Here is a 72,089-nt window from a genome sequence, read left to right as displayed (position 1 = left end):
CTAAGGACACCAAAATCATCCACCTAGGGTCAGGCAAAGGGATCAAAATGTGGTGCAAGAAAAAGCCTGTAGGGTTTTCTATATTAGATGAGGCCTATTCTATAATCTATTGTAAAATAAAATGCTTTGTGATTGAGCATAGTAAATACATTCTCTGTCAAAGAAACAATCAAGCACCTAGAAGAAGTTGTCATTTTGCTGTAAAACGCGACATGTTGCTACACCTCAGATATGCAAATAATGAGAGTTGTGGTGTGATTAGATGAACAGTGTTGCCACCTGAGGCCCTAAAAGTCGTTCCACCCTTGGCCTATAAAAAGACTCGAAGGGCCTACTTCTGTGTACTGCACCTCTTTTACCACTTGTATAGAGCTTGTTGACCACAAGATATGACTCTGTGATGCAATCAAAAAGATTTCTCCCAGTTAACAGAGTTTGATAGGGGGAGTATTATTGGAATCTGAGAAGCTGGATGGTTGCATTGACAAATTGCTCACCACCTGGGCTGTTCTGATCAAACTGTTAGGAGGTGTGAGGGCACGTACCCAAGGCGACTGGGGTCAGGACTCCCACAACAGACCACGAGTAAAGAGGATTGTCTGATCTTTCAACAAGCATGAGCAGCAACAACAGTTTCATTATCTGCCATCCAGAGACAGGTGGCACCATCGTTACTGGCCCCTGTGTCTGTCAGAACCATTTGTAGGTGCTTGGCTAAAGCACATTTGGTCTTACAGTGCCCATTATGTGTACTGCTTTTAGCACCCACCAATGCCTCTGTTTGCAATGGCATCGTGAACAACAAAACTGGACTTCTACGGAGTGGAACCAGGTTCTCTTCAGTGACTAATCCAGTTTTAGTTTGGACATTTACAACAGCCATGTTTGTGTCTGGAGACATAGGAGTGAACACCTCAATCCCCTCCCACTGCCCCTACTACTGGTGCGATGGTCTGGAGGGCCATTGCATATGATACTCTGTCACCCCTAGTAGTGGTACGAGGGACAATGACAGCTCAGCAATATGTTCAGGACATCCTGCAGCCACATGTGTTCCTCTCATGGCAGGGCTTTCATAAGGATAATGCTCGGCTGCGTACACGGAGTGTCAAATGTGGGACGCCAGCTTTGACAGCCTACAAGTTTGCACAATCTAGAGGCTCAGTTACAGGAAATGTGGAGCGATATGCCGCAGAATACCATACGGAACCTGTATGCCTCTATACCCGTCTGTATGACGTCTTGCATCCAAGTTAGAGTCGGTGCAACAGTGTACTAGAGTCTCCCTTCTAGTGTTCCATTTTCTGCAATAAATTATCCTTTACTTCTGATATTGTAATCACTTACTTATATCAACATTACAATCACACAGAGAAAGTTTCATTCGATTCTGACAACTCCTTTTAGGAGCTTGATTTTTTTTTTGATAATAAGTGTAATTTAGATGTGTGGTGGATCTGAAATGCCTCTGAAAAAACAGAAATTCATCGCACAAGTCCAACCAAAAGCTAATAAAACTACTGCAAGCAAGACAAGTAAACAACGTGACCAACAACTTAAAGTATTCCAGAGACTGGGCAAAACTTTCAATATTTCCCTAATGTTTCCACATATTGCCTTTATTCCAAACATGCATCTAAATCATCAAACTGAACTCCAGTACTTTTTTATGCTGACCTCTTGCACTGCGGCTTTCCAGCTGCAGGTTTCCACGTTGCTATTTAACCTCTTCCCGCCCCAGGAATGTATATCCTCCGACAGTGAGTGGCAAGATATCCTGGAGGTGCCCAATAAAGTTTCGCCATGGTGTTCTGAGCATACTACACAGCTGTACATTCCCCATCAAGCTTACCTGACCACCACTAGTGTCTAAATTTTGTGCAGTATTTCCAAGACAATGTTTCACAGACAATGGGTATATCGTGTTCTAGGTATATAGTGTTCTTCTTGTATTATCTGTTTATTTTGTTTACGGAAAACCTTCCTGAATGAAAAAAAAAAGTCCCTGCTGGCAAGCAGTTCCCATGAAAGGACATACATTTATCATGCGGTTTATGGTGCATGATTAATGCTGTAAAAAATTATAGAATTGATATGTTTTTCTCTTCCTGTTCTCCAAAAAACTGTATTACTGTAATAAAAGTTATGCAATACACTATATGTTCCCCCAAAATAAACTGAAAACTACAGGTCGCCATGCAAAAAACAAGTCCTTAGATGACTATGTTGACGGAAACATTAAAAAGTTCAAACTTCTGAAAAGTGGAGATAACCCCCCAAAAAATCTTTGGGCCCTAAAGTCTAAAATAGGCTGTGTCACTAAGGAGTTAAAATCACCACTAGGGAGTGTAAAAACGACATCTCACTTAATACCCCATTGCCAGTTACTAACAAGTGTGCATTCACAACTGTACAAACTATGTCATTATTGCACAATTTGAAGGCACTGAGCATGCCTGACCAGTAAAACAGCAGAGCATATATGTCATAACCACTGGATACCAATAGAGAACTAAGCTGGGGGAGACCACCGGTAAAGCCATATCTCTGCAGCTCTGTAAAACAAGTTATTACATTATATTGCAAAATTACATGTTATAGCTAGAGATGAGCGAACGTACTCGGTAAAGCACTACTCGTCCGAGTAATGTGCTTTATCCGAGTACCTCCTCGCTCGTCCTGAAAGATTCGGGGAGCGCCGCTGCTGACAGGTGAGTTGCGGCGGGGAGCAGGGGAGAGCGGGCGGGAGAGAAGGAGAGAGAGATCTCCCCTCCGTTCCTCCCCACTCTCCCCTGCAGCTCCCCGCTCCGCGGCGCTCCCCGAATCTTTCAGGACGAGCGGGGAGGTACTCGGATAAAGCACATTACTCGGACGAGTAGTGCTTTACCGAGTACGTTCGCTCATCTCTAGTTATAGCCTCATGATAAATATAACTTTCACTTTAAATCACCAGAATACCCCTTTAAGAATGAGCGGGAAAGAATCGGAAAATCAGGGTCTGCAGAGACCCTTGAACGGCATGAGGTGTGCATTAAAAAAGAGAGGGAAAAACCCAAGACATCAACGGCTGCAGAGTAGTGATGAGCGATTAGTGGAATAATAGGTTTGTATTGGTATTGGACGGTTTTCCTGAAAATCATCATGAATCAGGACAGTCAGTTCTGACTCCTATTAAAGTCAATGGAAGCAGAAATCGGGTTCACTAATTTGCCCTCCAGAAGGTCCCCAATGCAGCCAAAGCCCTCCCAAAGTGCATTGCAATACAGTCACACATCTGGGGAACGCTGTGCTCCTCCTAGAAAATGGTAAACTAAAAACAAAAGTAGGCCCACATAGGGTCTCCTAGATCAAAAATTTCACCAAGGAAGAAATTCTTTGTAAAAACACAAAACTCAATCATGGGCTTGCTTCAAGGAACAGCTGTAGAGCTACCAAAATTTCACTACACAAGACAGCAGATGTGCTGCTTGTTTTAAAAGCATTGTCATGAAGTTTGCAAAGGGCAAATTCTACCAGGTGAACAGAACAGCCGAGCACGGACCTTCTCCAAGGAAAAGCTGTGGAGTCACAGCTGTTTCTTGTGCTTCAGAAAATTTTTGTTTTGGCAATAAGAGGGGGAAACCGGGCAGAAGCTGGAGAAGGAGAGCAGCAGCAGTTCCATCACCACCAGCACCACCTTGAGAGCGCAGTGTGGTGTTTGATATACATATATGCTCAGTTATACGTGAGTGAAATTTGCTAGTGTGCGAACTAATCAGTGGAATCTGCCATGTGGGTGCAGAAGTCAGGTGAAGTCCATGTCTGTTTCATTTCTATAGACATCAGGCGCTCCACGTTGTCTGTGGACAGATGAATGTGCCAGTCAGCATATATATATATATACATATTTATATATATATATATATATATACCCAGCCCGACGTCTCAGCCCTATCACCATTTATGCAGCACTTGTCTTCTTTCCAGTTACACCACTCAGATATTGTGGCACTCATGCAGATAAATTCCAAAGAATGAGGAACTGGACTTTTGTGCAAAGAAAGTGTCCTGCTTTATTTCATTTGTGCCGTTTAAAACAAGGTACAATCAGACGGAGTACATTTCGAACCTTCACCCGGTTCTTGTTCACCTCATCTGTCTGCTTTCACTGTTCAATTTAAAAGCATGTGACTATAACAATTAAAATCAACCGCCTGAATGTTAACTCCTGCATTGCTTACTACTAGTTATACTGACGTTCAGCATATTTCTTTTCCATTCATTTATAATTAGTATGACCACATAACAACATTATCAATTTTATTTTATTTTAGTCATGAGAAATAACCATTAATTTATCAATAATTAGTTCTAAGATCGTATTTAATTATAATTATTCATATTACTATATTGCTCCATTTTCATTCATTTTATACCATATCATTACTAGAGATGAGCGAGCGTACTTGGTAAGGACAGATACTCGAGAGAGTATCATCCTTACCGAGTATCTGCCTGCTCGCCTGCAAAGATTCGGTTGCCGGCGAGGGGCGCGGAGCGGCGGGGGAGAGCAGGGGGGAATGGGAGGGAGATCTCTCTCTCCCTCCCCGCTCCCTCTGGCTCACTCCCGCAACACAGCGCTCACCCACGCCGACGCCCGAATCTTTGCGGGTGAGCAGGCAGGTACTCGGTAAGGATGATACTCGCTCCAGTATCTGTCCTTACCGAGTACGCTCGCTCATCTCTAATCATTAACTCTATATATATATTTTTTTTTTTTTATTGACTCAATAAATATACAATAAGTCCCTTTTGACATTCATTCCATGTGGTAATCTCATTTTTAGTGTTAGAATCCAGTGTGCCTGTCAGTTATCATTCTCCTTGTTGTGCTGAACACCCTTCTTATAGCGCACTGGCAGCGGGCAGGCAAGCACCTCTGAAGAATGTTGTGCAAGCTCTGGCCGTTCATCGAACATAGACACCCAAAAGCCAAAGGGGCCAACACCATATCTGAATATATCCACGCGGAGCTGACATACTCTTGGACCATCATGGATAAGTGCTGGCTGTGACTGTAGGCCCTTCTTTGTGTTTTTGCGGCAGGCTGCAACAGGCTCAAAAAACTATGCCACACCTCTGTTAGACTTCCCCTGCCACTGGTGGTCGTGATGCTGAGGTGGCTTATTGCTCGTTCATCATGAGCCACAGAGCTTTGATCCATTGCAGATGCATTCCTGCGGCCATGAGGAGATGTTGTGCTCAAGGTGCTTAATAGTCTATCCTGATCGTGCAACATTTTGAAGTCCCTCTCCACTGCCGGAATGAGATTTGTTATTTTGGTCTTATAATGGGGATCAAGGAAGGTGGCCACCCAGTAATGATCTGATGTTTTGATGGGGGCTATGCGACAGTCCTTCTGAAAGGACTATAGCATAAAAACACTTATATGCCTCATGGTCCTATATTATCCCACTCCTCTTCCTCCTCTATACTTTTCCCATGGGTGGAGAAACATGTTGAAGAAGGCACCCACTTACTTACCCAAAGCCACTCTCCCTGAGGTGTTGAGTAATGGCAGACTGGCCAGATAGTTGAGAGATTGACTTCTTTTCCTCTTTATCCTCCTCCTGTGACATCATTGTCCGTGAGGCCCCATATCATCTCTTTCAACAGGCAGACAACAGGGATGGTCATTTGATCAGTGCGCCATCACGACTGACCATTCTGGTTGCTTCCTCAAAGCAGTCTAAAACAGCCCTCACATCTTTTATCTGCAGCCACTCCACAGGGCTCAACTGACCAACCTGCATGCATCGTCTGCTAACGCCTACACCATCTGGTATGCCATAATTGCTCTATGCAGCTGGCTTATCCTCTGCAACATATGCAGTGTGGAATTCTACCATGTAGGTGCATCACAGATGAGACCATTGGGTGGTAACCCGAACTGTCGCTGCACCTCCGCCAGATGAAAGGCAGCTAAATGTGAATGCCAAAAGTGTGAGCACTGTTTCCTTGCCTTTTCCAGCACTGGATGTAAACCTGGGTAATTAGTTAGGAAGCGCTGACCTACTAGGTTCATTATTTGGGCCAGGCAAGGTACATGTGTGAGATTGCTGAGGCGAAAGGCCGCCAGCAGGTTGATCCCATTGTTACACATGACCTTGCCTACCTTTAGATTGTGTGGGGTCAACCGTGAGTCAGCCAGAGCTTGTAGAACTCAACAACTCCCCTAGACAATTATGATTTAGGACAGCATCCTGGTGTTCATCACGTGCACCACTCTATGGAGGTTGGATTTTTTTCACATACGGATATCTGTGGCAATGTGGAGGGAGTTGAAAGGTGGTATGAAGAGTTGGAAGAAGAGAAGGAGGAGGAGGGGGTTGAGAAGGGAACAGACAAGGATGTCTAAGAACTCTTAGACCACCACTTTCAGCTTCATGCCCCACCTACAGGACATTGACCCAATGTGCTAATAAGGATATGTAACACCCCTGACCATGCTTGCTGGACCATGTGTTCGTGGTCAAATGCACCCTGCCGCTGATAGCATTCTTCAACACCAGGGACAATCATTTGCATATCTGCCTGAGATGTAACTGCATGCCGAGTTTTGCGGTCAAGACAGCAATTCCTTCTAGGGGCTATGATTTTTTTTCGACAAAGAATAAATGTATCATGTTGCGGATCTACAGCAGCGCAGTGCTGTATTCTGCAGACTTCACAGATAACATACTCAGTTATTCTTTGCTCATCCTAATAGTTATGCCAAACTTGCTCTCGTAAATTAGAATTCTTTCCCAGACACATCACTAAAATCTGATATAGGAAACACTGTGTAAACTACACCAGCTGTAATTCAAAAACAGAACTGATGACACGTTTACAAAGTTGCTCAACATTTCATGTAGAATACAACTCTATGTGAAGTGTAGACTGGTCTTCAAAGGTAAAAATACTGTATAGTTTAAAGAAGACAGGTGGAAACCGCATTTATATACGAATAGACTACTATTCACTTTTCTCCATTCATCAGTCATCCTAGTTTCTTCTTGTATTGTTGCGGTCCGCTCTTCCTCACTTGATTTGTAATTCCTGACATTTCCTGGCATTTCCAGCAGACTTTGTATCAGAGCTTACTCATACTATATTTATATAGCGTACTAGCCTATATTTTACGGCTAAACTAACATTTCAGTTTTGGAAAGTGTATAGTGTTAAATGACACGCTATCGGAAGAGCAGACAATGACTGGACAACACATTATTATTGTACTGTGCTGTTACTCAGAGCAGTAACACTCATTTATACTTCGTGAGCGGCTCCAAATGTCAGCATTTCTTCACTGGAGTCGACTGTAATTAAATAACAAGATTTGACCAGTGTTTATTACAGTAGATACATTTAACTGATCTGTGTATATACAGATATTATATATAAAGTATACATTAAAGGTAAAGTGTCAGCACTTTTTCACACATAAATCCACCTACACCATTTAAGTGCTGATAACGTGTTTTTCATACAGTTATTTTGTTATACACCCCGTGCCAACATACCTGCAATCTGAAGACTTTAATTTTTCCCAAGCCACATGCAAATATCGGGAAATCCGTCCAGTGGGAGAGCCGAACCATCTCTGGAACCTCCGTCACTCCTCCCAACATCATCCATTCTCTCTGCAAGTGATGCGAAGATGCAGAAAAAAATCCTTCCTGAATCCATGTCTGGCAATCGGAAAAATCCCTGGATGAACAACCCTTCTGAAGTAATTAGTGAATATATCTTGTAATGTTGTAGCGCTCAAGAAAGGCGACCAGGCCCCTCAAACTCTTACTGAATTTGCCATCACTTTTCTTCTCAATCCCCCAACTTATCCAGGTAACTTGCAACAGCATTCAGTCTTGTGTTAATTAATAGTTTTGTATCATCTGCAAAAATTGCTATATTACTGTGCAAGCCTTCTATCAAGTCATTAATAAATATATTAAAAAGAATAGGGCCCAACACTGCCCCCTGTGGTACCCCACTAGTAACGGTGACCCAATCAGAGTATGTACCATTAATAACCACCCAATGCTTTCTATTACTGAGCCAGATATTTACCCACTTACACACATTCTTGTCCAGGCCAAGCATTCTTATTTTATATACCAACATTTTATGCAGCACAGTATAAAACATGTTGGAAAGGCCAGATACACAAGATTCAATAACTCTTAGAGGCCTTAGACTAGTGACATTTAGTGGAGAGTTTACTTTATCACTCTGTATCTCATCTGACATTTCGTTTTCCCCTGTGAATACACTGGAGAAAAAGCTAATAGATTTGCCTTCTCCACATTACCCTTTACAACATTTCCTACATTATTTATTAAAGGGCAAACACTTCCAGTATTAATCTTTTTACTATTTATATAGTTGAAGAACAGTTTATGGTTTGTTTACGTGTACACTTGGGCAATGAGTCTGCCTGTCTCCAGCTTTGCTGCTTCTATCTGATTTTCACTAAATTTATTTTTTTCATTAAAGATTTTTAGTACTTCTTTGCTGCCATCTTGTTTTTGCAGTTTAAACACTTTTTTCTGTTGTTTATTGTCCCATTTACTTCTTTACTGAACCACATTGGATTTCTCCTTTTTCTAATTCCTTTATTCCTGTAAGGTATGAACCGCTCACAGTGAATATTTAAGATCTTTTTAAACATTTCACATTTATTGTCTGTACTCTAAAGGCCCTTTTACATACGACTATCACTCAAAATACGCTCAAAAGCCATCTTTTGAGCGATAATCGTTGTGTGTAAATGTGCGCCCATCGTGCACTAGCTGTGCACTTTTCATCAATCTCTGACTTCAAGTCCGCATGAAATCTCTGTCCCTCAGGATGATAAGATAAGACGGACCACAGGCTGAGTTCTCCGCGGGCAGCACTGTTAACATTCTTTAACAACTGTGAACAGCCACTGTCCAGCTGGAGAACAATACTGATGTATTTAGAGAACAGACCACCCGCTGTTCTCTAAATACATGCAAGGAAGTACTAAAGCTCTGATTAGCCCATTAGTACCTATGCAAAGTGATCGCTCACAACTGTCAATTTCTGACAAATTTTCAGCGATCATCTGTGTGTGTAAATCCACCTTTTTGAGGACATTGTTCCAGTCAATAACCCTAAGGACATCTCTGAGCTGATTAAACTTAAAGTTTAGTATTTTTGTAGCTCCCCGATAAAACTCCTTTTTGAAAGATAAGTGAAAATTTACTATATTATGGTCACTATTTCCCAGGTGCCCCCCGACCTGCACTCCTGTTATTCTGCCAGGTCTGTTGCTTAATATTAAGTCTAAAATCTCTCTCTTTAGTTGGACCCTTCACAAGTTGGGAAAGTATCTGTCTGGGATGATTTAGTGATCCTGCATTGAGCAGGGGATTGAACCCGGTAACCCTGGGGCCCCCTCCAACTCTACTATTCTATGATCTACTATTCATGGAGTATGTATGTTCACCCCATATTTGAGTGAGTTTCCTTTAAGTACTCTGCTTTCCTCCCACCTTCCAAAACCATAATAGGTGAACTTAGGACACAGTGAGCGCTGTGACCAATCAAAGACAGCGCTCAAGCATTAAATGACAGCTGAGCACTGCCGCTAAAGAACACGGTGCTCAGCTAATCAGAGGCAGCGCTTTCTGGAGGTGGGGATTTTTCAATCCTCGACCGCCAGAATACAGATGAAGACTGACGAGGAAAAGAGCCGGACAGCGCTTCTAGATGAGTTAAAAAAAATTTTTTGTTAATGGCTAGGGTTGATTTTCGGGTTAGGGCTTATATTTCAAACCACCCCCCAAAAATAATCGCTGCAGGGGTTGCCTTCCTCCCATTGCTTTCAATAAGGAGGCAGCAACGCCGTCCCCATTGAAGCAATGGGATACCATCGCGGTCCTCTGCCACAGCTCTCACAGCTGTGGAAGGGGATTCTTACATGCTTGCGGGAAGTCCCATCATCCCTGAACACTGTAATAGTGCTGTCACAGTGTTCAGTGATGAGGGGACCTCTGTGGAGCAGCTGTGCTTCTACAAGCACAGCTGTTCCAGTTAACGGGCATCTGAAACTTTGCCCGTTGAAGGCCTGCACACACTATGTTGAGCACATGTAAAAAAAAGCATGGAGCTTCGGTCACGCACATTTTGCACATCCATGAAGCACATTTCTTTGCGCACATAGGTGCACAAAAAAAAACTTGTCTGACCGAGCCTTTAGACTGTGAGCCCCAGTGATGTACCACGCTGCAGAATATATGTCTGAGTCAAATAAATAAAATAGATAAGAGCATAGTTCCAGTCATACAGTGCACATGCTTATGCATTTGGTTCTTATTCACAGAATAAATGACACTTAGTTTGGATGATGATATTTAAAAGTCAAGGAACAAATCAGAATACATGATTCAATTAAAGCTATGTATGCCTCCAATAGCAGATATGCATCACAATGTTTTGTGAATGACATGGAACACATCCTATTAGAAAAAAATAGGCTAGTCAAACTACTAATGACCACTTGACCGTGAGTATGTATGCGTGTGGGTGCTTCTCATGCTCTGACCCTGGTGATGTTATCGCAGGTCCTACAACATATATAAAACACAGAGCCTGACCAACAGAAGAACAACACAGTTTTGGCTCTTGAAAGGGGAGGACAAAAATAACAAAATGAGAATACAACTAAGCCATTATTATTTCAGATAAAACTCAGGGGCCCTGACAGAAGACGCCGACCTACTGCCAGCACAGAGATCCGGTGGACTGAAGGACCAGTAGTGATGTCACTGCTCTGGGAGGAGCCATACTGCAGTTTGGTAGAAAGTACTGTATATTGGATAAGCTGACAGCATACCAGGGCCTATGATGACATCACCGTCATGTGATCACCTGTGTGGGCAGAGTTAGGGAACACACGAGTGGGGGCTGATCACTGTATCCTGCAGTCTGCTGAGCTGGTGATGTCTGTGTGGGAATCAGGATGGATGTAGTAGAGCTTTGTGTATAATGTGCTGTGTGGGGTCAGGATGGATGTAGTAGAGCTGTGTGTAATGTGCTGTGTATGTGATGTGTAGGGTCAGGATGGATGTAGTGACTAATGTCACTGCAGGGATGTTTTTCCTGTAACTTGGTCTTCTATGGATGCCCCAGCTACGGTGGGAAAGTGTCAAATTAAAAAAACAAACAAAAAAAAAACATGTCAATGTCCCCCAGAGGTCTTACATGACGTCATAGGGCGCATAGATAGTAAAAAACATAATTACATACATAGGTTTAAAAAATACAGAATAAAATAATACATACAGAAAGAAAATAACCCAAAGCCGATGCCAACCAAAACTGTCGCCGTATGCGCCCTGTAATCCACAACCATGCATATTATATATTGAAATGTCTGAAACAAAATGAGGAACCCGTTCCCGTACTTTATTTTAGCATAAATATACTACTAAAAAATAACTAGAAATATTTTAAAAAATCATTTATTTAGCTTTTTACCCCCAATAAAACTAAAAAAACGGCAAAAAAAGCCAATGAAAAAGCCCTATATGTCATGGGAAAAAAAACACAGCAAAAATAATTTTGGTAGCTAAAGGGGAAAAAAGGAGCAGTAAAACTACCACATGGCTAAAATCCCTAAAAAGTGTCTGGTCCTTAAGGTACAAAACAGCCTGGTCCTTAAGAGGTTAAAGAAGCCCTGTAAAGAGAACCAGGTGTTATAGTTATGTATAGGAGATAGAAGCTTTCCCAATGTTTTACCATTTCTGGACACACATTTTACACCATCTTGCAAAATATGCTTGAGAACTACATGAAGGGACAACATGTGGAAATTTGCATGCTTTAAATATATTTTTAATATTTTCCAAGTTTCTGCTATAGGGCAAGGAATAAATATTGGAATGCGTGCTGAGTAGTCTATTATGATATATTGGTCTATAAACTGCTTGGCCTACGGCTGGAATTCACATGAGATGATATATGCTGCCCCTCTGATGCATTGGTTTGCAATGCATCAGTTCACATGGGCATATTTCCATGGTGTAATTGTGCCCGGCCGGCCAAGATAGTGCATGTCGGCTGGGTGCTTTTACGCCGGCAGCGGCTGCATAGACTCCTATGGGAGCCTATGACAGCTGCCAGAGAAGGAAGGTGGGAAGGAGTTTAACAGCATGACTGCTAAACTCCCACCCCTCCCCTCCTCCTCTCCGCCCCTTGCCGTCTGTTTGCAATGAGAGGGGGCAGGATAGGGTAGGAGCTAGATGCCAAGCTCCCACCTCATCCTGCCCCCTCCCATTGCTGGCTGCCAACAAGAGGCAGAGAGGGGGTGGGAGCTTAGCACACTAGCTCCCGCCCTATCCTACCCCCTTTCCTTGCAGAAAGCCGGTGAAGGGGAGGAAAGGGGGAGACAGCTTAGCAAAGCTAAGGTTAGATTTGGGACCAGCCTAAGGGAGTGGGTCCTGATAATAACTTAATTTGTCTGGAATTACCAGGATTCATACAACATGTTCTAGCTGTTTGCACTCAAAGTAAGAGCCCATAACAGTTGCTTAGTGATTTGTGACTTGGAAATGAATAATGAAAACATAGGTTTGGTACCATGTAGCAAGTAGAGCAAAATGTGACTGTTCCCAGCAGGAGAAACCATGTAATCTTGTAAATATGTTCCTTTTTAATGGCTAACAAAAATACATGATGTTATAGTGAGCTTGCAAACCTCTCGGGTTCCTCTTCAGGCTAAAATGGAATAGATCCAAAGAGGGACCATAAAACTTTCACTCCCTTATCAGTGTCTAGTTAAAAATGTTTATGTCTCTGTTGCAGTATTCCTTTTAGTATTCCTTTTCCATGTCTGTGCCTTGTCATAAGTGTGTATAAATATGCATGCCTCTTCGGATCTATTCCATTTAGCCTGAAGAAGAACCTGAGAGGTTCGCAAGCTCGCACTAACATCATGTATTTTTGTTAGCCATTAAAAGGTATCATATTTACAAGATTACTTGGTTTCTCTTGCTGGGAACAATCACATTTTGGAAATGAATGAATTGTCTGGATACTTGGGGAAGTATAGTGGGAATAGTGTCTATAAATTCAGTTCAAATGGTGGTTGAGGCTTCTGGAGCAGGAGGAAATTGTGGATGTTTAAAGCCATTAATGTAATTTTATTAAAAAATGCAGTTTGTTCAATTGTGCGGTTGTTTAAGCGATAATCGCAGCATGTAAAAGGGCCTTAAATGGAGTATTGCTACAACATAAGGGGGCATTACTAAAATAAAAAGGGATACTACTATGATATAAAGGGTCATTATTGCAATAAAAGGGTGTATTGTTATGAAATAAGGGGGTATTATAAAATAAAAGAGGACAAGGCCCATTATTACTATACAAGAGGGCAGTCATGGAGAAAATTGTTACCATATAAGGGGGCACTCAAGACGGATGATTTTATTATAAATTGGGACTCAAGAGGGTCATTATTACTTTTTATAGGGCATCCAGGGGACAATATTTATTATAGAGTGTCTCTCAAGAAAGGACATTATTACTTTGTAAGGTAGTACTCACAGAGGGAATTATTACCCTAAAACACAAAAGGGGGCATTAAGGTATAGGGAGAAAAATAAGCACAAAGTTGGGCGTAGCAGCAAGATGGGGAGTTTGTGTAGGTTGGTGTTCGAGGTGCTTGTGAGGAGCCAAAGATATCTGTGTTGAAAACTTTGCAGAAACAAGTCATGGCTAGAGGAAGAGATCATGTACTCTGCGCTCGAAAGACAAGACAGAAAAATGAATGACTCTACTCAGATTGGATGTTATATATGATCACTGGATATAACGGGACTAAAATTACTTATATGGTCTGCAGGGCACTGATGTAGAACAGTATCTACCACTATATGGTTACAATATGGTGGTAATATTAGTCTTTCTACAGTGGGTTTTATTCCATAGCAGTATGGTAATATTAGTCAGTTACTATGCAGTAGTAGTGCTCATGGTGTGGTGGTATTATTTGGGCCTTGTATACTGGTATGATTGGTCTTTTGTAAAGTATCATGTAGATAATACTGTATGTAATTATTGTGTGTTACTTCTCATACATGATAACTATGTTATATTTTAACTATATATGTATATAATGTTTATTTTTTGGGGAAGTGGTGGGAGATGCAACATATGCCTTGGGGCTTGTGCCCTGATCTTTTAAGCCCCTTCCAACACCCTTGCAAGGCTGTCCACAACCTATCCCCTCCATACATCGCTGACGTAATATCCAGATACCTCCCCACACCTAATTTATGGTCATTGCAAGACCCCCTCCTCAGCTCTTTTCTAGTGAGCTCCTCACATAAATGTCTCCAGGATTTCTCCCATGAATCACCTATACTCTGGAACTCGTTATGTCAACCCATCAGACTCCCCACCACCTGGGAAAGCTTAAAAAAAGAGCCTTAAAACTTACCTCTTCATAATAGCCTATAACATACAGTAACCCTGCTGCCACCACAGCATGAGCACCTTCTACCCCAGCTATTGTCTCCTCCCCCTTGTCTTGTAAATTATAAGCCCTCATGGGCAAGGTCCTCTTTCCCTCAATCAATTTCTTAGTAATTAATATATGATTATTGTTCCTGTTTTATATATGCAATGCATTTAAATCCCTGTTTTTATTTGTACATTGCTCTGGATTGAACAATGCTTTCAAATAAATAAAAACAATAAGTTTGTAGTACACATTGCAGTTGGATCACATGCTAACCTTCCATATGCTTGAACATCATCCAAAATTAAATATGCTTATTTTGAATAAATAATGCAGTTTCCAGGATGAGCACGGCCCCTCCCTTGTCAGACATTTTACAATTAAATTGTTATTGTTCTTCATAGTTTGAATAGCCTCAAACACTTTTTTTTATTCAAGGTTATTTATTTGTTCGATATGGTCACGTATCATAATATAAGACTTAAACAAAGAAATAGCCTCAAGTATAAAATAGTTTGAGGCTATTCAAACTATGAAAAACAATAACAATTTAATTATTAAAAGATCTGATATAGGTTCCATGATCATCCTGGATACTACAGCTCATTATAAACTAGCATATGTCACGTCCAACCAGGACGCGCTGGATCTGTCACTCACAGATCTTCCACAAATGCAAAATAAATAAATATAAAACAAGAAGGGAACTAAAATATGGAAAATACTGTACCTATACAACCCTGCCTAAAAGCAGGGTGATCGCCCTGATAAGGACGGCCCTGATCGCGTGCCTCGGCCCCTAGTTAACCCTACGTGGGAAAGAGAAGCACAAGAAAACCAAAACTATAAATGAAAACAAACGCAGAACTTAGCTTGAGATGCAGCAAGTAAATAAGCAATCCAGGAGCAAGCTTCTGACTACGAGCCCAGTCAGATAGAGACTGAAATCAACCGCAGTTCAGCCCAGTCTCAGGCCAGGCTAAATAGCCCTAGTAATTGCCCACAGGTGCGACTAAGCACGTCACACCTAATACCACATTCACTGAGCCAGAAGATGTAGAAACCTCTCCAAAACCAGCACCAGACTTATCAGCAAGGCAGCAATCCCAGAACTGCCGCAGCAGCATATTTAATTTTGGATTATCCTAAAACATAGAACTTTTACATGTGATCCAATTGCTATGTACATCACTACATTTGAATGGTTGTTAGAAGGGTTAAGTATGAGTGTATTTTCAGAGAAAGAAGTCACATATCTTTTAATTGACGATCCAGCAATGTCCTCTGGGTTTCCAAAAGTCCATAAGGAGACTATTTCTGCCCCCACCATCATGGATATTGGGTCGATCAATAAGGGGCTCCATGTGTCGATTGATGGGTTACTTGTACTACTTGTGCAACCAGTAGCTATTGAGACAGCAAAGAAGTTCTAACTAGTTTCATCAGTTTTCTAAGTTCCAAGGATCTTCACCAACTTCACTAAGTAGCTTTACCAATTTTGATAGTCAAAATAGTTATTTTTGGATGTCCTGCGATGCAGTAGGGCTTTACTCTTGGATGTCCCATGATTGCCTAAATTTCTGGCATAGCCCACGTGCCAAACAGCAGTACTACCTACAGCGGCCTTCAGTTAGCCATGAGAGGGCCTAGGGGGAGGATCGCTCTACTGGCAGAAAGTAGGCCCAGCAACGTGGCAGTTACAAACAGCCATCATTAAGGGAGACAATCTGATGAACAGAGTGAACAGCAGAAACCACAGGCCCACATAAAGAGGATTACTACGGCAAGATTTCCCTGGTAACATTTCATAGGAGCATCAGGTCCATATTAAAAGGAGAATACAAACAACATCTGAGGAACTGGATAAAAAAGGTAGTAGCTTGAAACCTTGATAACCATTCATGACAACAGAAGTACTGCAGTATCATAGCAAGAGGCTTGCAAGACACAACACGAGCCTTCCAGATTTGCTGTTGGAATTAAACCCCCAAGGCTTCACCTACAAACAGTGTTTATTTGCTGCTGTCTCCTTTACTACAGGCTCTCATGTTCACTTACTAAATGCTATAGACTATGCCCGCCCTTTACTCCCTAATGTGACACAGGAGTGGTCTCAGGGAGATATGTCAGTGTCCTACTAGACTCCATTTAGGCCGGACTTCCAAACTCCCGAAGCACGGCTCTATCACCCACACATTTCAGCTTTCGTCACCACGAGAATGACCAGAACTAAGGGAAAGACCTCTAGAGACTCTCAAACTGTAAGACGGAGCACACTCCCAGAACTCTTTGCAACTCAACCCCAAGCTGAGACACATGCCGGCTCAGGCCCACCGAGCCTAGCCATATCTGATACAACATATGATCTGAATGACTGTAGTTAAGGGGTTCCTCAAACGGTTATGCACTACCACCGGCGATTGGGAGGCCTCTCTGTACCCAATTTAACCAAATATTTCAAATCAGCATGACTAGCTCAGTGGGCCATTTGTTTGGGCAACACAAATACCCCACTCTGGATGGAAATGGAAAAAAATCGTATTAATCCACATTATATATCATTCTTAACTTGGTCAACGGAGTCTCTCCCTCCTGGACTATACCAGATGAGCCCCCTCTCATACTATTCTCTCTTATTATGGAGAAAACCTTTTGGTTTAAGTATAACCTCTCTTCTAAGACTTCCTTGATGCTTCCCGTAATCCCTTGCAAGCCTGGAGCCTTCTTTTTATATGGTGGAGAAACAATCAGCTAACCACACTACGACACTTCTATAATAAGTCAAAACTCCTAACTGTACAACAATTTATTGCCATATTTAAACCTCCCATACAGGAATTCCTACAGATCAACCAGGTGTTCTACTTTATTCGATCCATGACCATGCCTCCTCACTCCCCAAACTTACACCTTTTGAAAATTGATGCACCAACGATCCCTCCCAGAAAGGTGTCTTCTCATTTATTTACAGTATATTAAACCAACCTGTCAGCGAAGAAAAACCTCTATTCATAAGAAAGTGGAAGGAGGACCTGGAGATAGAGATGACTTTAGAAAGGTAGCAGCATTGTTGCTCCACGATTACTAAGGGTGGTCACCAGGTCAGGATGGGACGTGTCCCGTGTGGAAACCTCGGTTAAGATTTTACATAGGACATATTTGGTACCACAGAGGTAGCATTGCCTATTTCTATCATCATGTCTGCTTTGTTTCCGCAGATGCCAAGAGACGAGGACTATGCTCCACAACTGGTGGTCCTGTCCGGTGGCAATCGGGCTATGGACACAGGTTGGTAACCTACTAAACCGCTTGTTTATTGGACCAATACCTAAAGCTCCTACAGTTTTTCTTCTAGGTGATCATCTACCAAGTATTAGGTTTAGAGCCCATAACCTCATCCAGTATATTTGTATGGCCACAAGGATCTACAATGCATCCAGATGGAAATCTGCAACTCTTTCTTTCCCCGAAGTCATTAACAGAATATCCTCAATTATGCTTTACGAAAGAATTCATGCAATCAGTACGGATTCCCTGGCCAATTTCATAAATGCTTAGCAGCCCTTGATTGGCTGCCTAGAAGTCCCAGGATTGCGGGATAATTTATCAACTACCTAATCTATCCACCAGTAACTAGCTCTTGCTTTCTATTATAATTTTTATGGAAGGGTGATGTGGATCCTTGATGACCTTTTATTTTGTGTTTTTTGTTATCCTCCCCCCTATAACATATATATTCGAGTATACAGTGTTACTGAAAAATGGCGTTACTCAATGTTGCATTCATTTGCTCCCTGCGTGGGGATTTCAGAATGTTATTTGCCAATCTAATTTTATGAAAACTCTCAATAAAAACCTTGCTGAAACTAGAAAAGCAAATTCTTGTACGCCTTGGTGTATAAGGCACGGAGGAACGATTCTGTTCGTGAACACCCCAAAAATATCTTGTGGTGTAGAACAGCGTTAGAAAAAAAGAGGTTACAAAAATGGACACACAAGAAAGTCTGCAAACACATGCACAATATTACACAAGAGATGTTGCTATTTAAAAGCATATTAAAAAGAAAATAGCTGAACATTAAGGTGGGAAAAGCGCAAAGCGGGACCTCATTAGGCTTTAGGCAGCTTCCACATGGGCGACTTTATCGCGCGATTTTGTAGCAATGTGACAGTGCTACAAATCGCATGTATGTAGAGTCCATGCCTTCCTATGGGTTCTTCTACACAAGTGATATTTTGTAGTCTGCAACATTGCGAGACTACAAAATCACAGCATGCTCTATACAGCATTGATTTGCGATTTTTGTGTAGCCCATTATTTCCTATGGAGCCTTCCTTTCTGTTGCATTACATCGCACGAAAACACGATCCTACTGTAAAAGCCCTAAACTAACCCATAGCTGCATCAAAAAATAATAATAATATTTCACCTAACAGCCACTGTCATCTCCAGAGTGCGTCTCCTCTTTACCTTCTGGCAGCCCTTCCAAAATCGGAGGATCAAAATCCCCGCCTCCACTAACTGCTAAACATGATTGGTTCCCAAGCACCACGGCGCTCAGCCAATCAGAGCCAGCGCTCAATGAACCAATCACAGCAATTCAATGAATGACTGTGATTGGTTCATCGAGCGCTGGCTCTGATTGGCTGAGTGCCGTGGTGTTTAGACAATCAGAGGCGAAACTTCTTGGGAGACGAGGTTTTACAAAAGCCTGATCAGGAAGCTATGCTGGAGAACTTCAATCAAGTGCCGGGGAGCTTTAGGAGACATGCGCCAGAGCCGGACAGCGCCTCTTAGTTGATGAATGTCTTTTTTTTTTAGCCAGCTAGGGCTTGTTTTCAGGGTAGGGCTTATATTTCAAGACACACTCCCACAACCACCCCCTGAAACTGCTTGCATGTGGTGCTACAAAGTCACGTGACTTTGTAGCACCACGTGCGACTTTGTAGCAACACAAAATCGCCGCTAGAAAACACAGCAATATCGCACAAAACACAGATGCGATATCGCTGCGATTTTCTCACAGCAATATCACGTCGCCCATGTGGAAGTGGCCTTATAGCCATTTAAATCAGGATGGGGCGTGTCCCATGTGAAAAACCCTGCTATAAGTACAGTGCAATGCACCAATATGAGCGTAAATCTACAGCTTCACTGTGTAAATATGTTGCACTGAGGGGAGCGTATTTGCGCATAAGACTGAAGGAGCCCTCATTTTCAACTGTGCTTCTCACACAGCAGCGTGTGAAATGTGCGCAGATACAGTAGCGTGGCATCACTTGTGCCCCCTGTTGGGATGGAGCCTGACTACTGTATGTAATGCAGTGCTATAGTGTGCCTGGAACATAGAATAGTGGGTACTAAGAGCGCATAGACATCAAGTGTAAGACAGTAGTGCAACAGTCCTGATTTGGTGCAGATTAGAGATGAGCGAACGCGTTCGTCCGAGCTTGATATTCGTGCGAATATTAGGGTGTTCGGGATGTTCGTTATTCGTGACGAACACCATGCGGTGTTCTGGTTACTTTCACTTCCTTCCCTGAGACGTTAGCGCGCTTTTCTGGCCAATTGAAAGACAGGGAAGGCATTACAACTTCCCCCTGCAACGTTTAAGCCCTATACCACCCCCCTGCTGTGAGTGGCTGGCGAGATCAGGTGTTCGCCTAATATAAAAGTCGGCCCCTCCCGCGGCTCGCCTCAGATGCGGTGTGAGTTAGATGAGGGACAGTGCTGTTTATACCGGAGCTGCTGTAGGGAAAGAATTGGTAGTTAGTGTAGGCTTCAAGACCCCCCAAAGGTCCTTATTAGGGCCACTGATAGCTGTGTGTTGGCTGCTGTTAGCAGTGGGATTTTTTTTTTCTCAAAATCGCCTCTGCAGACCGTTGCACCTGGCATTAGGGACAGAAGTGCTGCATAGGCAGGGAGAGTGTTAGGAGTGAGTGTAGCCTTCAAGAACCTCAACGGTCCTTTCTAGGGCCATATTTATCCGTGTGCAGTACTGTCCAGGCTGCTGTTGGCTGTGCTGCATTTTTTTTGGGCTTCTCAAAATCGCCTCTGCAGAGCATTCCACCCTCCATTGATACTGCAGGGAAAGAATTGTATAGGCAGGGCCACAACACAGTTATTATTCATAGAATATACGCAGTGCTGCCTGTTGGTGGGAAAAAACTGAAAACAAATCTATTTGTCCAGCCTGTGTCCGTCCTTACGCCTGTGGAGACGTGTGAGCTGCGTGAAAAACATTGCTAAATCATACGCACCCAGCTACGCTTTACTGCTGGCTTCGCCATTTGCTTTCCTTAATTGGGAAAAAAAATACCTGCTCTCCAAGAGTTATAATAACTCTGCTACCCTCACGTTCTGTGACACATAAGCAGGGACACAGCACAGTTATTAAACTTCTCAGGTTCATAGAATATACGCAGTGCTGCCTGTTGGTGGGAAAAAACTGAAAACAAATCTATTTGTCCAGCCTCTGTCCGTCCTTACGGGCGGTGGACACGTGTGAGCTGCGTGAAAAACATTGCTAAATCATACGCAGCCAGCTACGCTTTACTGCTGGGTTCGCCATTTGCTTTCCTTAATTGGGAAAAAAAATACCTGCTCTCCAAGAGTTATAATAACTCTGCTACCCTCACGTTCTGTGACACATAAGCAGGGACACAGCACAGTTATTAAACTTCTCAGGTTCATAGAATATACGCAGTGCTGCCTGTTGGTGGGAAAAAACTGAAAACAAATCTATTTGTCCAGCCTCTGTCCGTCCTTACGGGCGGTGGACACGTGTGAGCTGCGTGAAAAACATTGCTAAATCATACGCAGCCAGCTACGCTTTACTGCTGGGTTCGCCATTTGCTTTCCTTAATTGGGAAAAAAAATACCTGCTCTCCAAGAGTTATAATAACTCTGCTACCCTCACGTTCTGTGACACATAAGCAGGGACACAGCACAGTTATTAAACTTCTCAGGTTCATTGAATATACGCAGTGCTGCCTGTTGGTGGGAAAAAACTGAAAACAAATCTATTTGTCCAGCCTGTGTCCGTCCTTACGCCTGTGGAGACGTGTGAGCTGCGTGAAAAACATTGCTAAATCATACGCACCCAGCTACGCTTTACTGCTGGCTTCGCCATTTGCTTTCCTTAATTGGGAAAAAAAAATACCTGCTCTGCCACAGTTAATAACTCTGCTACCCTCACGTTCTGTGACACATAAGCAGGGACACAGCACAGTTATTAAACTTAGATAATTCATTCACTAGAGGCAGTGGGGCCTTTCGTTTTCCAAAAAGGGCAAAAATTATATTTGGCCTGCAGTCTTGCGCCAATTTATTTCCTGCCTGGGAAATCTAATCACTGGTAATACAGCATGCTGAGGGGTAGGGGTAAGCCTAGAGGACGTGGACGTGGACGTGGCCGAGGACGCGGAGGGCCAAGTGAGGGTGTGGGCACAGGCCAAGCTCCTGATCCAGGTGTGTCGCAGCTGTCTGCTGCGCGATTAGGAGAGAGGCACGTTTCTGGCGTCCCCACATTCATCGCCCAATTAATGGGTCCACGCGGGAGACGGTTATTAGAAAATGAGCAGTGTGAGCAGGTCCTGTCCTGGATGGCAGAAAGTGCTTCGAGCAACCTATCGTCTACCCGCAGTTCTGCGCCGTCCACTGCTGCCAATCCGAATCCTCTGTCTGCTGCTCCTCCTTCCTCCCAGCCTCCTCACTCCACTACAATGACACCTGCTCAGGAGCGGGAACACTCCCAGGAACTGTTCTCGGGCCCCTGCTTAGATTGGGCAGCAGCGGTTCCTCTCCCACCAGAGGAGTTTATCGTCACTGATGCCCAACCATTCGAAAGTTCCCGGGGTCCGGGGGAAGAGGCTGGGGACTTCCGCCAACTGTCTCAACAACTTTCTGTGGGTGAGGAGGACGATGACGATCAGACACAGTTGTCTTGCAGTGAGGTAGTAGTAAGGGCAGTAAGTCCCAGGGAGCAGCGCACAGAGGATTCGGAGGAAGAGCAGCAGGACGATGAGGTGACTGACCCCACCTGGTGTGCAACGCTTACTCAGGAGGACAGGTCTTCAGAGGGGGAGTCAAGGGCATCAGCAGGGCAGGTTGCAAGAGGCAGTGCGGTGGCCAGGGGTAGAGGCAGGGCCAGACCGAATAATCCACCAAGTGTTTCCCAAAGCGCCCCCTCGCGCCATGCCACCCTGCGGAGGCCGAGGTGCTCTAAGGTCTGGCAGTTTTTCACAGAGACGCCTGACGACCGACGAACAGTGGTGTGCAACCTTTGTCGCGCAAAGCTCAGCCGGGGAGCCAACACCAACAGCCTCACCACCACCACCATGCGCAGACATATGATGGCCAAGCACCCCGCAAGGTGGGACGAAGGCCGTTCACCGCCTCCGGTTTGCACCCCTGCCTCTCCCCCTGTGCCCCAACCTGCCACTGAGATGCAACCCCCCTCTCAGGACACAGGCACTACCGCCTCATGGCCTGCACCCACACCCTCATCTCCGCTGTCCTCGGCCCCATCCAGCAGTGTAGTTCAGCGCACCGTTCAGCCGTCGCTTGCGCAAGTGTTCGAGCGCAAGCGCAAGTACGCCGCCACGCACCCGCACGCTCAAACGTTAACCGTCCGCATCGCAAAATTCATCAGCCTTGAGATGCTGCCGTATAGGGTTGTGGAAACGGAGTCCTTCAAAAGTATCATGGAGGCGGCGGCCCCGCGCTACTCAGTTCCCAGTCGCCACTACTTTTCCCGATGTGCCGTCCCAGCCCTGCACGACCACGTCTCCCGCAACATTGTGCGCGCCCTCACCAACGCGGTTACTGCCACGGTCCACTTAACTACGGACACGTGGACAAGCACAGGCGGGCAGGGCCACTACATCTCCCTGACGGCACATTGGGTGAATTTAGTGGAGGCTGGGACAGAGTCAGAGCCTGGGACCGCTCACGTCCTACCCACCCCCAGAATTGCGGGCCCCAGCTCGGTGCTGGTATCTGCGGAGGTGTATGCTTCCTCCACTAAAGCACCCTCCTCCTCCTCCTCCTCCTCTGTCTCACAATCTAGATGTGTTAGCAGCAGCATGTCGCCAGCAGTCGGTGTCGCGCGGTGTGGCAGCACAGCGGTGGGCAAGCGTCAGCAGGCCGTGCTGAAACTACTCAGCTTAGGCGATAAGAGGCACACGGCCCACGAACTGCTGCAGGGTCTGACACAGCAGACCGACCGCTGGCTTGCGCCGCTGAGCCTCCAACCGGGCATGGTCGTGTGTGACAACGGCCGTAACCTGGTGGCGGCTCTGCAGCTCGGCAGCCTCACGCACGTGCCATGCCTGGCCCACGTCTTTAATTTGGTGGTTCAGCGGTTTCTGAAAAGCTACCCACGCTTGTCAGACCTGCTCGTAAAGGCGCGCCGGCTCTGCGCACATTTCCGCAAGTCCCACACGGACGCTGCCACCCTGCGCACCCTGCAACATCACTTTAAGCTGCCAGTGCACCGACTGCTGTGCGACGTGCCCACACGGTGGAACTCTACGCTCCACATGTTGGCCAGGCTCTATGAACAGCGTAGAGCTATAGTCGAATACCAACTCCAACATGGGCGGCGCAGTGGGAGTCAGCCTCCTCAATTCCTTTCAGAAGAGTGGGCCTGGTTGGCAGACATCTGCCATGTCCTTGGTAATTTTGAGGAGTCTACCCAGGTGGTGAGCGGCGATGCTACAATCATTAGCGTCACCATTCCTCTGCTATGCATCTTGAGAAATTCCCTGCAAACCATAAAGGCAGCTGCTTTGCGCTCGGAAACGGGGGCGGGGGAAGACAGTATGCCGCTGGATAGTCAGGGCACCCTCCTGTCTATTTATCAGCGCGTACAGGAGGAGGAGGAGGAGGAGCATGAGGAGGAGGGGGAAGAGACAGCTTGGGCCGCTGCTGACGGTACACCGGCTGATTGCCTGTCATCCTTTCAGCGTGTATGGCCTGAGGAGGAGGAGGAGGAGGAGGAGGAGGATCCTGAAAGTGATCTTCCTAGTGAAGACAGCCATGTGTTGCGTACAGGTACCCTGGCACACATGGCTGACTTCATGTTAGGATGCCTTTCTCGTGACCCTCGCGTTGCACGCATTCTGGCCACGACGGATTACTGGGTGTACACACTGCTCGATCCACGGTATAAGGAGAACCTGCCCACTCTGATTCCCGAAGAGGAAAGGGGTTCGAGAGTGTTGCTATACCACAGGACCCTTGCGGACAAGCTGATGGTAAAATTCCCAGCCGACAGCGCTAGTGGCAGAAGGCGCAGTTCCGAGGGCCATGTTGCAGGGGATGTGCGTAGATCGAGCAGCATGTACATCCCAGGCAGTGCAACAGTCTTTAAGGGCCTGGCCAGCTTTATGGCTCCCCACCAAGACTGTGTCACCGCTCCCCAGTCACGGCTGAGTCGGCGGGAGCACTGCAAAAGGATGGTGAGGGAGTACGTAGCGGATCGCACGACCATCCTTGGTGACGCCTCTGCCCCCTACAACTACTGGGTGTCGAAGCTGGACACGTGGCCTGAACTAGCCCTGTATGCCCTTGAGGTGCTTGCTTGTCCTGCGGCTAGCGTGTTGTCGGAGAGGGTGTTTAGTGCGGCTGGGGGAATCATCACAGATAAGCGTAGCCGCTTGTCAACCGACAGTGCCGACAGGCTAACACTCATCAAGATGAACAAAGGCTGGATTTCCCCAGACTTCTGTTCTCCACCAGCGGACAGCAGCGATACGTAAGCAATACGTAGGCTGCACCCGCGGATGGAAGCTACGTTCTCTCTCACCATCCAAAACGGGGACATTTCTGCTTCATCAATCTGTGTCTAATATTCCTCCTCCTCCTCCTCCTGCTCCTCCTCGTGAAACCTCACGTAATCACGCTGAACGGGCAATTTTTCTTAGGGCCACAAGGCTCACTCAAATAATTTTTCAGAACAATTTTTATAAGTTTCAATGCGCTTAAAAGCATTGGAACTTTAACTTGAACCAATTTTTCGTTACACTGGGCTGCCTCCAGGCCTAGTTACCACTTAAGCCACATTAACCAAAGCGATTAATGGGTTTCACCTGCCCTCTTGGCTGGCCATGGCCAATTTTTGGGATGTACATTAGTACTGTTGATACAGCAATTTTTGTGGGCCCTCGCCTACAGTGTAATCAAATTAATTTTTAGCCCACCTGCATTACAGCTGACGTTACCTCAGCTGTGTTGGGCAATGCAATGGGATATTTTTATGTACCGCCGGTGGGTTCCAGGGAGCCACCCATGCTGTAGGTGCACACTGAGTTTTTAATACTTCTGTACACTTCTAAAGAACCCGTCTGACTGGGGCATGCAGTGTGGGCCGAAGCCCACCTGTATTACGCACGACATTACTACCTCAGCTGTGTTGGGCAATGCAATGGGATATTTCTATGTACCGGCCGTGGCTTCCTGGCACCCACCCAGGCAGTGGGTCCACAGGGAGTTAAACCTACATGTGTCCACTTGTAAAGAACCCCAGTCTGACTGGGGCATGCAGTGTGGGCCGAAGCCCACCTGCATTACGCACGACATTACTACCTCAGCTGTGTTGGGCAATGCAATGGGATATTTCTATGTACCGCCGGTGGCTTCCTGGCACCCACCCAGGCAGTGGGTCCACAGGGAGTTAAACCTACATGTGTCCACTTGTAAAGAACCCCAGTCTGACTGGGGCATGCAGTGTGGGCCGAAACCCACCTGCATTAACCCTTTCCAGTCCACTGTGTGACCTGTGAAGACATTAGGGTTTAAGGCTGTACAGCTCCGTTGTTGGTAGACGTCCGTCGGGGTTCTCTTACTGTATATTGCCAGCCTCTCTGCTGTCGGAGCCTATCCTACGTGTCAGCTCATGCAGTACTGGCTTTAGCCAGCATATAGCGCCGTTGTATAACAGCAGAAAAAGAGTAAGCCCCCTAGGAAAACCATATACAAATTGGATTGGAAAGGGTTCAGCACAACATTACTACCTCAGCTGTGTTGGGCAATGCAATGGGATATTTCTATGTACCGCCGGTGGCTTCCTGGCACCCACCCATGCTGTAGGTGCACACGGAGTTTTTACTACATCTGTACACTTATAAAGAACCCCAGTCAGACTGGGGCATGCAGTGTGGGCCGAAGCCCACCTGCATTAAGCACGACATTACTACCTCAGCTGTGTTGGGCAATGCAATGGGATATTTTTATGTACCGCCGGTGGGTTCCAGGGAGCCACCCATGCTGTGGGTCGACAGGGACTTCACAATAGGGAGTTGTACCTGCCTGTGTCTATGAATTAAAAAGCCCGGTCTGACTGGGGCATGCAGACACCTTGACAGAATGAATAGTGTGTGGCACATAGGTTCCCCATTGCTATGCCCACGTGTGCAGCTCCTGATGGCGGTGGCACAGGATTCTATTTCTCATTGCTTCTGTACAGCATTGTGGGCTATCGCTCCGCCACTTTTAAAGAGGGTCGCTGCCTAGCCGTGCCAACCTCTGCAGTGTGTGCCTGCGGTCCCTCGTCATGGCAGACGCAATTCTAAATAGACATGAGCGTGGTGTGGCATGAGGGCAGCTGAAGGCTGCGCAGGGACACTTTGGTGTGCGCTGTGGGGGGGAGGGGGGGCGGTTGGGCAGCATGTAACCCAGGAGAAGTGTCAGTGGAGTGTCATGCAGGCAGTGATTGTGCTTTGTTGGAGGTAGTGTGGTGCTTAGCAAAGGTATGCCATGCTAATGAGGGCTTTTCAGAAGTAAAAGTTGTTGGGAGGGGGGGGGCCCACTCTTGCCGGTATTGTGGCTTAATAGTGGGACCTGTGAACTTGAGATGCAGCCCAACATGTAGCCCCTCGCCTGCCCTATCTGTTTCTGTGTCATTCCCATCACTTTGTTGAATTGCCCAGATTTTCACACATGAAAACCTTAGCGAGCATCGGCGAAATACAAAAATGTTCTGGTCGCCCATTGACTTCAATGGGGTTCGTTGTTCGAAACGAACCCTCGAGCATCACGGGAAGTTCGTTACGAATAACGAACACCCGAACATTTTGGTGTTCGCTCATCTCTAGTGCAGATTCATCATGGATTTTGGCTGTGAAAATTTTAGGTACCAAATCTGAACCTGTGCAGCAGTCTGCGTTCCCACATGGCACTTGTATGGTGTTTCTGTGGTAGTTTTAATGTGCATATTGATTGCACGTGAAAAACATTTATTGCCATAGTTGCTTCACCTGTAGAAGACGATCTGCTGAGAACACATGCAGTTATCAGCAGCGTTTTTAAGTGCAATTAACATGCTAATCAAAAATGCCATAAAAACACCATAGAAGCGCCATGTGGGAATGCAACCTTACAGGGGGATTCCAGAGACTGGGCAAAAAGTTCAAAATTTCCATAATGTTTCCACATATTGCCATTATTCCAAACATCCATCTAAGGCTGGATTCACATGGGCGTATATCAGCCGGGTTTTCACGCCCGGCCGATATACGCTGCCCTTCTGATACATTGGTTCACAATGCATCAGTGCACATGGGCGTATCTCTGTGGCACCTGGCGGGCCAAGATAGTGCATTTCGGCCAGGCGCTTTTACGCCGCTTTCGGCTGCATAGACTCCTATGGGAGCCTATGACAGCTGCCAGAGAAGAAAGGTGGGAGGGAGTTTAGCAGCGTGATTGCTAAACTCCCATCCCCTTCCCTGCTCCTCTCCACCCCTTGCCAGCTGTTTGCAATGGGAGAGGGCGGAGCAGAGCTAAGCTCCGCCCCTCCCAATTGCTGGCTACTGATTGGGGGCAGGAGCTTAACACACTAGCTCCCGCCCAGTCCCGCCTGCTTCACTTGCAGTGAGTCGGTGAGGGGCAGAACAGTTTAACAGAGCTAAACTGTCTCCCCTTGCCCAATGGCATTGCGGGCTCAGGCTGTCTGAACAGGCGCACAAACGCTAGCTCTGTGCGCCCGTTCGTGCGTTTTTTTGCACGTTAAAACGCCAACAGCCGTGCGAATGATCATCAAACTGAACTTCAGTACTTTCTTTGCCGACCTGCACCACCGCTGCTTTCCAGCCGGCTGTAGATTTCCATATTGTTCTTTAAGCTTCCACAATGCGCCATTGCTAGTTAGTGATGCATGCACCGTTACAACTGTACAAGCCGCGTGCTCATTGTAGCATGTGAAGGCACTGAGCTTGTCTGACCTGTAGGACAGTGGAGCGTAAGGAAAACTAATTGGGGGTGGGGGGTATCGTAAAGTCATATCTCTGCAGCTCTGTAAAACAAGTTACCACATTATATTGCAAAATTCCATGTTATCGCCTCATGAAGAATAGAACTTTCACTTCGACTCACCAGAAGAGCCCTTTAAACTAACTGCAGTGCATGCAAGCTGTGAGGCTGGATTTATAGGACCATTGCACTAAACAGAGCTCTGTGTCCTTCCAAACAGGATATTCTGGATTATTGACTTTCCTCAGTCTGATGATATGTACAGCAGTAGTACATGAGAAGGTCTCCATAGCAAAAGCAATAAAAACAAAGTCTGTTTTATTTCACTTACTGGTTATTGAATTGGAAACATCTGTTGGATGGCAAGTAGTGGTGGAGTAATAGTGCCATCTACTGGCTCATTTGCTGCTATCACGATTTCCCAGATTTTTCACACTTTTTTTTAGTCCAAATTTTTACTTTTGTCATAAAGAAAAACACCTAAAAAAATGCTACACCTATGGATGCTTTTTTTTTTGCTTTTCCTTCCCACTTTTAAAAAATCATAACTCCTTTATTTATTCATCAGCGGAGCTGTATGAGGGCTTGTTCTTTGCAGGAAGAGTTATATTTTATGGTGGTATTACTTAATGTACCATATAATGTACTGAAAAAAAACTTTAAAAAAAATTCTAAGTGGAGGGAGATGGAAAAAAAGCCCAATTCCACCATCTTTGGGAGGGTCTTGTTTCTACGGCGTACATACTGCAGCAAAAATGACCTGAAACCTTTATTCTAAGGGTCTGTACAATTACTGCGATACAGTTTTGGGGGTTTTGCTGCACTACTTTTAAAATGTAAAATATCTTTGGAAAGAAATAATTTGGAAATAATAAGCAAGATTTCTGCAAACTCACAGAGAATAGAACATGTGACCTCCTTATCTCACGCCATTGCTTTGAGTTAAAAAACACCTATGTAAATACGCCTATTGCAAATAATGGCTTGTATTTTCGTGCGTCACACAACGCATAACACTTGGGCAAGAATATCTCTCATGTCATAAGATAATATTATTGAGCCCCAGTCAATAGAAAGAAGGACCTGCCTCAGGCTTAACTGTAACAGAAGTAGGGCTTATTTATACGAGCGTATATCGCCTGGCGCTTTCACGGCCGGCCGATATATGCTTCCATCTAAGCAGTTCCCCCCCTTCCCCCCCCCCCCCCCCACTGGTTCTCTGCCTCTCTTCTCCCCTCCAAATGGTTTGCAATGGGAGTGGGCGGGACAGGGGCGGAGCTAAGCTTCCTCCTCGCCCCTTGTCTATAGCCAGCAATGGTAGTGGGCAAGACAGAGCAAAGCTTAGCTCTGCCTCCGTCCCACTCACCCCCATTGCAAACTCACTGGAGGAGAGAGGCAGAGAGCTGGTGAGGGGGGATCAAATGGGGGAACTGCTTAGATAGAAGCGTATATCGTCCCAACGTGAAAACCCCACCGATATACGCTCGTGTAAATAAGCCCTTAGGGTAGCTTCACATGGGCAATCGCAATTTTGCTGCAAGAAAATCGTGGCAAAATCTCCTTTTTTTTCCCCCATGATTTTTGAGCATCAGCGATGCTTTTTGTTAGGATGATCTCACATCGCTGCCGCCCACGATAAAATCATTCCATTTTTTATCACGATAGTGAATAGGACTTTCTATTGTTAAAATCGCAACGCAAGTTTGTTCGTTGTGATGCAATAAAAAAAGAAGCTCCATAGGAAAACATGGGAGATGTAAAAAAAATTAATAAATTTAAAAATCGCAGATTACAGAAAGAGAGAGCATGCCACAATTTTTTGTTCTCACAAAATCACATTAGTGAAAACATCGCGGATGGGAAGGAAGCCATTGAAAGTCACTGGTTACATATATCTGCTTCTTTACTCACTCCCGCATCGCGCAATTTTTTTGCCTGTGTGAAACCACCCTTAGGGTTCCATCCCACGGACGTATTTGCCGCGTGAGAATAAACATGGCCTGCAGACAGAAAAGAAAAGTGAAATGTGCCATCTTCTCCGACCCCTGTGCATTGTGGCACTGCCCAGCTGTTCGTTGGGGTGCCAAGCAGTGGACCGCAGCCTATCAGCTACTGATGACCTATCCTGTGGATAGGATATGTTTGCTTTATCTTGCACTTATCTGTAAGACTTCTGCTCCTCCTCTGTTATTAACCCCTTAGTGACCAACCTTTCCCCACCCCCCTTCTAAAAAATCGTAACTCCTTTATTTATCCATAGACGTCGCTGTATGAGGGCTTGTTGTTTTTTGCGGGACGAGTTGTATTTCCCAATGAAACTATTTAACGTACCATATGATGCACTGAAATAAGATTGGTAATAGTTACCTCACAAACACTTGTGTGAAGTACAGGTTGACACCGCAGGATGCCGGGCACAGGAATGACGGCGCAGCTGCATCCCATGGGTCGCCTGACTTCAACATAGCTGCCATGGCCGTCATATGGAACGCATTGTGCATTCCAAAGTTGTTGCAGAAGGAACTCTGTGGCTGTCGTGGGGTGGTACAAAGTGGTACACAGAGCGCGCATGCGCAGAATAGATTTGTACTAATCTTTCTTAGCACAATGTCCACCTGACAGTGCCATGAATACTACACTATCCGAATTAAATGAACGAGAGCAACTTAAAGTTATGTTATTAAACTGTTTTTATTTTAAAGCTATAAATGTCAATAAAGATAAGCTCTTGAATAAAAACTTATCAAAATTGTATGGAGGAACAGGAACATGTTACGCATAAAGAGGGACGGAAGCCCTCCAAATTATTCTGCTGCAATATAACTGTAATGTATTTCCTGTGTTCCCTACTACTAAATAAAAAATGTTCAAAACAGTGCCATGAATACCAGCGGCCAGTATATAGGCACATATATTGTCCTATTGTATTATAGAACATAATATTACATAAAGCCACACAGAGTTCATTGTTATTAAAGAAACTTCAGGAAATAAATGTATAAAGTATAAAATGATTCTTATGGTATAAAATGAAGTCAGGTGACCCGCTGGATGCCGCTGTGACATCATACCTGCGCCCGCCGTCAGCCTGCACTTCCTAGTTCTTTAGGTAACTATTACCAAGATATTATTTATTCTGTATAGTGCACATTGCTATTCATGCTTGAAAAAGGCACCTTTGAGCGCACAAACGCGTTGCATATCCTACACTCCCATACTGACTCCTGTTGGGACGATCCGACACCAGCTGGGATGCCAGTAGTGTTCCTTGTGGCTAACAGCTACGCCCTGACAAGGCTTGTGCCTCAGTTGACCCAGTTCAATAAGGTGAGCTCAGTGCGCTTATCACTAGATCATTCTCCCAGAAGCATTTAGCACAGATGGCCCTCTGCCCTTCGCTCGAGTGACTTTCAATCAGACCTTGTTACCCCCTTAAAGAGCTTTGCCCCAAACTAGCTATTTTTCCAGAAACAGCACCATGTCTGCCCATGGACTGGGTCTGGCACTGCATCTCATATCCCAGTAAAGTGAATCGGTATATTTATTACGTAAAATTTACAAGAAAAAGTCCTTGTAACACATTTTGGTGGATGTCTGAGCACTTTGCATCATACTGTTAGGTTCACACGACCCTCAGGTCTTCCAACCATGAATAACACCTGACTCTTCACACAATATAGTTTTATCCATTGTCAAATGGGTATAATCAACTTTCCGCAGACCCCATTGATTTAATGGGTCTCTCAGGGTTTGATTTCGAATATACCAGAAGGGTCTACAGAAACCTGAATGCAAGTGTGAACAGAGCGTGAGGAAATTAAAAATCTAGAACTCCTTTTCTTATTTTATTGTTTACAGGTAAGGCCAGTTTCACATCTGTATTGGAACGTCCATCTGGAGGTTCCGTCACAGATCCGGCTGCAAATACTAGAAAAAAGCGGTGTGTGCAGTGATTTTTCTCCCAACCCAAAACCCGGCAGCTGGGCATAAAGCGGGTGGATCCCATTATAGTCAATGGGGTCCGTCCAGCAGTGTTCAGTTCCATCCACAGATGGAATGGCGCAGGAAAGCCGAATCCCCAGCACAGGTATGAAAGTGCCCTAACAGTAAACTCTATGTCACACTGGTATATTTGTACCTGAAACATTTGCACGCGCAATACGAAAAAATAGAACCCATTGATTGCAATGGGTTCGTTCACAAGCGAGCATAAATAACGCCGCATGCCCTATTTTTCTGTGCAGTTGTGCAAGACAAGAACACATCTTGAAGTCATTAAACTGATTGGCCATTTCATCGGCTGAGAGCATTGATGCGTGTTTTTTTTGTGCCCGCAAAACTACAGTTAAAAACGCTGTTGCACACCTAAATATGCAAAGCCCAATGTGTAAAAGCGCAGCACAAATGTTCACGCAAATACGCACACACTCGTGTGACACATGCCTAAGGGCTTATTTAACAAGCGTATATCGGCCGGGTTTTCACGGATGGCCGATATATGCTTCCATCTGAGCAGTCCCTCCCTTCCCTCCCCAGCTTTTTGCCACTCCCCTCCGAGCGGTTTTCAGTGGGAGTGGGTGGGGGCGGACATGCGCAGTACAGATGATGCAGCGCCGTCGCTAGACGATGACGCGGATTCTGTGGCCTGTCTGCAGTGACAGCTACAGACCAGCCGCGGCTTCCAATGACTTCAATGGAGAGCCGTCCATGCGGAATCTGCAGTGAAATAGAACATGCTGCGATTTTCCCTCTGTGAGCGGAAAATCGTGATTGATTTCCGCTCGTGGACAGAGAAAAGCAATTTTCTATAGCTCATTTATGGGCAGTATTTGCTGCGGACGTGGAGGCAGACGCTAGCTCCGGTTTCCGCAATGCAGATACACCCATGTGCAGTGGGCCTATATGTGGTCTCTATATTCCCGCTGAGCACAACCTGGATTGAACAGAGCTACAGTCCTTGAGTAATTTGTGTTAAACGAATAGTGCCAATCGTTCTCTTCATTTGATGTACTGATATAGTGGCAATGTTGTAGCAGCCTTATCTAAAAATGACACGAAAAGTAATCTTTATTGTTGAATAGGTTTTATTGTAGTTTGATTCTCCTTAGACAAGTGTGATTATAGAAGTTACATGTACTTTATAAATTAAATAACTGTTCAGTTAAGAAAAGTATAGAAAAAGGGCAGTCAAAACAATAAAAACTGCACAGACTTTCAGCATCAGCAGAGCAGAGCTGTCCACAGCGCTTCTTTTAAGAATACGGGTCTGGGTTGGCTTAATAATACGCTTCCATTGTGTGAAGATGGCCTCTCTGGCACCGCTCCACTTCCCAGGTCCTGTTAGCCGGTACTGGTAAGGAGTGCAAGGTCCAAAAAACACATGAAAAGCCAACTGTGGGTCTGTAAGGAACATTCTGAACAGATCTGGCTTTACACCAGCCAGTGTAGCCAGCTCATCCATATACGCCACATAATCCACTTGTATAGTATGACGCTGGCTTTCCACGTAGCTTAAAGGAAAGAAAGAATAGTTTCACAAACCAACTTTATGCTGAAACATTGTAGCTCAGTGCACATAGCTACCACATTATGTAAAGAATAACAGAAGAAAAAGATAAGTCAAGTTCAAAAAGTTGAACCTCAGTGTTCATCCAGAAAAAAACAAAACATACCCCTGAGTTTTCGAATGCCTCATATTAGTCACAGGCCGGCTCCAGGATTACATAGGCCGTTGAGAGACAGAGTCACAGTTGGCACGCTTAGTAATTTATAGTCCTTGCTGCGCTCCCCTTAGTCATTTATACTGTAAGCCCCACTGTGCCCCCTTAGTCTGAGTCGTTTATGGGCCCCACATTGTTATTTAGCCTACTGTATGTTGCCATTGTATGTTACAGGGGCAGCATATAGTATGGTGCCAATAATTAGGCAATGTATGCTATAGTAATTTGCACACCTTATGATTATATATGGTTGGGCAGGAACAACAGAAGGCCAACACAAGACTGACCCTGACTCTTTTAAGGGCTTATTCACACTGGCGTAATCGACATTGAACACGTGGACAGCACACGTAACCCATATAAGTCAATTAGACTATTTACACATGCAACATTATTGGCAGAGACCAATATTCCATGTAAACCATCTTCCCCACGTTCCCCATTTTCACAGATGAGAATAGCTTGTAACAGATCCAGCGTCTGTCTACTGGGCAGTGCATTTTACATCCCAATTTGCTTAGCGCAACACAGACAATCCCATGTGAATAAGGCCGTAGACTATGTTTATGTACAATATATTTATAACATACCGGTCGGCCATTTTCATCCTTTTATGTACTATTTCTCTGACCATGCTTACATTGTCTGGCAGCTGTACCAAACCTGTAAATTGAAAAAAAAAAATGGTCCGATAACAATAATCATCATTATGTTTCACAATTAATATGTGAATTTAATAACAAATACAGTATATACGGTAACATGAAAAAACCTTGCAATACATATTCAGATTAAACCCTTCTCAAATCAGCAAAATTCTATATACAGTAAATGTTAGGGGGGGATACAGGTTATCACTGTTTAGTTTGTACGATGTTGCTTTCTTTTAAAAGAGTACTATCTTTTTAAGAAGGGGCGGAGGAACAGAGCTGAGCTGGAAGAGACCCAACCCTTCCCTGAATCGGTATGTCTGGAACCAGGACATGAGTCCCTGGTATCCCAACTGTCTTGGGTGCTTTAAGCCTTTTTTTTGAAATTTTTTAAATCAAAACTGATCCTCTTTCGCAACTTATTTTCAGATATCTCAAAACAGGTGAAAAAGGTTAATCCTTACTAAGTCCTGATCGCGGGGATTAAGGTAAGCGCTCCGGTAAGCTTTCTTTAGGTCCCTGCATCGGGGTTGTCTCGCGCCGAACGGGGGGGGGGGGGGGGGGTAAAAAAAAAAAACCCGTTTCGGCGCGGGACAACCCCTTTAAGACTTTAGGATTAAGCGTGAGGAAGAACCCTAAGTAGTTTGGAAAGCTTGCTAAAATATCATGTATTTTTGTTAGCCATTAAAAAGCATCATATCTACAGGATTACAATCCCATTTTAAGTTGTGATGAGGTACACAAGTGTGCAGAATTAAGTATATGATTTGTTGTTTTGACAAAAGAATGAGAAGTCATCAGATACATTTTGTTTACACCTATCTACAGGTAGGATAAGTATTAAAAGCATGCTCTACTATAAATATTTCACTATGTTTTTAAGTGTCATCACTAGAGATGAGCGAGCACCAAAATGCTCGGGTGCTCGTTACTCGAGTCGAACTTTCCACGATGCTCGAGGGTTCGTTTCGAGTAACGAACCCCATTGAAGTCAATGGGCGACTCGAGCATTTTTGTATATCGCCGATGCTCGCTAAGGTTTTCATTTGTGAAAATCTGGGAAATTCAAGAAAATGATGGGAACGACACAGAAACGGATAGGGCAGGCGAGGGGCTACATGTTGGGCTGCATCTCAAGTTCCCAGGTCCCACTATTAAGCCACAATAGCGGCAAGAGTGCCCCCCCCCCCAACAATTTTTACTTCTGAAAAACCCTCATTAGCAAGGCATACCTTAGCTAAGCACCACACTACCTCCAACAAAGCACAATCACTGCCTGCATGACATTCCGCTGCCACTTCTCCTGGGTTACATGCTGCCCAACCCCCCTGCACGACCCAGTGTCCACAGCGCACACCAAAGTGTCCCTGCGCAGCCTTCAGCTGCCCTCATGCCACACGCTGGCCTCATAGCCACACCACCCTCATGTCTATTTATAAGTGCATCTGCCATGAGGAGGAACCGCAGGCACACACTGCAGAGGGTTGGCAGGGCCAGGCAGCGACCCTCTTTAAAAGAGGCGGGGCGATAGCCCACAATGCTGTACAGAAACAATGAGAAATCCAATCCTGTGCCACCTCCATCAGGAGCTGCACACGTGGGCATAGCAATGGGGAATCCATGTGCCACACACTATTCATTCTGTCAAGGTGTCGCATAGCTCAATCGACACTGCAAGGGGAAAGCCATCAGCGCTCTGCCCCCTACCCAAGTCAGTCAGTGTCTTTGTGCCAGACAGGTCAAACACCGCGATGGGAGCTAAGTTTGCACCAACAGCATAGGTGAGTCCTAGGAAACCCAAGACATGAACCAAAAATTGATCTGACTGGCCAAACATGGCAGACTTGCACCGCGCCCACAACATAGGCCTCGGCCCACAGCTTCAGCAATCCTAGGCAGGAAGCGGACTTTCACTGCACCCAGGACATAGGCCACTGCACAAACCCTCAGCAATCGCTGGCCTACAGCGGACTCCAATGCTAGCGTAGCTGTGCACGTCTCATTAGCGCTGTATTGCTCCTGTAGTTTGTCCCAATGCAGTGCCCCGGATAGTGGAGCTAACGTCAGATTAAATGCAAGTGGGCTTCGGCCCACACTGCATGCCCCAGTCAGACTGGGGGTTTTTATAAGTTGACACAGGCAGGTACAACTCCCTAATGTGAAGTCCGTGTGGACCCAAAGCATGGGTGGCTCCCTGGAACCCACCGGGGGTACATAAATAAATCCCATTGCAGTGCCCAGCACAGCTGAGGTTACGTCAGATTAAATGCAGGTGGGCTTCGGCCCACACTGCATGCCCCAGTCAGACTGGGGTTCTTTATAAGTAGACACATGCAGTTACAACTCCGTGTGGACCGACAGCATAGGTGGGTCCCAGGAAGCCACCGGCGGTACATAAATAAATCCCATTGCATTGCCCAGCACAGCTGAGGTAACGTCAGATTAAATGCAGGTGGGTTTCGGCCCACACTGCATGCCCCAGTCAGACTGGGGTTTTTTATAAGTTGACACAGGCAGGTACAACTCCCTAATGTGAAGTCCGTGTGGACCCAAAGCATGGGTGGCTCCCTGGAACCCACCGGCAGTACATAAACAAATCCCATTGCAGTGCCCTGCTCAGCAGAGCTAACGTCACATACAATACAGGTGGGCTTCGGCCCACAGTGCATGCCCCAGTCAGACTGGGGTTCTTTATATAACGGCGATCATGTAACGGACACAGCAGAGCCAGGAAACAATTATGCACAAGCCTGTCGTGAGACCTAGGTGCGTATGACTGAGCTACTGGAATTCACAGCGCGGAACCAGTCAAGTGGCCAAAGGGCAGTGGTAGGCCTTAAGTATTTTGCTACAATTTTTTTAAATGGTGAGGTGAAAAAGCAGACACCATATGCAGAGTATATATGTATACTGTTTCCCTGTGGCGGGATGACAGCGATCATGTAACGGACACAGCAGAGCCAGGAAACAATTATGCGCAAGCCTGCTGTAATGCTTAGCTGGGTATTAATTAGCGACTACTACCCCCAGCAGACACGCAGGAAACTGAAGACGGTCACAGGCAGCCCAAATATAGTATTTTTCCCCAATTTTTTTGAAAAAGCCCACTGCCTATATAGCCAGTATACCACTGTCCCTGCCTCACCAGTACTGCCCCTATACTCAGTAAAATGACTGCAGACTGAGGACGCTATGGTCTGCACGCCTGATATACAAAAATAAAATAATTGTGCAACACTGCTAAAAGCAGCCTCAACAGTACTGCACACGGTCAGATGTGGCCCTAAGAAGGATTGTTGGGGTTCTTGAAGACGAATATAACACCTAACACTCTTCCTATAGCAGCTACAGCAAGACAGCACTTTCCCTGATCTCTGTCAGAATACATCTGTGGCGAGCCGCGGGAGGGGCAGATTTTAATACTCGGGTGACACCTGATCTCCCCAGCCACTCACTGCAGGGGGGTGGTATAGGGCTTGAATGTCACAGGAGGAAGTTGTAATGCCTTCCCTGTCTTTCTATTGGCCAGAAAAGCGCGCAAATTTCTCAGGGAAGAAAATGAAAGTGACTCGAACATCGCGTAGTGCTCGTCTCGAGTAACGAGCATCTCGAGTACCCTAATACTCGAACGAGTATCGAGCTCGGACGAGTACGCTCGCTCATCTCTAGTCATCACCTTAAGAGAAAGCATGAAAAGGTTTATGGACAACATTCTACTGCATTGTATAGTTTAATACCTTTAAAAACTCGGACTGCCAGGCGAGACTGTAGCTCTGAAATTGGCATGATGGCGCCAAGTGGCTGAATGAGTCCTATTACTGCCAATGTGTGCTTTTCCAGTTGGTAAGGAAACATTAATTTGTACAAGGCGGTCTGGTTTTTCTTAACACTAATGACCGTTTCTTCGCAAAATGGGAAAGAAAAACTGTATCCTGTAGCAAAGATGACGGCATCAATATTTTCCTCTATTGTTTCATCTTCAAAGATGACACCAGTATCTGTAAACTTCTTGATGTTTGGCTTAATTTGAACAAATCCAGCTATGATGCGATTTGGAAGGTCGTCATTGACTGTTGGATGTTGGCTGTTGTATCTGTAAAGGAATATTAATGTAAAAAACATTTCAAGACATTTTATTGGATTAAATGGATTACTGTATACTTTTTGCTGCACCTGGATTTTGGAAAAAATCAGGAGGTGAGAGAAAAAATGTGCATAACTTAAAGAAAAAGAAGCCAAATATGTATCACCTGATACGGCAGCACAAGCTCGATCACCATATTCCTTAGTAGCATGCAGAAAGCCAGATTGTAATATGCTAAATGGTTAGTGCAGACGCATGTGTAGCAACTCACCTCAACCCAAGATTGTGGGAGGGGTGACTGCAGACAACATATTCCGCACATACTGTATGAACTGATACCAAGGATGCCAGCCATAGATAAGTGTGCCACACCATAGAGGAATATTACCCCTACTGGCAAAGCAGTGGATTGCCCTGTAAAACCACAGTGCGCCACACTGTCAGGGCATCCTGGGCTCCCTTAGCATCTATAGCACACTGCATGCAAAAAAGCACTGATAAATGTGGGTGTTAGTTTGCATTTTGCCAAAACATGTAAGCTGATACACCACGTCCATCAGAACCTACGGTCTCTCACTAATTGCAATCTATCTTTCTGCATGCTACTAGGGAATATGGTGATTCCCAATAGGCAGCATAGAGAGGAGCATTAGGATAAGAGTAGGATGAAAACCACGTGCATAGCTGAGTGATGGTTGGAAGTCTTCATGGCAATCGTGACCCAGATGGAGAGATAAAGTGAAAGCAGATGACACCAATCAAAGAAGACATCACCTGCGATCACTGGAGGTAACTGAAATGTAGTCACTGTATATAGCTGGTATCTGACTAGTATATGGTAACTGCATTATTTAGAGGTATATTAGATTTTAGCTACCGTATCTAAGTCTGCTGTGTTATAAAAGTGTGTCTTACACTGTCTTTGAAATGATTTTTTGGTGGGGTTTGGGGGGGGGGGGCAGGGTGTGTGAAGCAACACATTTCTTTAGCATGCCTCATCTATTCAAGGTGCAACCACAAGAAGATACGTAACTCTAGGTGTGCAAAATGTCAGTTTGGCCTTCATAGCAAATTCTCCCAAAAGCATGGGCATATGCTAATGACCGTTGATGCCATGAGCATATGATAAGTTACATTAATAGGAAGAATGTGGCTTTTCACCGAACTTTCTGGGGACCTTCTTGCATTCTTTTCTACAGCACAAGAGCAGGTAAGTGAGATCTAATACTATGTGGGAAGACACTATTACTGTGGAGAGGACACATAGGGGGACGCTATCACAATGGAAGGGGCACATAGGAGGATGCTATCACTGTGGTGGGGCATATAGGGGGATGCTATCACTGTGGTGGGGCATATAGGGGGATGCTATTACTGTGGAGGGAGCACATAGGGGGATGCTATCACTGTGGTGGGAGCACATGGGAGGACGCTATCATGGTGGAAGGGGCACATAGGAGGATGCTATCATTGTGGTTGGGCATATAGGTGGATGCTATCACTGTGTAAGGGGCACATAGGGGGATGCTATCACTGTGGTGGGGCACATAGGGGGATGCTATCACTGTGGTGGGGCACATAGGGGGATGCTATCACTGTGGTGGGGCACATAGGGGGATGCTATCACTGTGGTGGGGCACATAGGGGGATGCTATCACTGTGGTGGGGCACATAGGGGGATGCTATCACTGTGCTCTATGTCACCACGTTAGATACGTTACCTTCCAAGGAGATTATTCCTCCTTTATATGACGTCACAGCAAATCAACCTGGTGTCTGGCGCGGACAACTTGTAGTAAGTGTATTCATTTGCTATATATACAGGGTGGAGCGCGGTAATTTGCTAATTTGGGAGTGAAATAAAAAAATAATGAACTTGTAAAAACGTTATTTTATATTTTATTTACATTGAACAGTAGTGGAATTTCAAGACGTTCTCTCCACCGGATTCTTCATAGTGAACTGAATTTTCACCCGTATAAAATGTGCGTGGTCCAACAATTGTCAGCACGGGATTATGTTACACGACGAACATCTTGTGAAGACATGCTTGCAACCATACCTCGTGACGCAATTGTGTTCTTTTCTGATGAGGCACATTTTCACCTCAGTGGGTGTGTAAACAAACCAAACATGCGGTACTGGAGCGATACAAACCCCAGAGAAGTTCACCAGAGACCTCTGCTTTCGGACCGCGTCACTGTGTGGTGCGCCTTATCACCAGTAGGCATCATTGGCCCTTACTTTTTTCCGGCAACTGTGAATTCCGAACGTTACTTAACTATGCTGCAGGATCTTTTCCAGCCAGCACTCGAGGCAATGCAATTAGAGGATACATGGTTTCAACAAGATGGTGCCACTGCACACACAGCGAGAGTTACCATGAATTTTTTGAGGCAAACGTTTCCTGAATGGCTTATCTCTCTGAGGGGTGATCTTAACTGGCCGGCACGCTCACCAGACTTAGCCCCATGCGATTTTTTCCTTTGGGGTTACCTGAAGTCTAAGGTGTATTGCAACCGTCCCAACACCCTGGAAGACCTAAGGAACAATATTGACGCTGAGATTGCCAGAATACCAGTCGACATGCTTGAAAGAGTGCATGAGAACTTCAGAAAACGTATGCAGCAGTGTGTGGATAGCGAAGGTCAACATTTGCCAGATACAATATTTAAAACCAAATAATTTGTAAATTCCACTACTGTTCAATGTAAATAAAATATAAAATAAAGTTTTTACAAGTTCATTATTTTTTTATTTCACTCCCAAATTAGCAAATTACCGCGCTCCACCCTGTACTTGCTTAATGTAATAATGTTTTAGCTTAAAAAAGGCGCTTTTACACGCCATAACGCGCTGCAGTAATCGTAATAAAGTATGGTTTAAATAACCATCGGACATTTTTCTGGACATAATTATTTTCCCTGACCCGTGGAGTACTTTTTTCTTCTATACCTTTAAGAACCCGATTGTGTCGGTACTAATTATGTCAAGCTAAACTCTTATGTGATTTTAAAGTTATATTTATGAAATAAAGGAGATTCTTTTAGAAGCTGGACTTTTTTGGAATATTTTGCACTTGGATTTATGGCTGCAAGACTCATAGAATTATCCAAAGGCCTTTTGGGAAGGAATAAGTCCGGGTGAGTGCAATACTTGTATATTAAATATGCTTTCTGTATATGGCTGGTTATGCACTTTTGAGACACTCTGTACAAAAGTTGTATTGGTGCTGTAACCACAACCCAGATACAAAATTGACTATTTAACTATACCTACTCTGCTACCACATTTATCATTATAGATTAATTGATGTAACACTGTGTTAGAAAAGCACATTACATGTACAGGTAGCTGACCCACTGGGAATGTCTTTAAAGGCATTTTAACTCAATTAATATCTAATGTTTCATAGATCTGGCATACTATAAATATATCTGTTCATTGAGGGGTCTTATGCTATACTTGAACTATATATCTCAAAAAAGATATGAAAGGCTCACCATTATCCTAGGCTTTGGGAAACCACTGCTCCTTGAGATCTCTGCGTGGAGTCTTGGCGAGCTGCCCGTCTCAGCAGCAACAGACAAATCCAATGTGTAATAAAGTTGCCAGGTTCGTACTAGCAAAGGCATGTGTCTTTTAACATGTGTCTGATGTTGAATATTTGAAATAAAGAATCAAAGGAGAAATCTCGTGTAGAAGCTGGCAACTTTATTACACATTGGATTTATTGTTTTATGCTAGAATTTGCTCACTATAATCTACAAAATAGAATTAATAAATGCCAATAATATCTTAGGAAGCTCTACATTTTACCTGTGCTGAGGCAGGAGCCCATAATTGCCATGATTAAATCTGTCGTTGAGTGCTTTTTCTGCCATGTAGTTCACCAATGTAGGCAGAGTTTTTTGAAATATGCTTCCAAATCGAGAACTCTTTGCAATGTCCACTGGATAGCCGTTGGTGGAAACACGATTTGTAACCCAAGCACCTCTTCTTGTGCTTAGAAAAACCTTACGAGAAAGAAAAAATTCTTCATATCAGATAAGGTAATATAATTCTTAAAAGAAATAGCAAGTTTGTCCTGAATAGAGATGAGTGAACTGAACCTGTAGAACATGAAATTGGGACAAACTGCAGAAAATTTAGTTAGACAAAAACCCGAATCTCAGGCCCAAAGCTAGGATCCTAGCACTGCACGGCAACAACGCGAACCACTGAACTACACCCTCCCTTCTTAGGCAGTGTACACGTCTAAGGGGTTTTGTACTTGTTTTAGGAGTTTTTATGGACTTCCGGTTTAGTTTAAACAAATTTGCACTGAAACGATTTGTTCAATAAGCCACTTAGTTATCAGTTTTGCCTTGTGATATGGTGCTCCATCATGCTATGAAAAGCATTGTCCATGTACAAATTGCTCCTGGTTCGTTGGGAGAAGTTGCTCTTGGATGATAGATACCATTCTTCATTCATGGCAGTGTTCTTAGGCAAAATTGTGAGTGAGCTCACTCCCTGGGTTGAAAAGCAACCCCATACATGAGAGTTCTCAGGATGATTTACTCTTGGCATGCCACAGGACTCATGGTAGTGCTCACCTTTTCTTCTCCAGACAATTATTCTTCCAGAATACCCAAATACTCTAAGGGTTAGAGGAGATTCATCAAAGAAAATAACTTTACCCTAGTCTTCTGCAGTCCAATCCTTGTACTTCCTGTAGAATGCCAGGTTGCTCTTGCTGTTTTTCTTGGAGAGAAATGGCTTCCTTGTTGTCTTTCTTGACACCAGGCTGGCCTCCAAAAGCCTTAACCTGATTGCATGTACAAATACACTGACGCCTGCCTGCTGCCATTCCTGAGAAAACTCTGCACTGGTGTAGAACCGATTCCGTAACGGAGTCCTCTTCAAGACACAGTCCTGGAACATGATGGACTTTCTTGGGTGCCCTGAAGCCTTCTTTGCAATTTATTTCAATTCATGATTATAAACACTGAAGCAACAAATGTTGTGAAAAACAAAACTTGTGTCAGTCTCAAAACTTTTTGCCATGGCTATTTTTCTTACTAAATACAACTAGATAATGAAACATATCCCATTTGGTAATATGCTATTTTATTTTCTGATTCTAGATAGAAAAAAACTAATTTTCTGTATATGACCTTGGCAGCTACCATCTTGTCTGATCTTCAGGTAACAGTGCTCAGACATTAATGAAAAAAGTAAAACAGGAGATAAACTTTCCAGTTTATTTCAGAGACATGCAGAAAATCCTGAAAGGCTTAAATCTATACTGATTTCTTCCTTTTGGCTTCTATGATTGCCAACCAGGTGTGCCATTTTTTATCTCCTATTGTAAATAACATGGGAGTTTGTTTAGGCTGGTAAAAGGTAGGGAGGATGCTGGTAAAGTAAGGAGTCAAAGATGTCTGGGCAGCAAACTGAAGGCATAAGTCATTAAACTTAAAATGGAACAACTACTGTACAACTAGAAAATGTCATCTGTGAGTCATTGGAATTAAAGGGAACCCGTCATGTTTGAGCCCCATAAACTACGTTTTGGGGCTCACGGGTGAGGGAGCGGAGAGTCTAGGCAGCTTGCTGTCATTGGTAATATTGTGTTTTGTTTAATATCAATATGGAGGTACTATTTAAATACTAATGTATTAATATTTGGTCCTGGTATAAATTGTATTATTTAATAACTATATATCTTTGTAAACCATTATTGTATGTGGAAAGGGGAATATATACAAGACTTGCCATTTAAACCCAGAAAGGTCTCTCATTGCTTGAGAGTCAGTACAAATCAAGCCTGTTCTGGTTCCACCTGGCTCCTGTTCCTGTGGTATCTGGCTCCAGCTGGTTTCCAATTCCAACTCTTAGCCTATTTGTGGACTCGGATTTTTTGGTTCCTTGTTGATCCCCTGGTTCTCAGTCTTGACATGGACCCTGACTTTGTTTGTTTCTTCTGGTATCACACTCCAGTTGAGTTCTGTTGGCTCTGAGTCTCGTCTTCTCTTTAGCCTTGTCCTTTGGCTTATCACAGCCTGTCCGCTCTACCGGTGATGACCCTTGGCTGTGTTTTGTTCTTCCATCCTGCTGTGTTCAGCTATAAACTGATGACTATTCTGGGACCTTGATAGGGGGATTATTCTACAGCAGAGTCCAGTGGCAGGGGTTAAGGGTGAAAATCAGACTCTGCACCCCAGTCTAGTCTGTTCCAAACCAGTTACAGTCTTATGGTTCCACATTTAAGTCTAGACATATAACACACTGATACCGAGCTACACGAATACACAGCCTGTAAACTCTCTTGTGTGTGCATTCCTTCCTATCAACAGCCTAAATGATCTGCTCTCCCTGAAAGCTTGGATGCTTTTACCCTCTCCACACTGACTTGCCATGTGTAAATCTACTGTAGCACTAAGAAAAAGGTGGAAAGTAGAAAAAGCCAACGCAGCCAGGATCAGTGTGCTGTTGGGTCTTTGTCAGAAGCCGCAGGAAGGAGCGGCACACACACTTTACAGCAACAAAATTATAGAATTTTTAACACAGACTATTTAGAATGTTGCTAATTTTGCATTTAGTAAGGAAATGAGCAATAAAAAATGGTGCAAAGATGTTCATAGCAATTAAATTACTAATACTTGAATTTCAAATTCTCATGCAGGATACATACTTGTTGTGCTGTCCTGCTGAGTTCCACAGCTATGTCTCCTCCAGAGTTTCCAATTCCAATTACTACAATTCTTTTATTTTTAAAATCATCAGGGAATTTATAATCCCGACTGTGCAGGTACTGCCCCTTAAAATTTTCTATTCCTTAAAGGGAATAAATAGAATAAATACCAGATAAGTCCATTGTGTCATACTACCATACAAAATAATGCATATAAGCAGAACGGCTTTTGAATTTCACTTTCTTAATTTTAGGTACATGTGGGCAAGTAAATGAGAAGTTACTGTCAATCTGCTTAGTAGCACATAATAAAAAACATTATTAATTACATTCATCATCATGAACACGTTAGTACAAGCTGAATCTAGGCCATTAGTGAAAGCCTCCGCTGCAAGAACAGAATTAGAATCCAGGTTCAGACTGGTTAGATAATCGTTCAGAGTATGTAGACTGGTAAGGCCCATAGGCAACTCCCGCAAAATTTAGGTTTTGGAATTTGAACTGAAATTAAACAGTACAGCCCAGTACAGTGCAAATTAATGGGGTTCTTTAACAATGCCTATTCACAGTAGAAATATCCAAAAAATCTAGAATTTTTTCAGTCCTGCTGACTCTGATCCTTTTGCTCTCTGCCCAACTTGTCTTCAGCCTTGTCCTTTGACCTGTCTCAGCCTTTCCACTCTACTAGTGACCCTTGGTTCTGTGCTTTATCCCTGCACCCTGCTGTATTCAGCAGCTGCAGATTTACAAATCCCCAGCATGCCTTATATGTTATGGATGCCATGGATTTTACCAACTGCATTGAAAAAATATGCAATGCCCTAAAAACCAGCAAAGACAGTCAAAGGGACACAGCACTCAGCTGAGCGCTGCACACTCCTCCGTCTAGCGATCAGCGGGAGTCTCAGCAGTGGAATCCTCACTGAACAAAGCTTTTGACATGTCAGTTACTCCTTAGGCCTCGGTCACACGGCCGTTTTTTGGGCAGATCTGCAGACGGGCTTGCGATCTGCAGATCACTAGACCAAATGCACCCCAATGTGATCGGTCACATGTCCTTTTTATGCGGGTGTGCGATCAATTATAGGATACAACGATTCGCAGAACGCGCCTATCTGCGTTCTGCGCATCGCTGTGTTTTATGTATGCGCTCAATGGGGCCGGCGGCAGCAGCGCTGACTCCATTGAGAACATATACTAAAGATCGCTCTCCTCTGCCACAGCTGAAGAACGATGTTCGCCCATTGAATTTAATGGAGCCGGTAATACAGCCGGCTCCATTGAAAGCAATAGGCTGCCGGCGAGCGCTGGATGAATTTTCGGGGAAGGGCTTAAAATATAATCCCTTCCCTGAAAAACATCCTGAAAATGTGTAAAAAAAAAAAAAAGTATACTCACCTTTTCCCTGCAGCCAGAGTTCAGCCGCGTCTGGCCGGCAGTTCTCCGGAACTGCTCTGTGTAGTATTCAGCAGGCGGGGATTTAAAATGCCTGCTGAATTGGCTGCCTCTGATTGGTCACAGCCCTCACCAATCAGAGGCAGGTCTCACTCACCCATTCATGAATTCATTCAGAACTGCCGGCTGGCTGCGGCTGAACTCCGGCTGCAGGGAAAAGGAGAGTATACTTTTTTTTTTTACACATTTTAGGATGTTTTTCAGGGAAGGGCTTATATTTTTAAGCCCTTCCCAAAAATTCATCCCGCGCTCGCCGGCAGCCCATTGCTTTCAATGGAGCCGGCTGTATTGCCGGCTCCATTGAATTCAATGGGTGAACAACTGTGCATAGCGGGCAGTGCGGGGCAGTTTCACTGAAAACGCTGGTCGGCCCCGGTCACGCGATTTGCGGATGTGCATCCGTTATGCGATCCGCAAATCGCGGGAAAAAACGCCCGTGTGACCGAGGCCGTAGGGTGCTTTCACATGTGCAAGTGCGATATCAGTCCAAAAAACTCAGACCGACATTACACATCCAAACCTGCATTTTTTACCTGTTAGTACATTTTGAGTGAAAAACACATATTGCAGCACATGCGATTTTCAAGTACACGAAAATAGTACATTTTTTCAATAGTAAAGATATAAAAATTGCATCGCACTCAGATGAAGCATTGACATGCAAATGCGACACAATTTTTTTTGACTGCCATAAGAAGGAAAGGGCAGTTCTTATACAAGAATTGCCTAAAAATAGCACATGCAGTAATTTTGCTATTTTGGACCTTCAGTCCAAAAAAAACAAATCACTCATAAATAAACAGATTTAAATGAATGTGTTCTTTTGACGCACAATATCTGACCATATCACAATAGGTCAAATATTGTGCATGAAAATTGTAAAAATTTGGTCTTAAGGTCAAATTTCTCAGACAACCATATTTGCACGCGTATTTGCGCATTTATGTTTGCACTGCGCAGTGAATAGCACACACTGATTTCAATGGGTTCATTCACATGTATGTATTTTCCTGCGCCTTGTGGTCCCCCCCTAAAAATGCAACATGCTTTATTTTGCTGCACATTTGCACACCAAAATTCTCCATTGAAGTCAATGTGGATGCACAAATGCACGCAAAATATAATAGGAGATGTGTGAAACACTGCACAATTGCGCAAGAAAAAGAGCACATCTTGAACTAAGTTGACTAATTAAGGCATTGGTGCGGATTTTTTTTGCATACACAATTGCGCCCAACTTCCGTACGCAAGAAGTAAAGTAAAATATGCCGATGAATGTGTAAAAAGCAACGTTCTGCAAACACACAAATACACATACACTCATGTGAATCTGGCCTTAGGCTACACGCAGACTCAAAAATGTTTGTATTTCCATATTGGGGAATTAAAGTGGAGTGGAACCAGGTTGTTGTAGCTGGCTGCCTGATAAAATTCCTGAATATGAAAAAAAGAATTTAAGTTATACATGTCACTCCGATAAACAGGTATTTAGCATTTGTAGGTGTCATTCGGTTAAGTCTTAAGCCCCATTTACACGCAAAGATGATCGCTCAAAATTCGTTCAAAAGATAGGACGATGAACAGTTTGAGCGATCATTTTGCAGAAGCTGCTAATGGACTCTAATGCCCATTAGTATCTTATTAGTTTCATTTGCATGTAAATGAGCCTCCCTGAGTTGCATGCAGAGAACAGCAGGTGGACTGTTATCTGCATACAGCCCCTTTGGTCTGCTGTGGTACTGCAACTGAATACAATGTTATCAGCGCTCCCATGTAGAATCACAGCGTGCAGTCCCTGCTATCAGCTCTCTGGCCGAATGATGGATTTTAAACTCAACATAAAATCATTGTTCAGCCGAAAAGCAAACGATGGTAACATTTACATGCAACGGTTATCGCTCAAAATACATCGCTCAAATGAATTTTGAGCAATAATCGTCCCATGTAAATGGGACTTAAGAGGTAAATCTGCGGATCTCACTGTAAACACATGCAGAGTTCTACTGATTGCCAGACAGCACTTGGACTTGATAATTGAAAGAATAAAAAGTGCAAGTGCTGCCTGGTAGTCAGCCATGAGCCACATGCGGCTACAATGGGCCACTACATTGTATATAGGCACTTTTAGTATACTGAACCATAATACAAGACAGACTCAGTTACCTGGAAAAGAAGATAATGGTAGATTAGGAAACGTATGATGCCCAGTGCAGATCATCACAGCATCGAAAACAGATACTTCTTGCTTTCCTTCCTTTTCAGTGGTGACAATCCATTGGCCAGTAGTTGAAAAGTTTGGACTTCTCCTTATACTGCACACTGCAGTCTGAAATATATTTACATAGCAGACTATACTAATGAATTAATTATGCACACCAAAGGCAGATCTTAATTAGTAGAACAATGGGCCTACTGTACAGGAGGAAAAATAAAAGCTTCATCTGGACTTAAATATCATGAGAAAGTTACAAACACACATTGATAAGTGTAGTGACTGTCTGCAAATCAGTTTTAAGTTTATAGCAGAGGTGGCATTAAACCCACCAAGAAAGTTTCCAGGAAGAAGGGCGGCTGGTTGGGTCCTGGGGCTGGTGGAGGGTGGAGTTTTTAACTGCTGAACTGCACTTAAACAGTTGGGCTAATGTCCATGGGTGTTTTTTCACTGTGTATAACACGTGTGTGACACGCAATAAATGCAGGCAATGAAAGTCAATGGACTTTCATTCTGCCATGCACACCAGTGCGTGAAAAAACCGCAGCATTTTTAATGCTATATTGTCCAGCATGGATGCAACGTAATCTGGCATCGTCTAAAGTGACCAGTGATGCCACAGCCAATGGTGAATCAGTGGTTACAGATTGCAGCTGGTTTTTGGAGTTCAGCAGTTTCCAAACTGTACTGGGGCGCTGGATAGGAAGTATATACGGAAGTCATCACACTCGGGGTTCTGAAATTTCAATTACAAACAAGATTTGTGGTGGTCCTGTTGGCCTTGGCTGGCAGTAATTACCAGTTTGTTATTGTTGATATTGGGGCCTGTGGGAGCACTGCTAATACTCGTATCTTCAGGCCTTCTCAAATGGAGCAGCGGCTTTAGCTCTTCCTTCTGGCGCCTTACAACCTTCCTGCATCCACAGGGCTGCCTGTTCCCTTTGTCATTGTTGCGAATGAGGGATTTGGACTTACAGAACATGTTCTGCATCCCTTTCCCCGCCATGGTCTTCATAACAGAAGACAAGTCTTTAAGTACAGACTCACTCCAGTTTGTGAAATGTGTTTTTGGACTACGAGTCAGCAAGTGGGGGTTTGCACGCTTCAGCTGGGTCTGGAAAGGTTGACCACTATGATTTAAAGGGGTTTTGTCATTTAAAAAAATATCTATACTTACCTGTTCCTTCCCTGTCAGTTTCCTTAGCACATCTTCTCCTAGCTGAGCTTTTGCAGTGTCCTGGGTCACCTCACCACACGCTGGGCCCAGCTTGTTATGAAGGCTGCATTCCTCATATTCCTTCCGGCCGGGTCAGTGAAGATCGCATTCCTGTGCTGTAGCGTTTACTGTCTAGGAAGGAATTGTAATCTATTTCAGGAGACAGCTCGCATGAGCAATCTCTGAAGTAGATAGACAGTCCCCCTGCTGGCCGGTGAGCTGTGATGTAACGTTCATTGGTTGGCACGCAGAAGACTGCCAACCAAATGTACTTAACCTCACATGAAGGAGAAGAATCAGGCAGCTGGAGGTGACGTGACCACACCCCCTGGACTGAAGGAGCCAGGAGAAGATGGGGGAGGTGAAGATCTGGTAAGTAGACTGATGGGGGAGGAATAGGCAAGTATAGAATTTTTATTTTTTAGTGACAAAACCCCTTTAAGTATTTGTGGTCCTCCATAATTTCATCCGCATTCATGTTGGCGCGTTTGACAGTGTGGGCAACAGCAAAATGTGTTTTCTGGATCTGAAGATTTTCCACCACCTGCACAACCTTCAATATCTGATATCAAGACTATGTGATGGCATTGTTATTACCATTAAAGGGATTGTCTGAGTTATCTTTTTTGTTTAAATTGATGCTCTACATGCCTGAAAATAATAAAAGATCCTACACTCCCCTCTCCTGGGTCCCCTCAGATCTAATTTATATAAAACATATTGTCAACAAAATAAATTAATGTGTTTTCTGAAAATAAAATTTCGATGACAAAGTCAGATCTAAAGTTCAAGCATCACTACTAAATAATAAATCTATATAAGTGTATGAGTATTTCCAGAAGATGGCAGAATTAGATCAGACATTAGTCTGTTTTTATCATGTAAATATGTATACTCTTTGTGAAAATCAAGCACCTAGAAGAAGTTGTCTTTGTGCTGCAAAACTCGGCATGCAGTTACATCTCAGGCAGATATGCAAATGATGAGATTTGTGGTGTGATTCGATGAACAGTCTTGCCACCTGAGGCCCTAAAAGTGCTTTCACCGTTGTACTATAAAAGGCTCTCAGAGGCTACTTGTGTGTAGTGGACCTCCTTTTCCACTTGTGTAGAGCTTGTGGACCACTAGGCGACTCTACAACGTACAGAGATTTTGCCCAGTTAAAAGAGTTTGATAGGGAGTGCATTATTGTGTGAGGGGTTAATTCAGGTTTATGCCTTTAAATTGATAAGTGTATTTCACAGAATACTTATGTGTTTATAATTTGCGTCTTCTTCTGCTAAAGGTTTAAGTTTATACGTGTAAGGGTCGACGCTTTAATAATAGACTACAGCGACTTCATTTTGTATCTCTTTGCTTGTTTTGCTTTAATACATGTATCTGTATTAAATTTCACCTTTTACCTAGAAAGATGTTAGATCCCAATTATAATAATGACCTTGAATATGTTCACATATGTCTTATCAGCTTTCTCTCTCCCATGTCTTCTTTCCTTGAGAAAGCTCACTCCCTTCTAGTAAGAAGCGTCCAGGAACATTTTGTTTTGATACAGTTGTCACCGGACATTGATGTATTGCTCATGTAGGAGACTTCTTTGAAAGATGTGTATTGTCAATTAAAATCTGCAGATGTTATGTAGCCTTGGGCATGCGCAGTAATCAAATAACTACATCAGCAAAAATCTTCTATAACTGTAAACTCTTTGAATAAACTTTCACTTCACTCATGGCAATCCCATCTTGCATGTGGCTGTCCATTTGTGTCGACTGAGTACTCACCCCTAAAGACCAATTTGGAAGCAGACAGCATCAGCTCAACGGTCTGAGTTTGACCCCCCACAATTGCATGGTCGTATGGAGGAATTGCCTGCTACCCGGACCGTTCTGACCAGACTGTTGGAGGTCTTGGGCACACATACAAGGAGGTCCTCAACAGATCATCAGTAGAAAGAATTGTCTGATAAGTGCGGGTAGCTCCAACTGTTTCTTTGTCCACTATCCAGAGACAAGTGGCACTATTGTTACAGGCCCATGTGTCCGTTTGAACCATTTGCAGGTGCTTGGTTGAAGGATATTTGGTCTTACAGAGCCTATTATGTGTACTGCCTTTGACATCCACTTGTGCATCTGTTTGTAGTGGTGCCATGAACAAGGAAACTGGACTGCTATGGAGTGGAACCAGTTTTCTTCAGCGACAACTCCATGTTTAGTTTGGGCACTAACAACAGCCATGCTAGTGTCTGGAGACCTAGGGGAGAGTACCTCAATCCTGCCTTTGCTATGGAGTGACACATTGCCCTTACTGCTAATGTCATGGTCTGGGGAGGGAGGGAGCATTGCATTGGACAGTCAGTCTTCCCTAGTAGCAGTATAAAGGACAATGACAGCTCAGCGATATGTTCAGGACATCCTGCAGCCACATGTGTTCCTCTCATGGTAGCTTCCAAAAGGCATTTTCCAGTAGGATAATGCTCATCTGCACACTGCAGAGGTGTCATAGGAATGTCCCCACAACATTGCCAAACTCCCGTGGTCTGCCTGATCTCCATATGTAGCGTCAATAGAACATGTATGGGACCATCTGGAATGCCAACTTTGACAGCCTATGAGTTTGCATGATCTAGAGGCTCAGTTACAGTAAATGTGGACCGATATTCAGAACTTGTATGACTGCATGCCTGCCCATATCAAATCTTGCATCCAAGTTTCAAAGGGTCAGATCTTCACAATAAATTATCCTTTTGCTCTGATGTTGTAATCACTTACTTATATCAATGTTGCGATCACACATAGAGAGTCTCGTCTCATTCCGATAACTCCTCCTAGGTGCTTGAGTTTTTTGACAATGAGTATATTTCCTATGCATTAAAATGCTGCCATGTAAAAGGAGTGTAGGAACATTGTCAGAGTGCAGCTGTAACTGGAGTTAGATTATCATACCTTTAACTGGATGTGATTTAGAAGGTCAAATTCCCTGGCATACATTTGGAAATAGTCCATAATTTTGGAGTTGTGCATGTAATTTGGGAAATGTTCAGGAATCGGGTAATCACTATAACACATCATCTCCTTTGATGTGTTGATAATCACAGATTGATAGATGCTGGCCCTGTCACCTTCAGAATGTTCCTGTTAGAAACAAGTAACAATTGCTTTATAATACAGTAGTCCTAAAATATAATTATTCAGTACCTGGTATGATACAGCCTTTTAAAATAAGTCTTGTTACTGTTCTGTTCTATAGAAGTTGCAAGGAGACTTAAAATAAAAGAATATCTATTTCTATTATAGGGGTTGTCTCACGAAGATAAGTTATTTAACCCTTAAGTGACCACCAATATACCATTTTATTGACCTCACTAATGGTCCTTCAACTTGCACATACATCTTTTTAAGACAGTGACTTAGCTGACTACTAACAGCCAGGCTCCTGCTCTAACAGCCAGGAATAGAGAAACCTCAGATTCTGGCAGTTTAACCACTTACATGGCACAATCAATAGCAAGTGCAACATGTAAGCAGATGATAGGGAAAGGGGATTCTGTCATCCACCAGAGACCCGCAGTGCGATTGCAAAATATCAATAGGTTCCCATGGCAGACGGAAGCCTGGCAATGGCTACTGTCATAGAATTAGTAGAATGCACTATATAAGTAATACATTGTACTACACTCGAACGATCACATCTTTAAGTCCCCTTTAGGGACTAAAAATAGTGTAAAAAAAGTTCAATAAAGCTTTATTTAATGATAGAAAAATCCAGTTTGAAATGGATAACATACCAAGTTTTTTTTTTTTTAACATATAATAAATATTACCACATTCCTACTGACCCAAACAATACAAATCTATTATTTATATCATAGGGTGAATGCCATAAAAATAATTTTAAAAAATGTAATAAAAAGCAATTCAAAAGTCACATGTACCACAAAAGGGTACCAATAAAAACTACAACTACTGGTATTCCACAAAAAACAAGACCTCACAGAGCTCCATTGCCTGAAAAATAAGTTTGTCATGGGTCTTAGAATGCATTGATGCAGATGCAATTGTTTTTCTTTAAAAACGTATTTTTATTGTGCAAAAGTAGTATAAAGTAGTATAAAATCTATATAAACTTGGTAAGAACAAAAAAAGTTATTGTATTATTTTTTACCAAATAGCGAACGCTGTAAAAACAAAACCCCAAAACAATATCAGAATTTCTGTTCGTTTTCCCATCTACACTTCCCCCCCAAAAGAAAATTGTGATAAAAGTTATACAACACATTATATGTACCATTGGAGCCATTTGGAGATGAGCGAGCACACACGGTAAAGGCAGATACTCAAGCGAGCATCGCTCTTCTCAAGTATCTGCATACTCGTCCGAGCAAATGCGGGGTGGAAGACAGAGAGATCTCTCTCACTCTATTCCCCGCTCCCACCCGCTCCCCCCCCCCCCCCCCCCCCCGCCGCCACCCCGCATTTGCTCGGACAAGTATGCAGATACTTGAGAAGAGCGATGCTCGCTTGAGTATCTGCCTTTACTGAGCGTGCTCGCTCATATCTAGTGCCATTAAAATATACAACTCGTCCCAAAAAAAGAAGCGAGCCCTCATATGGCTAGGTCATTTCAAGAGAGAATACCATGTAAAGGTTTTACACATCCCAGTAATTCTGGCACAATTTTTTCGTCACGTATTCTACTTTATTTAGTTGGTAAAAGTAGATTGATACAATTTAAATATATTTATTAATAAACACCAAAATTGGGGAAAACTTTTAAAAACTGACTGGTTTTCATGTTTTCAACTGCAGTATATCACAATTTACATATATACTATACCATTTTTTAAAATAAGATAAAATAAATCATTCCGTTTGTTTGCTTTATTTTGTAAGCACATTTGAAAAATTGTGCGTGTCTGTAAGCAATTTAGAAGGCTAACATCAGTTTGAAGTATGTTGACATGAATTTACCCTCAGTGGTTACAAAGGGATTCAATGGTTTATCATCACTCATTTTTAATGTTATCATTCTCACCTTGTATCGCCACAGCCCCCCGATATCTTCACTTTTTTCAAAGCATGTAGGTTCAAGTCCTTCATCAAGACAACACTTAATGGCTGTCAAACCACTGGCTCCGGCCCCAATCACAGCTACAGTCTTCACCGGCATTATCTGTGGTTATAGACAAAATTAAGCCATATATATGTCAATTTTCTCACATAAATATGGAAATCTGTATGTAATGAACAATCACTCTGATCTATTAAGTGCTGATTATTTACCCAGCAACCTCACCTTTAAAATGTCATTACTTGCTAAATGGATATCACTGTATTTGGTTCTGCTCACTCTGGTGTCATGGGTTTTGGTTTTACAGTAGCAATGATAGATGGTGGGTGGGATAGGTGGGTCCCATTGAGTCGATCAGCTTCCAGGGCAAGTAAAACCTAATGCAACTGCACCTTTCATCCGTTTGAAGCAAGCATTGCATTGCTTTGTCCCTGTGTATAGTACAGTACAGAATCTATAAAATACTTTCAACTATTTTGTAGCTATTACCATTATTTAAAGATCACTTAGTGGGTTCAATGAGTTTCAGCTACATGAAGCATTGGATTCACATCTCAGGAGTTTGTAGGTGCAGAATGTCTGGCATTTTAGACTATGACTTTAAAGTAGCACTTTGGACAATTGACAAAGTGTGTCAGAAATATCAACCTCTACACAGGACTATAAGACCCTCAATCTACAACCTCTTCTGATTACTTTCGAGCAGAAGACAGCAGCATGGTGCAAACTGATGCTCTCAGTGGTCTGGACAGACAATTTAATTAAGATGGTACTAATGCCCCAACTATTATAAGTGCAACATAACTCTACAATCTGGCTGCCACTCAATGGCTTCTACTACGTCAGCTCTTTATTTGGAGATTTGGTATGGAAGAAGACACAGGAACGCATTAAATTTGAAACATTGCAGGGGGCAAATGATGATTGGGGTCTAGAGCTACCAACTCCCTGCTGTACCACACTCACTTGTTAGTTAGGAAGATTTCATTCTTGGATAAGATTTGAAAAATGGAAGAAGACGAGCATAATATACAGTATGTACATCGGTTAGGCTGCCTGTCTATGGGCGGGTTTAAATTGCGTTCCCCGCGGCGATAATCTGGCCGCAGGGAACGCAGTGAACGCTTTCCATAGCGTTGCTATGGAGAGCGCTTCCCCCCTGTCCACAAGCCGAGAATCATAGCTATTCTCTGCAAGCGGGCGGCAATTTGCAGCATGCTGCGAATTTACCATGATTCTTCGCGGTCAGCCTATCTGTCAGATAGGCTGGCAACAAAGATCCATCTGCTGGCTCCTGCTCCCCGGTGGCGGTATCCTGTGGTGGATCTCTGCCACAGGATACCACAACGCCCGAGAAAGGCAGCCTTACTGTCTTCAGTTAATTTTAAATCATAAGAGAAATTTCAGGTGGAATTTAATTTGTCTAGCCTCATAGGCTATTTTAGCAATATCTTAAACTGTACCATGCGTATGGCATACAAAGATGGTAGACATACAGTTACGTGGTTACAGGAAGATAGCGTTATTGACATGTTGGCTACTGCAGGACCTACTTAAGGGATGATTTTCCCCATATATAGAGAATTATCTGAATAGGCATCCCTTAAAAATAATGAAAACAACGTAATCTTGTAGATAGGTTAGCGAGCTTGCGAACCTATCGGGTTCTTCCTCAGGCTTAAAATGGAATAGATCTTAAAAGGCATGAATATTTATACATACTTATGACACACATACTTATGACAAGGCACAGATATGGATGCGATTAGTTTGCACTTAAAAGGAATACTGCAACAGAGACATAAACATTTTAACCAGGCACTGATAAGGGAGTAAAAGTTTTATGGTCCTTGAATTACTGTTGCCCCCTTATCAGTGTCTAGTTAAGAATGTTTTTGTTCCTGTTGCAGTATTCCTGCCCTGGTGACCACCCAGCAGTAACTCAGGGACTATAAAACTTTCAATTCAGGTTTAAGTACGTACAGTCATGAAAATAACTAAGCACACCCTCTTTGAATTATATGATTTTACATATCATAACATTATTTTTAAAAAAAACATCAGGCCCTTAGAAGGTCTTAAAATAGGTAAAAACAATTTCAGACGAACAGTAACAAGGGATAAATTACACTGTATCATTATTCAACAAAAACTAGGCCAAAATGCAGAAGCAGTGTGTGAAAAATTAAGTACACTCCATGAATCAATAGCTTGTAGAACCACTTTTAGCAGCAATAACTTCCTGTATGAGTTTATCAGTCTCACATCATTCTGGAGGAATTTTATCCACCTCTTCTTTACAATGTTGCTTCGATTCATTGAGGTTTGTGAGGATTTATTTATGTACAGCTCTCTTAAAGGAGATGTCTCGAGGAAGCAGTGAATTTTTTTTTTTGCCCAGTCCCCCTAATTAAACATACATTACTAATTACCCCTGTAAATGACTTTCCTAGCTGGTTTCTACTTACCGTTCCAGCGTTTCAGCAACTTATAAAACTTTTTCCCAAGATGGCCGCCAGCTCTTTTCGCATCGCTTGCTGTAGCCCGACGTGCGCGCTCCCGAGACGCTACCAGCTGTGTCTCCATGGCAACCAGACGCCCCGCAGCCGCCGACCGGACCCCTGGAGTGAACACGGCCGACCAGTCACCCACCGCCAGGCAGAAGGTAACCGGCGCAGCACCCCCCCCCCCCATCACAGCGGCAGCCCCCCCGGCCCAGCGGCAGCCCCCCCCGGCCCAGCGCTAGTTCCCCCGGCCCAGTGACAGCCCCCCCCGGCCCAGCGCTAGTTCCCCCGGCGCAGCGACAGCCCCCCCCCCGGCACAGCGCTAGTTCCCCCCGCGCAGCGACAGCCCCCCCATCGCAGTGGCAGTCCCCCCCCCTGGCGCAGCCCGGCGCAGTGGCAGCCACCCCGGCCCATCACTTACCAGGACAGCTGGACGGCGGGACAGCTGGGCGGCTTCTCCGGACAGCTCGGCAGCTCTGCACCTTCCTCTAACAGAGGAAGGTACAGAATGGCCGCTCCAGCGCGCTCCCGAGCAGTGACAGCTCGTCTGCGCATGCGCAGAAGAGCTGTAGCGGGGAGCACACTGAAGCGGCTCGTGCTGAAAGGAGAAGACCGGACTGCGCAAGCGCGTCTAAAAAAGCAAGCTGCCAGCGAATTTAGATGGAACCATGGAGACGAGGACGCTAGCAACGGAGCAGGTAAGTGGAATAACTTCTGTATGGCTCATATTTAATGCACGATGTATATTACAAAGTGCATTAATATGGCCATACGGAAGTGTATAACCCCACTTGGTTTTGCGAGACCACCCCTTTAAGGTCCCTTCACAGCCTTTCAATGTGATTGAGGTCTGAAGTTTGACTGGGCCATTGCAACACCATGATTCTTTTTCAGCCATGCTGATGTAAATTTGCTGGTGTACTCAGCAAGATTGTCCTGTTGCATGAACCAGTTTTGGCCAAGCTGTAGCTTTTGGATAGTTGGCCTCACATTTAACTTGAGTACTTTGGCATACAGAGGAGTTCATGGTCGACTCAATGACTGCAAGGTGCAAATTCTTGTAACTCTAAAACAAGCCCAAATCATCACTGCTCCACCACTGTGTTTGACAATTGGTATGAAGTGTTTGTGCTGATAGGCTGTTTGGATTTCACCAAAAGTAGCACTGGGCATCATGCAAAGCCTGCTTTAGCTACAACCATTTTTATTAATACAAGGGACCGCCATAGATTGACAATTCAGTATCTCCCTAAAATGGATGGCTATGTGGATACATATTTACAATAAGGTAGTACACTTAGTAGAGATGAGCGAGCATACTTGCTAAGGCAAACTACTCAAGCGAGTAGTGCCTTATGCGAGTACCTGCCCACTCGTCTCTAAAGATTTGGGTGCCGGTGGAGGGCGGGGGAGAGTGGGGAGGAACGGAGGGAAGATCTCTCTCACTCTCTTCCCCCGCTCCCCCCTGCTCACTTCCGCAACTCACCGCTCTCCCCCGCCGGCACCCAAATCTTTTGAGACGAGCGGGCAGGTACTCACATAAGGCACTACTCGCTCAAGTAGTTTGCCTTAGCGAGTATGCTCGCTCATCTCCAACACTTAGTCATCCATCTTTTTTTCTTCTCCAATAAATGTCAGCTCACCACAACCTATGTTGTCATTACAGAAACTGTAAGAGAAGATGAGATCTTAGAAGATCCAAACTAAAGACTATTCTAATTGCAGTACATATCCTAATCATCAGATCTCTATAGAACCTCGAGCATCACCATTACTTTCATTAATCGACCTCCGGGGCATCCAGTAAAGTATTTGAAAGTTTATTTCATGAGAAGGGGAAATTGTTCTGAAATAGCACTAAGCCAGCCTTGAGGACATGCTATGTTGACCGAGCAGCTGATTGTGGAGATCGTTGCCTTTCTTATCAATGATACTTGTTACTAAATGTTCATTAAAGCATTTCTGGATGTTTTGCTTTAAGGGAATTTTTCAATTTTATTTTCATTAGAAGTACTGACCTTGTCAATGGAAAACTTAGCCCCCCCTACTGTTATATAATTCATGATCCAATGAAATTCCGATCTTACTGCTAACAAATGCATATTGCAATAAACTGAGGAGCATTTAAGCCCATGTCTGCCTATAGTTCAGCTTGAATTTTTCAGTGTAGTTTAAAAAAATAAGACTGGTTGCTTGGGTATGTGCGGTGTTTATACGCAATGTTGCTAAGCGCCATAGCGGGGGAAAAAAAAAAATGAAACCAGTCAAACTATGCATGACAGCGTACATGAGATATACTGTCATGCATAGTGAAATATCGCTGCCATGGGCTGGTTCACGCAGCGATAAAACACTGCATTATACATGCAGTGTTTTACAACATACTCTTGTGAGCTCGGGCTTAGGGTTTATTCACACAAGCATATATCGGCCGGGTTTTCACGGCCAGCCAATATATGTGACCACCTGATTCATTGGATTCCAATGCATCAGTTCAGATGGACGATTTTCCAGTGCGTAAAAACGTCCGGCCCGAAAAGATGCGCATTCCAGACAGCCGTTTTTACACCGTCCGGAAAAGATAGTTCTGGACCTATCTTTTCGTCCGGAATACATCAGCCAGTCCCATAGGCTCCTATAGGAGCCTATGAGAGCTGCCGGAAAAGGCAGGTGGGAGGGAGTTTAGCCGCATCTCTGCCAAACTCCCTCCCCCTCTCCGCCCATTGCTGGCTGTTGACAAAGGGAGGGGGCGGAGTAGGAGATTAGCACACTAGCTCCCACCCTATCACTTTGCAGACAGCTAGTAAGGGGCGGAGAGGGGGAGGGAGTTTAGTAGAGCTGCACCCAGGCCGTCTGAATGGACGCGGCTGCCTCTTGTTTGTGTGGTTTTCGGCCGTGCTGTGGCTGTGACACAGCCAACCAAGAATTACCGCGCCTGTATCAAGGAGCCCTTAGGCCACTTTCACATGGGCAAAACACACAATACTTGCGTGAATATGGACCCCATTCACTTCAGTGCAGCCATACACATGAGCAATCCAAAATAGTAGACACGTTCAGCAGCACTCACCTTCCAGGCTGGAACAAGTCAAGCAGTATGTTGAAATGAATGCATCGCCTCCAACAAGATCGGATGCTGATCCAGCAATAGTCCAAATATAGTGTAAAGAAGGCAGCATCCATGGCATTTGTTTCGTAACCAAAGGATACTTTATTCCATTTGGTCCAGATACAAGACAAATAGCGATGTTTTGATCCCAACTTGGATCTTTATCAATCTTGACAAAGATCCCAGTTGGGATCGAAACGTTGCTGTTTGTCTTGTATCTGGACCAAATGCAATAAAGTATCCTTTGGTTACGAAACAAATGCCATGGATGCTGCCTTCTTTACACTATATATACACATGAGCAATGTTTTACCCCGAAGCGATGCTAAGAGGAAAAAAATCGTGGCATGTTCTATTTTTTCGGTTTCCTTGGAATGCCTCGCCCTTTGATTTCAAGAGGGACATTAAATACATTACATAACTTTTGCATGCCGTGAAATATGCATGCAAGTGCGATGCGAGGTTTTCCATTGAAATCAATGGGAAAAACTTCCCGCTATTGCGCATGAAAGTTGTGCAAAAAGATCAAAATTTACGGAAGAAATGTGAGACGTTTTTGCCTGAAAATCGCCTCGCAGCTGCGGGTACAACTCACGTTGCCGAGAGTGGCATCAGGCAGAGTTTCTGGGCCCAAAATCGTGCTCACCCGTGTGCAGTTAGCCCTAGGCTAATATATTGAGTTTTTTAACCTGTTAACTTCTGTACTACAGTAAAAAGAATTATTGAATTGAAAATCTGCAAGAAAAATGGTATTGTAAAAATTATACTTTGCTTTAGTTCGTGTGAAACACCTAAAGAGTAACCATAATTTGTGAATGTCGTTTTGATAGAAATGAAAAGTGCACTTTTTAAAATGGCGTCATTTATGGGGGGTTCTAATATATAGGCCTCTGAAAGTCACCTCAGAATTGAACTGGTCCCTTAAAAAAAATGCTTTGGGATATTTTCAGCAAAATTTGAAAAATACTTACACGCTTTCTGATGTCCACAATGGATAAAATGATGCTTTCAAAATGGTACCAACATACAGTACGCAAATGGTAAATGATATTTATTACCTATTTTGTGTGGTATGATTATTTGTCTAAGGGCTTATTCACACGGGGGAGAATCTCACTGGGTTTTGTGCATTGCGAGACATACAGAAGTCGCACCAATATGAATGGACTTATTCACCTGAGTGATGCTGCAAGGATGAAAATCACAGCATCTTCTATCTTTTGGTGTTTTGCAGCATCATGAAAAAAACACACTTTGGTAGGCGCAATATCTGGCCAAGTGAAAATTACAAATGTTTTCAAATTTCTATAAGGGCTCGGTCAGGCGAGCAATTTTTTAGCGCATGAAGAGCCGCGCCAGAAAAAAAAATAATTAAAAATCGCAAATCATTTGTAGAAAAATCGCATGACTGCTTGCATTTGCACTCGCATGTTCTATCTTTTGCAAGAGTGATTACTTAGCGCCTCTAAAAAATGGACATGTGACTGCTTTACTTTTCTAATAGAGATGATTTTTATTTGCGCCTGTTCAGGCACAAAAAAGAAACAAAAAAAAAAACGCTTGTCTGACCATGGCCTAAATTTACTTTTTTTTTTTTATAAATAATCAATATGTCATGAAAAAAACATTCTCAGAATCACTTGCATAAATAAAATCATTCCAGAGTTCTTACCACTTAAAGGGACACATGCAAATTTTGAAAAATGGAGCCTGGTTATGAAGGCTAAAACTGACTGCAGCAGGAAGAGGTAAAACTGTCCTTACATGACCCGCACAATGTGTAGCCCTGCCGCGTTCATCCTCTGCAGGAGTAGATGAAAAGAAGTCAGTTCTTTCTAACAGTCCGCTCAGCTCAGAAGGGGATTCCTGCTCACCGAAGCAGAAGCGGCTTGTATGACATTACTTTCTTCCCACAGTCTGCAGTTATGTAGACATGAAATAGGAGGCTATTCCCTTGCACAGCAAATATTTTGAAATATTTAGTGATCCAGTTTTGTTATTTAGCTTTCCTCTGGGCATTCTGTTCACTCTTGTTGTGTGATCTATTATGGAAGAGACCGCCGAGTACACAAGATGGAAAATAGATTTCTGTATTGAAATAAATGCACCATTATTTTACAGTCATCCTGTAAAGCCAAGTAAGCAAGCCCCGTGCCTCAGAAAGAAGTAGAAAGCAAAATAGAACTTACCACCAACCGCTCGCACCTTAGAGAGAGAGAAAAAGCTGTTCTATACCTCGAAAGAAAGTGACATGTGAAAAACAGAAAAGCTGCCACACATTCACCTCCAGAGCAAAGGACAGAGTTGTATATGATCCTGTGAAAAATTAACCAGTTTGACCTTAGCACAACTAATCATTTGTTTGCTTCCATTAAAAAAACTTATTAACATACATTTTTTTGCTATGCCAATGACTGACACATTCTTTTATGGAGGGGTTATTTGATTCCATACAACTCTAAAGGGCTGTTCACACGGAGCGATGATCGCTCAAAGATCGCTCAAAGGACAGTTTGAGTGACAGCTTTGAACGATCATTTTGCATAAACTATTAAGTAGCTACTCAGCTACTTAAGAGCAATTAAGTGTGCAAATGAAGCCTTAGCTGAAAGCAGTTAATAGTTCGAGGGCTCTTTTCTGCATTCAGTTCCTTTGTTTTCCCACAAGAAACAATGCTATCAGCACTCCCCATGGAGAACTGCTGATAAGGCTGAAGGACGATTTTTAGGTTGGACTGAATTTAAGGATCAGCTAGCAGTGCACGATGGCCGCACGTTTAGATGCAACGATTATCACTCAAACGATCGCTTTTTAGCGATTTTTGAGCGATCATCACTCTGTGTAAATGGGCCTTAAGTCCATCCATTATCACTGATCTACAAGAAGATTCCTTACATTCTAGATTAAGTGGTTATTCTGTCCAATGGTTACACAGAATGGCTGCTATAAACAGTAGAAGGGTAAAGATATCGTAAAACATAACCTTTAATTGATACGCGTTAAAATGAAAAATCTGTATATTGAAAAAAATAATCAAGCTGCTCAAAGCGGTTCTAAATCACAAAAGACACTTGTGCAAATTACCACAAAACCACAGACCGCATCCAGAAATGAATCAGAGCCTCCAATGCAGAATAAAAAATAGAACAATTTTACCATCAAATGTAGGGTTGAAGCCTTGTAATGCTGGTGCTAATAGTGCTCCATAATCCATATGCACAATAGATTGATTCAGGGAGATGTTTCATCATATCCAGTATGAAAGTAAGTACTTGTTACGTCCATGCAGACCATAGGAACAACGTCCTTCATGAACGCAACCTAAATAAGGGCTGTAAAGGAAAGAAATGGAGTAGACCATGCATACACCAACAACAAACATAAACCGATGTGCATGCATGGAACCACAAAGACAACAGATGCCAAAATACTTACCAATGTACAAATACACATAGGCAGATAAAATTTCTATTAAGGAAGTACGAGATATTGGTTTGCATTTTGGCCAGAATACATAAGCTCACAAGCCCACGTCAAGGGTCCTTGTTGTCTTATCAGTCTCTAACAAGACTACTAAAACCACAACAAGGGAAGCCTGTGTACAAACGGGGTGAATGTCCCAATAGGGACGACCCTACACTGGAACCTTGGGGCCTGGCTCACCCTACATGGTAATATGCAGAAACACCAGATAGGGGAAAACCACACACACTGAGCAGGACAGTTCCCACCTAGTGTAGTCAACACCTACAGATATACGCAGAACACAAACCTGTTCTCTTCAAGTGACTGCAACATTACGGGAACACCACTCAGAATACAACATTGTTCACAACAAGTGCTGGCCACACCTTTGGACATACAATGAACAAGTCATTGTTCATACCTAAAGTCTGCTGACCTCACAGACGAAAACTCCATTCAGAACCTCATGCATGCAGAAATAAAGCAGGAGCTAGTTCAATTGTTCACTCACTGAAAAAGGGGAAAGAGCGTCAGACACAAATCTGATGTAAAAGGAACATGTTGTCAGATATCACCCAACTGACAACGTACAGGGCATCAGATATCTGGGGGCCGCAACTGATAAGCGAAGGGAGAAGGGACCCACAGAATATACAGACAGGAAGATCAGGTGTCCAGACCATCTACAGGGAAGGTGGGGGAAACAACTCAAACTAACATCACAAAAAGGCAAAAGGTTTAAGCACTACTAGACTGATACCAGGAAAAATAAAATCCACCAATGGACTTCATTTACTTCTCCGGGTAAAACTGTCAAGACCTTTCTCCTTTCTTGTCTGAAAAATGAGAATATCTAGAAAGTGTTTTGCTTTGAAACATTTTAGTGGAGTTTTGAGGTTGGTGGCCTTCTAGTCAAAACACAGAATGCTGAAAGCATGTTTTTTCAGGCATTTTTCTCCATAAGCTTTAACCCCTTGATGACGTGGCCCCTTTTTCTTTTTCCATTTTCGTTTTTTCCTCCACCCTTCAAAAAAATCGTAACTCCTTTATTTATCCATCGACGTCGCTGTATGAGGGCTTGTTTTTTTGCAGGACAAGTTGTATTTTACAATGTTGTTATTTAAAGTACCATATAATGTACTGAAAAACTTTTTAAAACTTCTAAGCGGAGTAAAATGAAAAAAAAAATGACATTCAGCCATATTTCAATGCATCTTGTTTCTATGGCACACAAACGACAACAAAAGTGACATAACTTTATTCTATGGGTCGGTACGATTACTACGATACCAAACTTGTATACCTTTTTTACTTTTCTGTCGACATAGTTGAGTGAGGGCTCATTTTTTGTGGGATGTTCTGTAGTTTCGGATAGTATAAATTCGGAAAACATATGACTTTTTGATCGCTTTTTATTGCGCTTTTTTCTGGGAGACAGGGTAACTAAAAGAAGTGTATTTCTGGCATTATTTTTTTTTTTTCGGATGACGTTCGCCATGCGGGAAAAATAATGCACTGCTTTGATAGATCGGACTTTTTCGGACGCGGCGATACCAAATACATATTTTTATTTTATGATATAGATTTTTAATAATAGATATGGCAAAAGGGGGTGATTTAAACTTTTATTAATTTTTTTTTTTACAATGAATAAAACTTTATTGATTTTTTTAACTTTACTTTAAAGTTCCCCTGGGGGATTAAAACCAGCGATGCTTTGATCGCTCCTGCAGTATGACGTAATTCTATAGCATTACGTCATACTGCCATTTAACAGGCAGTCTATCAAGCCACCCCACGGGGATGAAGGCCCCCGGCTGCCATGACACCTGCACGGCTCCCCGATCTTACCGTGGGGGGCATATGGAATTGACAGCGGCATTTAAATGGTTAATAACCGCGATCAGCCGAACAGCTGATAGTGGCTATTGGTAATAAAAAGCTGACGCCTGCGCTGTGGGAAGAGAGCCCCCCCCCCCCCCCGCAACCTCTCTTCATACATACCCCGATGCTCCTTGACGTACCCTTATGTCCTGGAATGGGAAGTGGTTAAAATACAAAAACTTCAAAAATGTATTTAAAATAAGACAATTAAAAAACTAATAAAACACATGTAAAAACAAAAGAATCAAATTATAGGCAATGTTTTTTTTTACATATGCTCTAAAATACCACAAAAAAACTCTGTGAAGAAGAGTTAAGTTTTTTAATCAGAGGAGTTTTCTCCCTGCTGCTGTTTATTTCAAGTTTCACGTTTAGCATTCTATAGCCATTTAGATTGAAAAAAATTGTGTGTGTGTGTATATATATATATATATATATATATATATATATATATATATATATTGTGAGGGACTAGCGTTTAGGATCGGTAGCAACCTGGGCATAAGCAGTCAGAGACAGTGACACATAGGATAAAGTCTTTAGTCCAGGCTTTGCCTGGGTTTATTTCCAAGCAAACAAAGCAAAATACAGGCCTTTACATCAGGCAAACATAAAGTAAATCCTGCTCGTCTGAGCACTTACTATACATGTAGCGTCCCTGTCTACGTACTGGTAAACAAATGGCTCCTGCACACAGCCAGCCAGGACTCTCAGACCTGCAAAGGTCTCAGCTCTCCCCCTAAGCCCTGTAGGCCCAGGCTTTATAAGGCCTGGTACCAGCCCCACCTGGTACGTGGGAGTGACCATCCCACCCTTCACTTTGGTCACTCCAGGAAAAGCCGGCCCGGATTATGCGGCTTGGAGCCACCTACTTGCTACAACGTGTTAGTAGCTTAATGCTACTAACACTATACTGCCGGCTTCCTCCACCGAGCCCAGGCTGCTCAGTGGCACATATCTGCCCAAGCGCTCCCCAAAGCAGCATAGGAGAGCATCCTAGGCGAGATATACCTGCCCTCCAACACCTTGCCAGTCACCGTCTCACATACCCTCCCCCTCTGTTCGAGCCTGTGGGGTCGGACACCTTTAGCCGCCATGCAATGCATCCTTGACAAGGCATCGGCATTGCCCTGTAGCTTTCCTGCCCTGTGTTCAATAGAGAAACTGAAATTTTGAAGTGTCAGGAACCACCTAGTGACTCTGGCATTTCTTTCTTTTGCCTGTGACATCCAGGTTAAGGGAGAGTGGTCTGTGATCAGCCTGAAGTGCCGACCTAGCAGGTAGTATTTTAGGGATTCCAGGGCCCACTTGATGGCTAGGCACTCCCGTTCAACAATACTGTAATTTTTTTCCGGTGGCGTGAGCTTCCTGCTCAGATAAATTACGGGATGTTCCTCTCCTTCTACTTCCTGGGACAGAACTGCTCCCAGTCCCACATCGGACGCGTCTGTTTGGACAATAAATTCTCTTTTAAAATTGGGTGTGACTAACACTGGACATTTACAGAGGGCCCGTTTTAACTCTTGGAACGCCTTTTCTGCGTCAGGGTTCCACTTGACCATGACTGACTTACTGTTCTTGGTCAAGTCTGTTAGGGGCGCTGCTATGCTCGCAAAGTTTTGCACGAACCGCCTATAGTACCCTACAATGCCTAAAAAGGCTCTCACCTGCTTTTTAGTTGTGGGTTGTGGCCAGTTCTGAACGGCTTCAACTTTATTGACCTGGGGTTTTATAATACCCCTACCTATTATATATCCCAGGTATCGGGCTTCATCAAGACCCAGGGCGCACTTCTTTGGGTTTGCTGTGAGCCCTGCTTTTCTAAGGGAGTTCAGTACTGCCTGTACCTTGGGTAGATGGCTGTCCTAGTCTTCGCTAAAGATGATGATATCATCTAAATATGCTGACGCATATTGACGATGGGGTTTGAGTATGATATCCATCAATCTTTGGAAGGTTGCTGGGGCTCCATGCAAACCGAAGGGTAGGCAGATGTACTGAAACAACCCTTCTGGTGTGGCAAACGCAGTCTTTTCTTTCGCGCTCTCTGTAAGGGGAACCTGCCAGTAGCCTTTAGTAAGGTCGAGAGTGGAAAAGTACCTGGCATGACCCAGTCTCTCAATTAACTCGTCCACTCTCGGCATTGGGTATGCGTCAAATTTTGACACGTCATTTAGCTTCCGGAAGTCGTTACAGAAGCGCAGAAAGCCATCAGGTTTTGGTATCAGCACGATAGGGCTGGACCATTCGCTTTTCGACTCCTCAATTACTCCAAGGTCTAGCATTTTCTTGACCTCTTCTGAGATGGCTCGTCTGCGGGCTTCTGGAACCCTGTACGGTTTCAACTGAACCTTTACCCCTGGTTCAGTTATAATGTCATGTTTAATGACACCAGTACGCCCTGGTATATCAGAGAACACATCTGAGTTACGTTGTATAAATTCCCTCGACTCTTGTTGTTGGGATTTGGACAGGGACCCTGATACACACACCTCTGGGACCCCACCATGGGGGGTGCTCACTGCAGTCAGGGCTTCTCTGTCCCTCCATGGCTTAATTAGGTTTACATGGTACAACTGTTCTGGTTTCCGCCTACCTGGCTGGTATACCTTATAATTTACCTCTCCGACTTTCTCAATTATTTCATAGGGCCCTTGCCATTTTGCTAGGAATTTACTTTCTAGGGTGGGCACCAACACTAGTACCCGATCCCCAGGGTTGAAGGTTCTCACCTTGGCGGACCGGTTATATACCCGGCTTTGGGCTTCTTGAGCCTGCTGTAAATGTTCTCTAACAATGGGCATGACCGCCGCAATTCGATCTTGCATGAGGGAGATGTGTTCAATAACACTCCTGTAGGGGGTGGACTCGTGCTCCCAGGTCTCCTTAGCTACATCAAGGAGCCCTCGGGGATGTCTACCATAAACTAATTCAAAGGGAGAGAACCCAGTGGAGGATTGTGGGACTTCACGGATTGAGAACATTAAATATGGCAGCAGACAGTCCCAGTCCTTCCCATCCTTATTGACTACCTTTTTTAGCATGCTTTTTAGGGTCTTATTAAATCTCTCAACCAGGCCATCCATCTGTGGGTGGTACACAGACGTCCGTAAGGGCTTAATATTCAGCAGCTTACACCATTCCTTCATGACCTTTGACATAAAGGGGGTTCCTTGGTCCGTCAGGATCTCTTTTGGTATGCCCGTGCGGGAGAACATGTGAAGTAGTTCCTTTGCAATACCCTTGGATGACGTATTGCATAAAGGAACGGCTTCGGGGTAACGGGTGGCATAGTCTACAACCACCAATATATGTTGGTAACCCCGGGCAGACTTTACCAAGGGCACAACTAGGTCCATAGCGATCCGCTCGAACGGCACCTCTATGATGGGCAAGGGCACTAAGGGGTTCCGGTAATGGGGCATAGGAGCTGTTATTTGACACTCCGGGCACGACTCACAGTACCGTTTTACATCACCATGTACCCCAGGCCAGAAAAAACGCTGAAGGATGCGTTCCTTAGTCTTTTTGCTCCCGAGATGACCTCCCAGCACATGCTTGTGCGCCAGGTCTAAGACCATCCTACGATAGGACTGAGGTACCACCAGCTGTTCCACAACCTCCTCACGGACCTTGTCAACCTGATACAACAATTCTTGGTTGACTGCAAGGTGTGGAAACACAGTATCAGCCCCTGGGAATTGAGGCTCCCCATTTATTACTTTAACATTTTCCCTAGCTTTTACTAAGGTGGGGTCTCGGAGCTGCTCAGTTCCGAAATTGGCACGTGAGACCTCTAAGTCAGGCATAGCAACCACTTCGTCCTGTACCTCCGTCTCACCCACTAGTACTGTTAAGGGAAAGTTATCCCCATTCTCTTGGGTCACCCCTACTGCTGGAACCGTACCCTCAGGGTCAAACGGTTCTGGACACACATCATACACATTTGCATTATCATGAACCTTATTTGCAGACGACCCTCGGTGTCGCCACAAGTCCCAAAATAGGGGAAAGTCTCTCCCGAGGATCACGGTGTGCATTAAGGATTTTACGACGCCCACCTCATGGGTGGCAAGTCCACACGGAGTATCAAGTCGTACAAGGGCAATAGGATACTCCTTGGTGTCCCCATGCACACAAACAACCCCCATGCGACGGCTGGTGAAGGTTGTGGGATCGACCAGGCTGGAGTGCACCAGCGTAACCAAGCTCCCTGAGTCCAGTAGAGCTGTCACCGCAAAGTCATTCACCTTTAGGTGACATAATGGTCGATCAGTCTCTGACGCAGTCTCTGCAGAACACACTGGCCGTGTGAACATCGACCTCTGCCGGGCAGAGTCACAGTCCATTGGTTCCACGGTAAGTGGACAGTTTGTAGCAAGATGCCCGGGCTCATGACAGCGCCAACATCGTATGGAGGCCTGGTCTCCTTGGGGTTCTACCCAGGACCCGAATGTCCATTTGGGGCTCCTCCTCTGCCCCAAACGATCCCCCTCTGAGCCGCCTCCCCTTGGGACACTTTTGACACCCCTTACATATGGAACAGTCTTACCAGGGGCTCCAGCCGACTTGCTGTTCCCGGGGTTGGAACGTCCAGGAGGCACGGCTTGCAGTAAGTCCTCCGTGGCTTTATACCTCTCGACGAGGCTCACGAGTTGGTCCACGTCCTGGGGACCTCCTTGTCCCACCCAGCGCTGGATTGCGGGGGGCAACGAGCGAATAAACTTATCCAGAACCACTTCCTGTACGATCTCTGCCGGGGACGACTCCTCCGGCTGCAGCCACTTTCTCACCAGGTGGAACAGGTCGTACATCTGGGAGCGAGCTGGTAGGTCGTCCGTGAAAGTCCAGGCGTGTACGCGTCGGGCCCGCACATGGGTGTCCACGCCCAAGCGTGCCAGGATCTCACCTTTGAGCTTATTATAGTCCTTGGTATCCTGCTCACCGAGGTCAAAGTAGGCCTTTTGGGGTTCTCCCGTCAGGAAAGGCGCTACTACCTCAGCCCACTGAGGTGCCGGTAACTTCTCCCTCTCGGCCACTCTCTCAAAGACCGCGAGATAGGCCTCGATGTCATCAGTGGCTGTCATCTTTTGTAAGGCCGTCTTTACCACGGTACGGGTGGTGGGGAGCGAACCTGATGACCTCTGCACACCTTGCGCCAGGAGAGCATTAGTCTCGGCCTGAGCTCTCATGGCCTCCTCATGGATCTTTTGCTGGGTCGCCGTCACTTGTTGCTGCTGGGCCAACGCTTGCTGTTGATGGCTGTGCCGTTGCAGCTTTCACCCAG

At 44.1% G+C, this 72,089-nt stretch overlaps 1 protein-coding gene across 1 annotated transcript; it reads right to left on the bottom strand.

Moving 5' to 3' along the window:
• Positions 1–33,888: 33,888 nt before the first annotated feature.
• Positions 33,889–56,050, bottom strand: LOC136619977 (flavin-containing monooxygenase 5-like). Its single transcript, XM_066594700.1, has 8 exons — positions 55,805–56,050; positions 53,716–53,904; positions 49,512–49,674; positions 45,894–46,036; positions 43,034–43,230; positions 38,868–39,223; positions 35,071–35,143; positions 33,889–34,270 (listed from the first exon to the last, which is right to left on the bottom strand). The coding sequence occupies exons 1-8, from the start codon at positions 55,937–55,939 to the stop codon at positions 33,922–33,924; spliced, it is 1,605 nt and encodes a 534-aa protein (XP_066450797.1). The 5' UTR covers positions 55,940–56,050; the 3' UTR covers positions 33,889–33,921.
• Between the last annotated feature and the right edge of the window lie 16,039 nt (positions 56,051–72,089).

This window comes from Eleutherodactylus coqui, chromosome 3 (genome assembly GCF_035609145.1).
Source record: "Eleutherodactylus coqui strain aEleCoq1 chromosome 3, aEleCoq1.hap1, whole genome shotgun sequence".
In the NCBI taxonomy this organism is placed as follows: domain Eukaryota; kingdom Metazoa; phylum Chordata; class Amphibia; order Anura; family Eleutherodactylidae; genus Eleutherodactylus; species Eleutherodactylus coqui.
This window is presented reverse-complemented; position numbering and strand designations above follow the sequence as displayed.

Bases quoted from the DNA above. Each gene is read 5' to 3' on its own strand.
- LOC136619977 (XM_066594700.1), bottom strand. From the start codon at position 55,939: ATGCCGGTGAAGACTGTAGCTGTGATTGGGGCCGGAGCCAGTGGTTTG. The intron at 43,231-45,893 runs GTATGTATCCTG...CTTTCTCGTAAG, and splicing joins TCAGCAGGACAGCACAACAA to GTTTTTCTAAGCACAAGAAG. The intron at 39,224-43,033 runs GTAAAATGTAGA...ATTCCTTTACAG, and splicing joins GGGCTCCTGCCTCAGCACAG to ATACAACAGCCAACATCCAA.